This window comes from Chiloscyllium punctatum, chromosome 28 (assembly GCF_047496795.1).
Source record: "Chiloscyllium punctatum isolate Juve2018m chromosome 28, sChiPun1.3, whole genome shotgun sequence".
In the NCBI taxonomy this organism is placed as follows: domain Eukaryota; kingdom Metazoa; phylum Chordata; class Chondrichthyes; order Orectolobiformes; family Hemiscylliidae; genus Chiloscyllium; species Chiloscyllium punctatum.
In genome coordinates this window covers 61,024,436-61,096,524 of record NC_092766.1, presented here as the reverse complement: position 1 = coordinate 61,096,524, position 72,089 = coordinate 61,024,436, and positions in this window count along the sequence as shown.

The following is a 72,089-nucleotide window of genomic DNA, read 5'->3' as shown; positions in this document are numbered from 1 at the left end:
AGCACTGGTTGGCTCTTTTCTATCATCGCTGATGGAAGAGTGAGGGCCTGGACGACTGGAGGGGAGCGAATGCTGAGCTGTGTTCAAGAAAGGCTACAAAGATAAACCTGGGAACTAAAGACCAGCGAACCAAAAATCTAGTGGGTAGGTTACTTGAGAAGATTCAGAGAGATTGGATATAGATCCATTTGGAAAGACAGGGTGTGGTTCGGAGTAAGATTAGAATGGTGCTGGAAAAGCAGAGCAGGTCAGGCAGTATACGAGGAGCATGAAAATTGATGTTTCGGGCAAAAGCCCTTCATGAAATTCAGCACGGGAGTTTGTGCTAGGGAGATCATGATTCACAATTTTGTTGGAGTTCTTTAATGAAGTGACCAGCAACGTTGAGGAGGTCCAAGTGGTCTACGTAATCTAGGTGGATTCCAGTAAGGCCTTCAATAAGGTTCCACATGGTACACTGCTCTGGAAGGTTAGATCGCATGGAATTGAAGGGGACCTGGCAAATTAGGTACAAAATTGCCTTGATGGTCGGTAGCAGAGGGTAATACTAGAAAAATGCTGGTCAGACTGGAGGCCTGTGACTAGTGGAAATGCCTCAGAGGTTGGTGCTGGGACCATTACATATTGCATATGTCTGTGATTTAGATGAGAATGTACAGGCATGATTTGTAAGTTTGAAGACGGCACTATAACAGGCGGCATCACGGAAAGTGAGGAAGGTTATCAGAAATTTCAGAAATTACAGTTGTATCTTGATCATCTGGAGAAGTGGGCTGAGAAATGGCAAATGGATTTTAATATAGATCAGTGTAAGTTCTTGTATTTTAGAAACTCAAATCAAGTTTGAAATTTCATGGGGAATGGTTGCGTCCTAAGGAGTGTAGTCGAACAGAGGGATCTTGGAATTCAGGTGCATGGTTCTCCAAAAGTTGATTCACAGGTAGACAGGACAATGACGAAAGCTTTGACACACTGGCCTTCATCAGTGTATATCACTGAGTATCGAAATCAGGGAATTACGTTGCAGTTAATAGGATACTGGTGAGGCCATACTGGTAGCGTAATGTTCAGTTTTTTTTAAAATTTGCTGTAGTAAGTGTGTTATTAAATTGGAAAGACTGCTGAAGAACTTTACAAGGATGTTACCGTCTCAATGGTCTGAGTTATAGGGAGCGTTTGGACAAGCTGGGATATTTTACTTTAGCCTGTATGAGGTTGAGGGGGATCTGACAGAAGTGTATAAGATCATGACAGGCATGGACCGAATGAATGTACTCAGTCTTTTTTCCCAGGGTTTGGCAATCACAGACTAGAGGGCATCAGTTTAAGGACAAAGGGGAAAGAGTATAAGAGAGCCTGAGGAACAACTGTTTTCCACACAGGCTGGTACACATATGGAATGAGCTGCCAGCGGAAGTGGTAGAGGCGTGAACATTAACAACATTTAAAAGGCATTTGGACAAAAGATGGATAGGGAAGGATTAGAAGGATATGGAGCAATGGCAGGGAAATGGGGTTAACGTGGATGGACATTTTGGTCAGAATAGACAAATTTGAGCCAAAGAGCCTGTCTCCGTGCTGTAGGACTCTATGACTCTAACAATCATTGCTTGTCTCCCACTGAATGTTATGTTGTATTTTCGCAATTCACTGAAGCTAACTTGACCCTCGAGCTTCCAGTCTTCCATGATGTTTAACCAGAATGTATGTTGTATCCAGGCACCGTGTAAAGTGCACCTTATTAATGCCACTATTCCTTAAAAGCTGCTTCAGAGCAAGATTATAAATTAGCCCGCCTGACCACACGACACCAAATCCAAAATAACCTGCTCTCTAGTTTGCTTCACAACATACTCTTCAACCCACCTCATATTCACTGACAGAATTTATTTTTCACAACATGAGCAGTCACTTAGTTAATGCAGTTTAGATGCAACTTGAGCCCATCCAATAAGACTGCAGTATACACAATACTTGCATATCTAATTTCCAGAGCATATGATACTCAGATTTTTCATAACTGTTTTGGTTTAGATATATAACACACCAATATTTGCTTCTCCTTGCTATTTGTAAGCTCCACTTGGACTGATTCTGTGGAATCTGAGGAACAGTGTCTGTGGCGTTATTAGCGATAGACTTGAACAAGACATTCGGAGAGGCTCACTTCGACTCTGAGGTGATCTGAAGGAACGTCTATCAATTCAAGACAAGCAACAATATGCTCCCCGCCCTGTCTGGATAAATGCAACCGCATTCTATTTGCTCCCTCACACTCACTGTCCATCAGTTATAGAACCTACCCCCGAACCAGGTTCACACCCTATCTCCAAATAAGGCTCAGGCACGACCACTCTCACTATTGAATTCAGCAACTTTCTTCCTCTTTTTCTCTGTCGCCTTCTCTATAGCCCCACACTAATAATACTATATTGGTTCAAACTGTCGACTGACTCCTTCCAGAAACCTCACAATTCCCCCCACCTACACGGGCACTAAGAGCAGGGTCACCCACTGCCACTCTCCCTCCCACCTCCCTCCCTTTCTCCCAATGCAGGAGATGCAGCCTGGAAAAGGACAGCAAAGCTATTACAGTAACATACTGCTGCCCCTAGCCCATTTGTTTCTCCCTCAATCCACCTCTCGAGGCTGATACAAAGATATACTACTCCCCCACCCCATGTTTTGCCCTGTCAATCCACCCCTTGAGGTTGTTACAGTGATATACTGCTGCCCCTACCCCATGTGTTGTTCTCTCAATCCAACCCTCGATGCTGTTACATGGTAGGGAACCACCCCATTCTATCAAACAGAATCATTATAGTGAAACAGAAGGAGACCATTCTGCCCTTCGAAGGATCTACACAGCAATATGGAATGAAGTAATTCAGCTCGTTGAGTACATTACACAGCCCAGGAGGAGGCCATTCAACCTGCCTGAACTGCTAAACAGGAACAGGGAAGCTGTTGTTAACAGGAAATAGAGAATAGAAATAAATGTTCATTTTCAGGTTGCAAAGCTGTAACTGGTTAGTGAGCAAACCTGGAGCGTCAAGAGCATTGGGTGAATTGTCTATTTTGGCATGAAGGATAAAACAATGATAAACAATTTAAATGGAGAGATATTGCAGAACTCTGTGATTCAGGCGGTTTCCATGTTCCTGGGACATGAATCACATGAAGTCAGTCTGCAGATGCTGCAAGTGATTTGGAAGTAAGTGCAATGATACAGTTATTAACAAAGGGTATCAGGTTTAATATCAGTAATGTTTTACGGCATCTGTACAGGGCATTGCTGAGACCACATCTGATAAACTGCATGCGTTTTTGATCCCAGAAACTAAAAGCAGGATATAATTCTTTTCGAAGATTTTCACAGAGGTTTCCCTTTACTCATTCCTGGAATGAGGGCCTTTTATTATGGAGGAGTTATCAGTTTCGAACTTACCTGGGAAATATTATTGAACCATCCATGACTTTCTGAAAAGTGCATCAGCTTGACGCATATTTTCTCTTGTCAGGGAGACTAAAGCTAGAGAATACATTTTAAGAAAAAGGTGTATTGATATGAACATATGTACTATGAAGACACCTACCAATATTTACAAATTGCACAGATACGTGAAAGCATGTCAATAATTCATAAAGTGGGAACATTTGTTTGCGATCGGAAGGCGCTGTGTACAACAAAAGCAATGATGCACCTGCATATAGTCCATAATCAGGTTTTCAAGAGAATGTTCCAGGAGATCGCACATTGTCCAGTTTGGTGATCAGTTGATGTTATTGTATGTTCCAACACAGAGATGGAGAAAAATGTTCCCTGCCTGAGAAGCAGCAGCCGATTGATCCCTCTCTATTACTTTGTTCCGCCCAATAGCAAAGCGTGAGACCATAAAATCCCTGAATTATCTTTACCATTTGTGAAGGATTCCTGGTGAGGATTCATGAGAGTCTCTCCACTGCCTGAAACAAAAGGAATTCAGCCAAATCCAATTATTGCAGAAAGAAATCCCATTACCAGCATCTTGTGTGAGTAAAATAACTTCAAAGGCAGAATAATGTTTGGGACTCTCTGTCAATTTACCATTTGCTATGAGTTCAAATTTATGTGTCTCACATTTTTTCTAGAAAATGAGCTACTCTGATGTCTATGTCATTGGCCACCTAACTAAACTGGTTTCATTTAAAATTTGTTGTAACCAGTGGGGGAGTGGGACTGGATAAGGAAACAATTACCCTCCAACATTGGTTGGAACACAAATGAGAAATTCTCAAAGGATTGTTCAAGTGGAAATTCCCTTCCCCAGAAGTTTGTTGTGCCTGGATGATTTCATTTATTCAAAGTTGTGTTCTTTTCAAACATTTGACAAACACGTGAATGTAGGAGAATGGTGTACAGGCAGAAAAGTGGTGCTGAGACCACAATCACATCACTTTTTGAGTGGTGGAGCAGTGACAAATTTTCTAATAGCCCACTCCTGCTGCTCAGTCCTATGTTCCTATGTTCCATTCAGCTCCTCACAGCTCCTTAAAGTACCAGATGGAGGCCACCTGCTCCAAATTCCGGTTCCACAGTAACACAGGATATCATTCAATCACTCAAGACTGACACACACGGTTTGTCATGGGTTGGAAAATGTTATTTGGAAAACCAGGTTTGTTTCGAAAGACACCTCTGGTCTCTTTACAGAGTGTCTCCTCTGCAACTTGTGCTTCATTTGTTCGTTATGTTGGAGACCCAGATTCACTGTGAATACAGCGCCCATACCTCACCCAGAGATGACTCACAAAATACTTTACTCTCTCTGACTGCAACATTCAATAACAGATCGTTCAGGAAAATTACAATCATTAACTTTGTAATTACAGAACATGAGAACATAAAGCGCAAGATTAGGTAACTCGGACGATCAAGCCATTGTATACCATCATGGCTGATCTACTGTTGGCATTAACTCGTCTTTAATATCCAATTCTTCACACTCCTTAGCTCTCTGACAGGTCAAAAATTCATGTACCACCTCTTTCAATAATATCCGTGACATAACTCACCTCAATCTCTAGCCCAGATAATTCCTGGCATTGATTACCCTCTATGAGAGGAAAATACTCCCTATACATACACTATCATCTATTGATATGAACAAGAGGTGAACACAGGGGCTCAGGAAAGAGTGAATGGCCTTGATAACAAGGCAGTATTTGAATGAGGATGGCATCCGGACCACCTACTTATTTGAGCTTAATGGGAATCAGGTGTACCCACCCCACTGGTTTGGGGTCTTTCAGAGAACAAAGGAAGATGTTTGTGGTCGGTGACTGACAATCCTCTCAGTCCGGGGACATCTCGGCAGGAGATCCTCAGGGTAGCTGCCTCAAAACAAACATCTTCAGCTGCTTCATCACTGTCTTTCCTTATCATAAGATCTGAAATGGGGATGGTCACTAAAGATCACCCAATGTTCAGAATAATGTGTCACACCTCAGCTCCTAAACCAGTCAGTGCCTATGTGCAGTAAGACCCGAAAAGCATTCAGGCTTGTGCCATTAAAGTGTCAGTAACGTTCATGCAACAGCAACGCCAGACACTTTACATTTTCACAATTAAACGAAAAGCTCATTCAGCATCTCATGCGCGTTAGAAACAGATATGTGGAAGCCATTCAGCCCATATAAGCTACTGAACAAAGAGAGGGATAGCCCATTCAATCCTCCTGCCTCTTCCACAGGAAGAAGAGAAGTCTGGTTACCACATCAATCTGTTAAACAGGAACAGGCAGGGTTAAGTCAGACCCATGAACCTGTTCCATGGGACCTGGAGGAGGCCATTTAGCACCTCGAGACAAAGGAGGGTGTCATTGATGCTCCAACCTGACAAATCAATGAAACCGAGAATGCACTCAGAGACGGCTCCATGATGTTCCTCGTGGCTCCATTACAAGTGGGACACATGACACTTTAACGTGGTTTAACTCTGGCAGTGAGGAAGGAAGCCAGATGTTTTGAGTCAAGTCTCAGAGAGGCATCCTCCATCTCTGAGAAGGCAGACCCATTTTCTCCATAGATGTCAGAAGCTGGTGGGAATAGTTATCTGTTTTAGAATGAAGGTATTGTGGCTATTGTCGGGAATGTGGATAACATGACGTTCAGTGCAGGCTCACATATTCAATGCACTGCATTAATGTGGGGAGAGTTTATTCAATGACTGACCCTCTGTCTCTCTCAATCAACATGTAGAGTGGCGGTGGGATGAGGGGCACGTCCTCAGAGGCTCTTTACCTATTGAGAACCATGTAACCCGAGTAAAAAACTCAAAGCCATGGAAGTTATCACCGTATCAGTGCCTGGTTAGAACATCATGAGTGATTGTCCATCCCCCTTAAGGTTCAAGGCAATCCCTTCTTATTCTCTCACTGAGCTTCACTCTCTGCTCATGGTGCCATCATCCCAAGGATTAGCCTGTTGAAAATTGAGAGGAAGTCTATCCACTGTACCCCAAATACTGCCTCAACAACACTCTCAGGGATGATCGCAATAAACCTTTTCTCTCACTTAGACATCGCAGTTTCTTCCCCGTGCCACAAAAAGCCATTCCTTCTCTATGCACGACGACTGACATGGAATTTATAACTCCCTTACATCTGTACGTTAGCATCAATAAATCCAACACCAGATTTGCGTATGGAGACGTGCATCACTCTCGGGGAGAATTTCAATGAGATTGAATTCACCTAAAATAGGGGATGATCACCGACCTGAATAGAACTGAGCTGTAGGAATACGGGAAACAGACATAGGAAGGGAGCTATCTTTGCTTCTGTTCTTCTCTCACAGGATGTATACAGCCCTAGTCAGGGCAGCATGTTATGCTGACCTTGAATTGAGTGTTTGGTTCAGCTTTTCCACAGGACAGCAAAGAGTAAAACACATTCCTGTAGGGTTGTAGCATTACAACATTGGATAAATTATCCTGCTGAATTTAAAACCAGCAACAGGGAAAAGTTTTATCCACTGCATATTCTGTGACAATTCTAGAGTCCAAAACTATTTAAAGTAAAAATTAACAACTTTATTTCTTAAAGTATAACAGGGAATAATAGACGAACGTCTATTTACAAGTTCTTCCTCTAACCTATCTTTTACCTCCCACACCCCCATGATACTCGTCCGGTTATACTCCTAATTAAGACCTACAAAACAAAACTTCTAATTTCAAAACCAAGAAAATTTCAGTTCTTCTCTATATTTCTGTCTTCTTTTCTTCTTTGGGATTAAGATTTACCAGTTACTACTCAATAAAGATACCGAGAGGAGAGCTATTTTTCAGGCAATTGTGGCATGCTGGTAACTTGGCAGCTCTCTTCTCAACTGTTCAATTTCCCAAAATCTTGTACCCCAAAACCATTGGATCGTGTCATTGGCTTTTAAGATTCTCCATATACTAAATTCAAACTTGATTGGAGGTGGGTATTTTGAGGAGTAATTCAAACTGTTTGACTGAATTTATTTTTGTCTTGAAACAATGAGCTAATTAAGTTGTTCAACCAAATGTTACACTAAATCTATTTTTCAAAACACTTGGTGCTGTCAGGTAGTTATTGGTGGATTTTAATTCTTTTAAAGGTGCAGTACACTCACATGTTCATCACAGAAGTCACACTGAAACCTGATTCGGAAGAATGACACATTGACTTCCCTAAAGGACTTTGGGCAAGCAAATGGGCCTTGAGAGCAAATGAAAATAGTTACTTTTAAATTCCACCAATTTCCCTCATGGGATATCAACAGAGTATTATTCTGTGACTCTAGAGTATGGGTCAATGGCTTCAACACCATAAATTGCTGTCCCGTTTGTGCAGAGAACAAGTTAAACATCCTCAAGAGCAATTATTTAGTGTCGGACATGTGATTAGAAGGAACTTGAAACTGTTGCATCCGGATTAAACAAAGGCACAAATCATGGTTTATTCAGATGTTGCACTGAAACTGAGAACGAGACTTGTATATCATGACGGTGGTATTGGATAGGGTTGGTGAGGAGGGAGGAGATGGAGATGTAAATCTGTGAAGGACAAAATGGATTACGGAGTTTGAGAACATTCTGGTTCCTTCTCGCATATCAGTGAGTAATTTATAAATAGTAGTTTGATACTTATAATTTAGAAGGAAAGGAGTTTTTGTTTAGAACTGAAGACGTTGTCTTGTACTTTCCAAAATGTATATATCATGAGCAGAAATTCAGTCCAACCCGGTTTCGTAGACAAATATAATGACTTACCAGGAACACCAACTTTAGCGAGGATGAGATAGTAACCACCTTGAATAATCCAAAGGATATCCTGGATCCGTGATGCTAATGATATCCAAGGCAGCGAAAGATAGTAAAGACCCGAGGATAAACTCCTGTCTGTTATTGCAATGTTCCAGTCTAATGATCTCAGATTCTGATACATTGTTCAACCATTCCAAACTAAAGTTCTCAGATTCTGATACATTGTTGTACCATTCCAGTTTACTGACCTTAGATTCTGATCCATTGTTGGAACATTCCAATCAAAGGTCCTCACATTCTGAACCATTATTGCATTGTTCCAGTCTAATGTTCTCAGATTCTGATCACTTCCCCCCTTTCTCTCGAACAGTTGATCCCTGTTAGTGCTGTCAGCGATGCTCCTACTCATACTATGGGATAACGCATGGACAGAGCCCATTTATCATTCAACGATGGAAACTCTCCACTGGGATAATTAGGATCCACGGAGATTGACATTAATCACAGTCACTGAACAAATATCTCCAGTTAACCCTTTTCAATTCAATATTGGTGTTATTAAAATTAAAAAGAACATTTAAAATTTACATATTTGGCATGGAATATGTGGGGGTGACTGAGAGAAGGAATATTGGAGATGGTAGATTGCATACGTGTAATCATTCAATCCGCCTTGGATATGGGAGTAATGACAAAGGATTGTCAGAACATAAACAAGTTTCTCCGTTTATAAATGGAAACATACAGTCTGTAACTACTGATCAGTGATTACAGTGTCAGTAAAATATGGAGAGAACTTTTCTTGTACATAATCTGACAGGAAAATGTACCTATGACAGCATGAGTGATAACACACACATGGCATGGATATGTTAACAGAAAATATGAGGCCAGATGAGGGTCATGCTGTTGATGTTATCGATGTCAATCAACTGTGATTACATACCATTCACTGGATTTCAATTGCAGTGTGATTATGATATTGGGGGCATGGCTGCTTAGACTGGAGGGAGGGAACATTATAATTCCCAATCATCCGTACTGAAATGTTACTCTTTATAAATCATTTGAAGATCAAATTCCAGGATACAACTCCAATGAGGAATGAGGAGAGACAATATTAACCATACAACCAGAAGACATTGGAGCAGAAATTTGGCTATGAGGCCCATTGAGCCTGCTCCACCATTCAATGATGGCTGTTAAGCTTCTCAACCCCATTCTCCCGCTTTCTATCTGTAACCCTTGATCCCCTTTACAGTCAACAACCTAACTGTCTCAGTCTTACATATACTCAATGATCTGGACTCGACTGACTTCTGTGGCAGTGAATTCCATGGATTCGCCACTCTCTGGCTGAAGAGGTTTCTCCTTATCTCTGTTCGAAAAGGTTTTCACTTTACTCTGTCCCCTCGGGTACTAGTCTCTCCTACCATTGCATATATCTTCCCAACATCCACTCTGTCCCAGGTCATTTAGTATTCTGTAAGTTTCAATTAGGCCTCCTAACATTCTTCTGAACTCTGTCAGATAGAGACCCAGAGCCCTGAAATATTCTTCATATACATGCCAGCTTTGCATTCTTGGCACCATTCTCGTGGAACTCGACTGAAAACACTCCAGGACCAGTACATCCTTCCTGAGATATCGGACCCAAAACTGCGCACAATGATCCAAATGTGACATGACTAAAGCCTTGTAGAGCCGAAGAAGTACATCCCTGCTTTTATATTTAAGCCCTTTTGAAATAAATGCCATTATTGTCTTTTCCTTCCTAACTACTGACAACCTGCAAGTTTACCTTTCAAGAGTCCTGGACTAGAACTCCACAGTCTTTTTGCACTTCAGACTTCTGAAATTGCTCGCTTTTAGAAAAATAGTCCATGCCTCTATTCATCCTGGCAAAATGCTTTCCCACACTTTTCCGCATCGTACTCCATCTGCCACTTCTTTGCTCACTCTCCAAACCTGTGAAAATCCTTCAGCAGGTGAAAGTGAGGACCGCAGATGCTGGAGATCAGAGTCAAAAATTGTGACCATAGAAAAACACAGTCTGTCAGGCAGCATCCGAGGAGCAGGACATACAACGTTTCAGGCATAAAGCCTTCATCAGGAATGTGGGGTGGGCAGGGAGGGCAGAGAGATAAATGGGAGGGGCTGGGGCTGGGAGGAATGTAGCTTGGAAGGCGATTACTAGATGAAGGTTGGTGGTGATAGTGATAGGTCAGAGTGGAAGGTGGAGTGGATAGATGGGAAGGAAGATGGACAGGTAGGACAGTTCAAGAGGGCGGTGCTGAGTTGGAGGGTTTGGTCTGGGATAAGGTGGAGGGAGTGGAGATGAGGAAACTGGCGAAATTGTCCTTGATATCGTGTGTTGGGAGGGTCCCAAGGCAGAAGATGATGCGTTCTCCCTTCAGACGTCAGTGGCTAGAATTTGGCAGTGGAGGAGGCCAAACACTTGCAAGATCTTGGCGGAGTGGGAGGGGGAGTTGAAGTATTCAGCCACAGGGCAGTGGGGTTGTTGGGTTTGCGTGTCCGAGAGTGTTCCCTGAACTGTTCTGCAAGTTGACGTCCTGTCTCGACAACGTAGAGGAGACAAGGAGCAATGGACAGACGAGATGAGATATTTGGATGCATAGGATGTTCTCTGCCTGATGTGGAAGGATGCTTTGGGGCCTTGGGTGGAGGTGAGAAGGGAGGTGTTGGCACAGGTTTCATACCTGTTGTAGTGGCAAGGGAAGGTGTCGGGAGGGGAAGGTGGCTTGGTGGGGTTGCCTGGACCTATCGAGGGAGTTTGTGATGGAATGGTCTCAGCAGTATGATGATAGGGGTAGGGAGTGAAGTGTATCTCTGTTGGTGAGGTCTGACTGTTGGTGGCAGAAATGGCGGAGCATGATGCGTTGTAGCCTGAAGTTGGTGGGATGGATGGCAAGCATCAAAGAGGTTCTAACTTGTTGTAGTTCGAAGGGTGGAGTTCAAGGGCGGAGCTGTGGGAAGTTAAGGAGATGCGCTCGAGCACTCTCCTGCAGCCGAACCACCTCTTCAATGCTACCTGTCCCTCTATCTATTCTTGCACTGTTTGAAAGCTTAGCCAGAATGCCCTCAGTTCCTTCATATTGATAATGAATGCACAAAGTGAAAAGTTGTGGTCCCAACACTGAGTCTTGTGGAACACCACTTGTCACTGGCTGCCATCCTGAGAAGGACACTTCAATCCACATTCTCTTTCTGTCAGACAGCCAAACCGCTATCCATGCAAGTTCCTTGCCTCTAACACCATGGGCCCATACCTTTCTCAATAGCATCATGCAGAGCACCTTGTCAAAGGATTCTTGAGGTGCAGACGGATAAAATCTTTTGATACTCCTTGATCTAATCTGCTCATTACTCTCTCAAAGTATTCTAGCCGGTTTGTCTGGCATGTCCTCCCTTTCATGAAACCATGCTGACTCTGTTCTATTTTACCAAAGACCTCCAAATATCCAGAAATCCCATCCTTCACGATGGAATCTATGATGTTACCCACAATCAATGTTCGGCTAATCAGTCTGCAGTATTCCATCTTGTGCCTAACTCGCTTAATAAACGGGGTGTCATGTTAGCAATTATACAGCCATTTGGCCCTTCCTGATTTTAGTCATTCCTGAAAGATTACCACTTACACTTGCACTAACTCTTCAGCTATCTCCAGTTCAAGGCTGGGGTGTAGTCCATCTGGTCCAGGTGAGTTATCCACATTCAGGCCATTCCGTATTCTAGCATGTTCTTCTTGGTGATGGCCACCATATTCATGACTATACTCTCTCTATCTTGAATACTTGGGAAATTACTCGTGTATTCCACCGTGAAGGCTGATGCAAAATTCCTCAGCCATTTCTTTGTTTCCCACTACTGTCTTTCCAGCATCATTTTCCAGTGGTACATATTCACTTTTGTCTCTCTTTTGCATTTTATATATCTAAAGAATCTCTTACAATTTCCTTTATATTACTGGTTAGCTTACCCCCATATTTAATCTTCTCCCACCTTATTTATTTTTTCTTGATTTCTGTTGGCCCCAATGCTCTTTTGCTTATATGCAATCCCTGACTTCCCTTGTCAGCCCAATTGCCTCATCCTCCCTGTACCATACCTCTATTACTCAGCATGAATCTCTGCAGTGACTCCTGAATTAATCTTGGAATCACCTGCCATTGCCACTCCCCTGTCTTTCCTGCTAGACCCCTGTCCCCGTCAATTCTACCCAGCTTCTCCTTTATGCCTCTCCAGTTGCCTTTATTCAGCTGAAATATTGTTAACTCTGATTCTACCTTCTCTCTCAAATTGCAAAATAAATTCAACAATGTTCTGATCACTGCTTCTGAAGTTTTCTTTCACCTTAAGCTGCCTTATCTAGCCTGCATCATTAAATCCAGTGTCGAGTGGGCTCCACCACATGATGCTCCAAAAAGCCATCCCATAGACATTCCTCAAATTCCTTTTCTTGCGATCCACTCCCAACCTGGTTTCCCATTCCACTTGCATATTGAAATCCCCCATGATCACTGTAACTTTGTCTTTCCTACAGATCTTTTCTATCTCCTGGTGTATCTTGTACCCCAGCTCCTGACTACTCTTTGGAGGCCTGTGCAAGTCTCCAACTGTGGTTGTCTTATCTTTGTGATTCCTCAATTCTACCCACGCAGATTCTACACCATCTGACTTTACTTCCTTTTTTACAATTGATTTAATTTCATTTCTTATTAATAATGTAAACCCCCCCCCCCTCTGCTGCCTATCTTTTCGATAGGATATATGTCCTTGAATGTCCTGATCCCTTGCAACCACTTCTCTGTGATGCCCATCACGTCATAGCTACCAATTTCAATCTGTGCCACAAGCTCATTTACTCTATTCCTTATACTGCTCGCATTCAGATATAACCCCTTCAATCTTGTATTAACGGTTCCTCTTCTCATTGTTATTTGTTTGTCCGGTGTGCTTGAAGTCTGATTGCTTACACTTTCCATACACTCTGTCTTATTTGCGTCTGTGCTGGAGATTTTAATAACCTCTCCTGAGCTCTGTGCATTTACCTCCTCTTTTCTAATTAAACCCTATAACGGACCCCCCACCCTGCCAACACAAACACTCTCCTAATCAGTTTAGACCTCTGTCTACAGCCTGAGTTAGTATTCAATTGGACTCTGGTCCCAACACAAAATAAAGGGACAAAACACAAGCTTTTCTGTACATACCAAAACATGAAAACTACAAAGATGCAAGATTGTTAAACTACACTTACGATGTGGAGCAATATGAATTGAAATGTGAATTTAAAAACCACGGACGAGTTTTTCAACCTTCATCAGTCATTATTTGACCCACAGCTGAGATGCTGATCTCCCCCCTGTCAGTGATCCCCCTCATTGAGAATCTCTCGCCCTGTCTCTCACACAGTGTCTAGAGGGACTACAAGTTCCTGTTGGCCCAGAATATTTAAATTAATTCACCTTCTCCCTGGAACTAATCTATTGTTCCTTTGGATCCTGTTCAGCCGTCAGCAACCCGCCTCTGTGATATAATTGGCGATAAATTATCTGGGATGACAGCATAGTGCTCACAGGGTACGGACCAGACAAAGGGCTTGCAGTCTGTGGGAGTTTCTAAATGAAATTTCTGTGTATTTCTCCTCATGTTTTCTTCTGATATAACTCCAGACTCGTCTGACACCCCTTGTTCTCACTCACTCTGTGGCTCAGTTTTCTCTCCATTCCTTTTGTCTCTCTTCACTTCCTTTTTTCTATTAATTTTTCTCACACACACACACACACACACGCAGACACACACATTCTGTTCTCTCTGTTGACAAATTGTGCTGTTGGAGAGCTCGTCGGTGTACAATGGGCTAAATGGCCTCCTTCAGTGCTCTATCAATTCTGAAGTTCTCTGACCCACAATAAAGACTTCAGGTGCCTGGAGAGACAAGCTGATCCTGCGAAGGACACAGTGCAGAATCATCCTTTATCTCTTCATGTTGTCTGATATGCAGCGGCCTTGAAATATGTGTTCAAAAAAAGATAGAAATTCGAGCAGTTGGGAGAACGTTCACGAGATGATTTTGCTGTCAGGATTTTACAAGCAGTTCCCTCTTACAAAATTGGATTTGCCTGATAGCAGCTCCTCCCAATTGACACGTCCTAGCTCTGCCTGATGCTGACATAATTTGCAATTCAGTACATTCCCACAAGGTCCTGACATATCCGTGTTCATAGCTATCTTAAATCTGAAGGAACTGTGACCACTGTTTCGAACATTATGTCCCACTGATCGGTCAGTGACCTGGCCAGGCTCATTAGCCAATACGAGGTCCAGTATGGTTCTTCCTCTCGTTGGACGATCCACATACAGCTGCAGTTAACAAATTCTGCCCCGTCTAAGCCCCTTGCTCTAATGGACTTCCAGTCATTATTGGGGATATTAAAGTCACTCACTATGACCACTCTGCTTTTAATACATCTTTCCTTAATCGACATACATATCTGTTACTCAATCCTGCCGTGGCTGTTGGAGAGATTATAGTAACACAGTGCTTGCATCCATCTTATTTTTGAGCTTGACCCATTTTGCTGCAGTGGATGGTCCCTCCTGTATGTCCTGTTCACGTGCAGATGTAGCATTCTTCCTGATCAGTAAAACAACTCGTCCACCTCTTTCAACTTCTTCTCTATCTTGTCTAAACCAATGAAACCTTGGATACTTTGAACGGCCAGTCCTTTCCCTCTCTCAACCAAGTCTCTGTAAAGCCGCAACATCATAGCCCCATGTATGGATTCAGGCTCCCAGTTCATCGTCCTTACCCATAACAATTCTTGCATTGAAATAAATACACTTCAGCCAAACTCCATCAGATCGTGACCTGATATTTGGTTTGAGTTTCCCTGATGTAAATTCCTCCTCGTCTATTCTCTGGTAACAGGAGATTACAAAGGACTGTCAGTAAAGTGGAAAATATTGTAAACAGACAATTTCAGTTTCCTCCCTTGTCCCTTCAATCTGTACATTGCATCCCACACTGTCCAATTCCAATAAACTGCTGGGTAATTATTTTGCTTCAAACAACCGTCTCCAGCCACTCACTGCACATTCTTCAACTCGCTCTGGACCCATTGGATTGATAGTTTTCTGATCCCTCTCTCAACCAAATCTCTGTAATATTTGTCTCATAGTTATATATGTTCATCTGTCTTGCCTGTCACACTGCTCACATTAAAATCAGCATACTTCAGACTGCCAGTCCCATTGTGTTCACTCCCCTCTGCCAGTTTGTTGTTGGTTTTAGCTGTACTGGGATTAGTCTCCAACTGCTCTTCAGTCACTGTGCTTGTGGACGTACTGCTCTTACTCCACCCTCCATCCCCCACCACCACACTAGTTTAAAACCCCCTGAGTGACAATAACAAACCTGCCTGCCAGGAGATTGCTGCCGGTTCATGTCCATCCCGTCCTTCTTGTGTATTTCATAAAGACCCGGGAATCCCAATGACCCACATATCTGAGATTACTGCCAGTTCAGCTGCATCCCATCCTTCTTGTGTAAATCCTACCTACCCGGGAATCCCAATGATCCACATATTGGAAGTGCTGCCTACCCTACTCTCTACCCTCCTAGCACTTTGACCATGTTTTTAACTTGACGACCTTCCTATTCCTAACCTCACTGGCACGTGGCATAATCTAGTCTCCCCAACATTCAAATATGCTTTCAGCACAACTCCAGCAAGATCTTTACTTTAAAATGGATAGACTTGACAATAAAAACTTAAGTGTAATCTCATTAACCAGGAACGTGGAGTCCAACGAATCGTCGTAATGATCATAAGATCTGATATCTGTCACCTCCACCAAACCTGTGTGACAAGATATACTTATGGAGCATCTATTTGTACATGGACGAGGATAAACAGAAATTAATCCAAAAGACCTGAAAATGTCATAACAGATGGGTGCCCGTCGGCCTGTTTACTCTGCTTTACTGTTCAATTGGATTTTAGCTATTCTGTTCCTTTTAATGGCTGGGTCTTTAACCCGGATCCCTAGCGCGTCAGAAAGTGCCCAGTGTCTTTGTGCGCTCACTGCGAGGGGGCATCCAGTGCCAGGCGATGGGGTGTGGGGAATCCAGGGGTGGCTCAATGAAAGGCTGCATGCAGTGACAGATGGACTCAGGGATTGAGAGAGACAGAGTAGGTAATCAGGGACATGCACTCACATAAGTAGCTGCGCAAGATTCCCAAGCACTCAGGAAGCCTGAGGACCAGAGCCACTTTTACAATAAACCTGTCATATTTGCAGCAATTCTCCATCAAACACAAGCAAAGATACTGTAGATGGCAGAAACCTGAAACAAACACAGAAACATATTGTAGAGAAAGAAAAGAGGCAAATCTCCCAATGCAGAGATTGCAAAATCTCCAGAAAGACAGGGTCCAAAGATTGGAATTGAACCCGAGTCCCTGGCACTGTGAGGCAGCAGTGTTGTGTCACCACGCTATCCAATGATGGACAACAGGATTAGGACAGTTACATCAGTATATTTTCGACAGTTAGTTAACAGGAATGCTCTCACGCAGCCTCTCTCAGATTGGGAAGCCTTTATACAGCAGTAGAGGACAATTCAAGAAGCAATAAAGCGATGAACACGAAACATGCAAGCTAGCTTGCTTTAGAAAAAGGAGATTGCTGGAGTTTTGTTAAGATATATAAAAGGGGAGAGTGAACATTGGACAACGAGAAATTGAGGATGGCTGCAGGGAAATGGAAAACAAAGAATTGGAGAATGACCTGAATAGGTACTTTCTGTCAATCCTCACAATGGTAGTTACTATGAACATTCCAGAACTTAAAGCGAGTCAAGGGTGAGGAATGGATGTAGTGATCAGCGCTGAGAAGAAGGTACTGGGGAAGCTGCAATGTTTGAAAATGGATACATCACACAGACTGGAAGGATAACAGCTAAAGTTCTGAAGGAATTAGCGGAGGAGATTGTGAAACCATTGGTCGTGACTGTTCAGGAATAAAAATCTTAATAATCTTATATGTCTCAATCAGATCCCCTCTCAGTCTTCTAAACTCAAGGGTATACAAGCCCAGTCGCTCCAGTCTTTCAGTATAAAGTAATCCAGCCATTCCAGAATTGACCTCGTGAACCTACGCTGCACTCCCTCAATATCTAGAATGTCTTTCCTCAAATTTGGAGACCAGAACTGCACACAGTACTCCAGGTGTGGTCTCACCAGGGCCAAAAATAGTTGACTGTTTTTGAATGAAGATATTTTGGCTGCTGTCAGGATGGTGGATAATATGACATTCAGTGCAGGATCACACACTAACTGGACTGTATTAATGTGGGGAGAGTTTATTCAAAACCTGGACCTCTCTGTCTCTGTCAATGGCCGTGGGGAGTGGGGGTTGGGTTGGGTAGGCATAACGTCCTCAGAGGCACTTAAACTATCCAGAACCATGCGTCCTGAATGAATCAACAGTCAAGGAATTTATCTCCTTCTCATTGTCTGTTTCGAATATAAGGAGTGATTGATCATCCCTCTCAGGGTTCAATGCAATCACCTCTTATTATCTCACAGCGCTACAGATCAACCTTTACTCACTCCTCATGGTGCCATCATCCCAGGGATTAATCAGGTGGGACTCTTGTTCATTCTCTCTGTGGTAAGGAGATCACTCCATATAAAGGAGATAAAATCTGTCCACAATACCCCAAACCCTGCCTCAACAACGCTCTCACAGTTGAACACAATAACTCATTTCCTTCATATGACACAGGATACCATTCATTAACAATGCACAGCCACTGACGTGGAATTTAAACCATCCTTACATCTGTAGGTCAGCATCAATAAAACTAGCACCAGAGGTGCCTATCGAGATGGAAAACACTCTCGGAGACAATCATAAAGAATACGTCTAAAAGTGTGAGTGGCCACCTACCTGATAATAATTCAGCTGCAGGAATATGGGATACAGGCAGAGGAAGGGGGTTATCTTTCCTTTTCATCTGACCTCACGGGATGTATTCAGCCCTGGTCAGGCCAGCGTGTTATGTTGACCTTGAACTGAGTGGCTGGTTCAGCTGTTCCACAGGACAGTAAAGATTAAAACACAGTGCTGTGGGTTTGCAGTCACACAGAGACCTGACCAGAGAAGAATGACCCATTGCCTTCACTAACGGGCATGAAGCAAGCCGATATCAACAGATTATTATTTTGTGGCTGTAGATTATGAGCCAGTGACGTAACCACCATACACTGTCTTCCCATCTTTCTAATGCTGTGCAGAGAACAACGTAAACATATCAAGTGCAATTATTTTGCAATGAACACATGGTAAGAATGGGCTTGAAACAGCTGTATGCGGAGATCAACAAAGGCACAAATGATAGTTTATTCAGGAATTGTACTGAGGCTGAGGAGGAGACTGGGATGTCATGTTGGTGGGACTGGACAGAAATGGTGAGTGGGGAGGATATGGAAATATCAACTTGTGCAGGAGAAAACGAATCAAGGAAAATAGTTTGTTTCATCCTCACATATTAGTGTGTAATTTTTAAATAATCATTTGCTAGTTATAATATGTAAGGAATGGAATCTTTGATTGGAACTGAAAACATTGATTTGCAACTTTCCAAAATTTACATATCATGACCATCAATTCATTTCAGACCGTTTCACTAGACATATAGAGTGATTTACCAGGAACACCAAATATCGCAAGGATAGCATAGTAACCAGCTTGAATAACCATCAGTACATCTTCAATCTGCGATGCTAATGATATCCAAGGCTGGGAAAGCCAGAAAAGACCCGAGGATAAACTCCTGTCCATTGCTGGAAATTTCCATTTGAATGTTTTCAGATCTTGATCCATTGTTGGAACACTCCAGTGTACTCTTTCCAGATTCTGATCTCTCCTCCCTCTCTCCTTGAAGCTGCAGATCCCTGTAACTGGTGTGCTCCCGCTCAAACTATGGGATTACACATTGAACACATTCCATTATTGATAGAAGACTGAAACTCTCTGGGGATCCATAGGATCCATGCAGACTCGTCTAATCACAATCGCTGAACAAACAAATCCAGCTAACCTCTCTCAACGTGATACTGTTTTACTAAAATTCAAAATAACTTTGAACACATGCATTCTGGGTGTGAGATGTGAGTGTGAGTGAAGGAGGAATGTTGGAGATGACATATTATTTGTTTGTGATCATTCAGTCTGCCTTGGATATAGAGGTAATGCCAGAGGTTTAACTGAACATAAACATGCTTCTCTGCTCATAAATGGAGAAATAAATCCGATAATTACTGATCAGTCATTGCAAAATCAGTAAAACATTGAGAGAAAAGCTTCCGTCCGTGATCTGATGGCAAGATGTGCCTAAGACAATGTGGGTTTATAACAATCAAACAGCATGCATATGTTAACAGAGAATTGTACGTGACAAATACAATTCAGATTGTTATTCCAGAATCAGAGAGGGTAAGCGTGGGTGTTGATGTTATCCATGTTAAGGAACTGTGATGAAGTATCATTTACTGACTTCAATTACATTGTGATTAGGACATTGGGGAAAAGACAGAAGATGGAGAGGACTGGGGGACACGGGGGTTCAAACTGGGAAGAGGAACATTGCTGTTGCCTAGTTATCAGTATTGGAACGTTACACTTTATAACTCATATGAAGAACAGATTCAAGGATACATCTACAATGTGAAATTAGCAGAGACAATATTAATGAAATGTATTTTAAAAATGCAAAATACAGGGACAAAATGATTTCCTATACAGACCAAAATATGCAAAGTATAAAGAGATAAGTTTGTTAAAATGCACTCCTGATATTGAGTTATATAAATTGAATTGTGGATGTGAAAACTGGAAAAGTGATGTGCAAACTATCAATCATTATTTGATCCACAGTGGAGATGCTGATTTCCTTTCTGTCAGGGATCACCCTCACTGAGATTCTCTGGCCCAGTCCCTCACACAGTATCTGGAGGTGGGGTGGGAGTGTTGGGTGGGGTTATCATTTCCTGCTGCTCATGGCACAGTTGATGTTTTTAAAAATCCACCTTCACCATATAACTAATCTACGGTCTTTTGGGTTCTGTTTAGCTGTCAGTAACATAGCTCTTGATATTATTGGAAAACAATGATCTGGGACGACAGCCAGTATCGGCAGAGTGGTCACAGGGAATGGCACACAGACAAAAGGCTTGCAGATCAGAGGAATTTCTAAATAAAACTTCCAAATTCTATTTGTCCGTATTTATCTGCCCTCATGCTGCCTTCTGATCTATCTGACTTCACTCTCATCTAACACCTCTTCCTCTCCCACTGAGTCAGTCTCTCCACTTTCTATCCTCTCTCAGTTTATCTCCATTCACTTTCTGTTCCCCGGTTTATTTCTCACTCACGCCATCTATCTCCACACGCTCTCTCTATCTCCAGTTGTGCAGTTGAAGAGCTTGTGTCCCCACAATGGGTTGACTGACCTCCATCGGTGTTATAATAATTCGGCAGTTCTCTGATCCACAATAAATACTTCAGGTGCCTGGTCAGATAAGCTGGTGCGGTGACAGGGACAGTGCACAATCACCCATTATCTCTTCCTGTTCTTCTCTGATGGACAGCTGCCTTGAAATGTCTCTGCAAACAAAATAGACTGAATGAAATTCGAGCAGTCCAGAAGACGTTCATGACTGTGTATTTCAATTAGGATTTAATGAAGGATGAGATTCTAGAAAAACCTAAGCAATGAAAGAAAAACAGGGCAACACAAGAAATCGCACTTGAATACAAAATGTGGCACCAAGTAGGCCTCATGGTATTATCGCTAGATTATCAATCCCGAAAATCAGCTCTTGTTCTGTGGACCCAGGTTCGAAACCCGCCACTGCAGAAGGTGGAAATTCAACACAATAATTTTTTTAAAAGCTGGAAATAAGAATCTACTGATGAGAATGAAATCTTTGCCGATCGTCAGAAAAGAAAAACCATTTGGCCTACTAATATCCTCCAATGAAGTAATCTTGCATCCTCACTCCAGACCCAAAGCAATGTGATGACTCTCAGTTGCCCTCTGAAATGGACTAGCGTGTCATTCAGTTATACCAATCGCTACAAAATCTCAAAGAAATGAAACCAGGTGGACCAACAGTTATCGATCGGACCACCGAAAACGTCAATTGGAAACATCACTGTCGGACCTGCAAAGTCCTCCTTACTAACACCTGAGGGCTAGTGCCAATATTGGAACAACTGCCTTACAGACGAGTCAAGCAACAGCCTACATAGTCATGCTCATGAAATTATAACTGACAGAAATACCCCAGAAACCACCATCACCATGACTGGATATGTCCTGGCCCAAGGTCAGGACCAATCCAGCAGAGGGGGCAGCTCAGTGCGATACATTCGGGAGGTAGTTGCACTGCGAGTCCCCAAAATTAACACCAAACCCAATGAAGTCCCATGGCTTTAGATTAAACGTGGGCAAAGCAGACTTACTGATTAACATGTAACGTCATTCCTCAGCTGGATCAGTACTCCTCCATGTTGAACAACACTTGGAGAAAGCACTGACTGTGAAAAGGGCACAAAGTTTATTCTCGCTGAGGAATTTCAAAGTCAACCACTAAAAGTGGTTTGGCACCAGGCCTACCGATCACGCTGGTCGGATCCTAAAGGACATATCTACTTGATTGGGTCTGCAGAAGGTAGTGAGGGAATGAACGAGAGGGGAAAAAAACATACCTGACCTCATCCTTACCAATCTTCCAACTGCAGATGCATCTGTCCATGACAGCATTGGTATAACTGACAACCACACTGTCGTTGAGGAGACAAAGTCTCACAGTCACATTGAGAATAAACACTATAATGTTGTGTGGCACTATCACCATGCTAAATGGCACAGACTTCAAACAGATCTAGCAACTCAAGACTGAGTATCCATAAGACGCTGTGGTCCAAGAATAGCAGAAGAATAATATCCCAGCACAATCTGTAATCTCATGGTGCAGCATATAAACCACTCAATCATTACCATCAAACCAGAGGATTAACCCTAGTGCAATAGAGAGTGAAACAATGAGAAAAAAACTGCTCAAGTATGTTCTGTACATAAAACTCAGGACAAATTCAAACCAGCCAAATACCGCCTCATCGGTCTACCCACCAGCATAAAATAAAGTGATGGGAGGACTCATCAAGAATGCTGTCAAGCAGCACATGCTCAGCAATAACCTGCTCAGTGACGCCCAGTTTGGGTTCCACCAGGGACACTCAGCTCCTGACCTCACCACAATCTTTGTTCAAACATAGAAAAAGGAACTGAATTCCAGCACTTGAAAATCAAGGCTGCATTCTTTCGAATGTGGCATCAAGGAACCCAAGCAAAAAGGATATTTCGAGCAAGTATTTCATTATTGGAGTCAGACCTGACAGATAGGAAAACGGTGATTGTTGTTGGAGGTCAGTCATCACACTTCCAGAATATCTCTGCATTCGTCCCTCAGGATAATGTGGACGTAGGTTTGCTCCATGAGCTGGAATGGTCATTTTCAGATGTTTCGTCACCATACTAGGCATTACCTTCAGTTGCCCTCCGGATGAAACCTAGGTCGAAACAACTTCGGTTGCTTCATCAATGGCCTTCTCTCCATCATAAGGTCAGAATTGGGGATATTCGACGATGACTGCACAATGTTCAGCACCATTTGCAAATGCTCAGTTATGGAGGCAGTCCATGCCTAAAGGCAACAGGATCTGGACAATATCCAGGCTTGGGCTAATAAGTGACAAGTAACGCTGGCACCACACAAATGCCAGACAATGACTATCACCAATAAGAAATAATATAACCACTTGGTATTCAGCAGCATATTTGTCACTAAATTATCCTCCCCACCACACTATCAATACACTTCGGGTTACCAATGACCAGAAACTCAACTAGACTCACCACATAAATATAAGAGCAGATCAAAGGCTAGGAATATTGTGCGTTTATCTCACCTCTTGTCTTCCGAAAGCATGCTCACCATCTACAAGACACAAGTCAGGTGTGAGATGGAATACTCCCCAATTGCCTGAATGAGTGCAGCCACAACGACACTGAAGAAGCTTGACACCATCCAGGACAAAACAGCCCATTTGATTGGCACCACCTCCACAAGCATTCACTCCATTCACCACCTCTGCTCAGTAGCAGCAGTATGTACTATCTACAAGAAAGCACCTTTCAATCCTATAATCACTTCCATCTTGAATGACAACGGCAGCAGGCTTTGGCGAACACCACCCCTTCCAAACCAGTCAACATCCTGAGTTGGTAATATATCACCATTCTGTCACTGTTGCTGGTCCAAATCCTGGAATTCCCTCCCTCGTAGCATTGTGGATCAACTCACAGCAGGTGGACTGCAGTGGTATAAGAAGGCAACTCAGCACCACCTTCTCAAGAGGGTAACTAGGGAAGGAAAAGCAATGGTGGGCCCATCCAGCGATTCCCATAACCAACAAAATAAGTTTAAAAAGTTCCAAGTTGAACACCTCGATGTAACAGGTTTTCTGATTTGAACATGAACAGGAAAGCAGTGTTTCTGATACTGAACATTTTTGACCTTTCTGTTATTAGAAAGGTGTTCAGTGTTCAATGGCATATTGTTGCTGAGTGCTGTGATAAATTGCACCAGTTTTATTAAATGCAATATTAGTGTAACAGAATCGATCCTTCAAAAATACCAGATTGAAAATGACAATCATCGTCGAGACAATGTACTCACGCCAGATGAGACTCACAGATAGCAGCTTATATTCAACACTTTAGTCCGCTCCTGCTTAACACTGAATCCTCCCACCGTACATATTACAGGGTTTACCATTGACCAGAAGGTGAATTCAAATCAAAATACAGATACAACGGTTACAAGAGCAGGTTTGAGATTTACAATTCTGCACTGAATAATAGACTGTATGACAATACAGGCATGCTATATAGCAATAGATTTAGGCCATTCAGCCTATCCCTTCACTCTGAAACTGTCTCATTTTGTCATAGTCTCTAAGACTTGTGGCAATATCTTCTATACTCTAACTGTATCAAGCTTTGAAGTAATCGCTCAGTTTCAATCAGTTGCACCCTCCCCCCATTCTTCTAAATTCCATTGAGTACAGACATAGAGCCTTCAACTGCCACTCATATGACAAGCCATCATTCCCAGGATAGATCATGTCAAGGTAGATCCTTCCCCAGAACAGCTCACAATACTTCGAATCCCGTCTGTCCATAGCCCATTACATTCTCAGGAGTATGTCTCCGCCCTTGTATTCTCACTCTCTTGAAATGAATGTTAACATTGCATTTGCTTTCCTAACTGCCAACTGCACCTGCACATTAACCATGAGAGAGGACGATGACTCCAAACTTCTTTTGTGCTTCAGATTTCATGAAGCCTTTTAGAACATAGTGTCTGCCTGTATTCCGCCGACTGAAGTGCAACATCTCACATGTTCCCATATTGTGTTCCATCAGCCATGTGTTTTCCCAGTGTCCTAAACTGTCCAAGTCTTTCTGTAGCCTCCCCACTTCCTTAATATCACCTGCCCATCCAATCATCATTGTATCATCTGCAAACCTAGTAAAACTGCCGTCAGGTCAGATGGTTCACGTAAATGGTACTTCTTGACTCCCTAAGGTCTATCCACCATTGAAAAGACACAACACTTAAGATGCTTGACTCCATTTAGGTGAAAGCAGCATGACTGGAATTGCACCTGCAATTCCTTCACTCCTTGCACCACTGGCCCTATTTTATTATGGATTTACTGCATTATGGTGACACAGAACTTGATAGCGCACGATCCCAGTCGATTAATGGCAATCTGTCTCAATGCTGACTGTGTGGTGCTCACACCAACGAATGTCATTGTGTGTTGAAGACGACAGAGCGAGGTGGGGGGAGGGGATGTCGATCATAAATGACTGTGTGATTGTCACTGAGGGCTGACACAGGCCGCGAAAGCCCCAGATGTACCTGTGTCTGTTGTCACCGCTGCGGGCATGGTCAGTCTTGCAGTGAGCCAAATCAAAGAAAGTGGTGGAGAGTGTTCCTGGCTGAGCATTCAGATCCTGTTTGTACCAACTAGCAGAGGTATTCACATACAACTTCAGCCTCTCCCTCCAGAAGCCGAAGTCCCAATCTGATTCAAGAAGGCCATCATCATCCTCGTGAGAAAGCACATGGAACATGCCCGTATTGACGACCATGCAGTGGCTCTGACCTCAATAATCATGAAGTGCTTTGAGAGGCTGATTATGGCCTACACCAACTCCAGTCTCCCAGCCTGACCTGCTGCCCTATAATGTGCCGACTGATGTAACGGGTGCACAACAGATGCCATATCCGAGCCTGCATGCATCCCTAGAACATCTGGACAACAAGGACACCTACACCAGACTCCTGCTCATTGACTAAAGCTCCATCTTCAAAATCATTATCCCTCACAGACTAATCAAAAACTCCGCGACCTTGGTCTCAGTTCCATCCTCTGCAACTGGCTCCTCAGATTTCTGACCCACAATCGTGAAGATAGTTTAAAACCACCTTCTCCACAATAACAATGAACACTAAAGCTGCTGAAGGATGTGTTCGCAATACCCGACAATACTCCCTGAACACCCACGGCTGTACCCTCAGCCCACTACTGTCCTCCCTATACACCCATGGCTGTGCCCTCAGCACCTTACTGTACGCCCTGTACACCCACGGATGTGCCCTCAACCCCCTACTGCATCCCCTGTACACCCACGGCTCTGTCCCCAGCCCCCCACTGTCCTCCATGCACACCCACGTCTGTGCCCTCAGCCCCTTACTGTATTCCATGTACTCCCACATCTGTGCCCTCAGCCCCTTATGGTACTCCAGGTACACGCAAGGCTGTGTCCTCAGCCCCCCACTATCCACCCTGTACACCCACGGATGCGACCTCAGCCCCTTAATGTGTTCCCTGTACACCCACGGCTGTGCCCTAAACCAACTATTGTACTCTTTGTAAATCCACGGTTGTTTCTGCAGCCCCCTAATGTCCTCTTTGTACACCCACGGCTGTGTCCTCAGCCCCCGATGTACTCCCTGTAGCCACGGCTGAGTTTCCAAATTCCAAACAACACCAGCTACAAGTTCGCTGATGACATCACTATAGCAGTACGGATATGAAACAATAACGCGTCAGAATCTAGAAAGGTGATAGAGAGCTTGGTGGCATGGTGTATTGATAATGACCTCTCTCTCTAATCCGGCAAACATAAAGGACTGATCACTGACTTTATGAAGAAAGGAGGGGAACACACCCCATCTACACCAACCGTTTGAGGGGGTGCAGAGCATCAAGTCCCTCGGAGTGATGATAACTCACAATCTGTCCTGAACTTCTCACATAGGTCCGATGGTCGGGAAGGTTCAACAATGCCTCTACTTCCTGAGGTGATACAGTAAAATCAGCATGCACTACTTCTACTGATGCCCCATTGAGAGCATATTGTCCCGGTGGATAACAGCCTGGTACAGCAACTGCTCTACTCAGGATTGTTAGAAACGACAGAAGGTTGGGTGCACAGCTCTGAACAACACGGACTCGAACATCCCAACCATTGATTCCATTTACATGGCTCGTTGCCGCAGAAAGGCTGCCAACATCTACCCCAGATTACTGAGGGAACAGAGACAGGAAATAGCTGGTGAATTAACAGATATCTTTGTAGCATCCTTCAACACGGCCGAGGTCGCGGAAGACTGGAAAATTGTTAAACCCCTTGTTTAAGAAAGGTAGTAGGGATAATCCAGTCAATTATGGACTAGTGAGACTGATGTCAGGGGTAGGGAATCTGCCAGAGTAGATACTGAGGGATAGGATCTACTCTCATTTGGACTTCTCATTGTCAGCGAAAGGCTGGCAACATCAAATATCTCTCCAAAACCGGTAGTGGTCTCCTGCAACCTCTTCCAAAAGGGAGGAGATACAGAGGCTTGAAAACATGGACCAGTATGCTCAGGAACACCTTCTTCCCCACCCTAATTACACAGGCGAATTGAAATCTCGAACTTTTCAAATAATATTTATCTTGCGAAAGTCGCTCTTGCTTTGCGCACCTCCTGTGCAACTGTCACCTTGTGTGCCTCACTCTGTCTAAGTGCCATTGAGGCTCAAGGTCTTCTCAAGGGCAATCAAATAAGTGAATTAATGCTGGCCCAGCCAGCGATACCTATATCCCATTAATAAATATAAGAAGATGACGACACTCAGGGATGACAGACAGTTGGGATCAAATCGCTTTAAACATGATCTTAGATATATATAGTTTCCCTGAGTGTCTGAAAGGAGAATGTTCCGACAAAACCTTTCATAAGCTGATATGGTGTAAAGTGAAATAGCATTAATTTATGTGGGAAAATAAATCATCTTTCTTGGTATAAGTGAAAATCCTCTTCAGATTTCTTTTGGTTAGCGAAAACAAGACGTAATGGATGTTTTTCGGAAAGGGAAGTGGCAAAAAGCGAATATTTGAAAAGCGGGGTATACATGTACCGGCATGGGCAAGATATTCAGGAAGATGGGAAAAGTCAAAAATAAATGAGGTGAATCTCACATTTTATTTCCATCCCAGCTGATCATCATTTCTGTTGTTTGCTCTTTTTCTTCTATCTCTCTCTTTCTCTATCGATTTAGCTCACTCCTCCTCCCTTTCACAGCAGACTTCCCTGTCACCAGCATTGTTCACACTATTTTCCAACTGTTTTCAGTTCAGGAAAGCTCCCAGCATTTCTGTTCTTTGCGTTGCATTTCTTAGGCAATTTCAGATCTCCAGCATCTTCTTTTATTTAGTTTAAGCTTCACATTTGTTATTCCATGGGAAGTCGGCATCTCTGCCAGGGCAGCATTTGTTAATCATCACTAATTGTCCTGATTGTGAGGCCATTCCACAAGCCAATATAAAATCAAGCACATTGAAGTGGGTCTGAAGTCACACTTAACCCAGACCGGCTAGTAACATTAAATTTCTTTGAAGTCATCAGTGAAACAGCAAGATTTTCAGACAAAATCTGGGTTTTATGGTTGTTTTACGTGAAATGCACTTTATTCCAATTCTTATTATTTTTGTTTAAGTTCTGCCATCAGCTGTGGTAGGACCTGAAACAAGTCGCTTGAAACAATGTATTTTGTTTAATAAGCTTTGCTCCTGAATTACATCCAGCGACATTCCTACTCTGATACATTGTCCTAATCATGAAGTAACGTCCGAGACAAGAACAATTTTATGATTAAAATACTTGTAACTGGAAAAGTGGCCAGAAGAGAGCTTGAAACATTAAGTCTGAATTTTACCAACGTGCAGACAATGGTTTGTTCAGCCACAGCACTTACGCAGAGATGGAGACTGGGGATATTATGAGCTGGTAGTGGACAGGGTTCGTGACAGAGAGAACACGAGACATAAATCAATTCAGGGCCAAAAGGGATCTTGAGGTTGCCCACAGTTTTGTTCTCAGATGTTTGTAAGGGAGTGGTCTGCATTTCAGATGAATGAAGACTGCAATTTGAATTGAAGACAATAGTTTATTTCTTTGACAAATATAGAACAGCAATTGCAATGAAGTTCAAAATTGTTTATGGGATTAATGAATGAACAGAGGTAGAAAACACCAACAATAGCGAGAATAGGTTAGTAACACACCCTCCACCCCGCCCAAAATAATGATCAGTACCGCTAATATCCGATATGGTAGAAATTCCCAACAGAGAAAAATTTTGAAAAGTCCCAAGGAAAGCCTCCTCTCCATTGGTTTAATTATCCAGTCCATTATTCTCAGATTCAGATCTGTCCTCTCCACGTCGGTGCAGCTGCTGATCTTTGTTATTGTTGGAGCTGATGCATCTGCACCTACACTGGGATTGCGCACTGAGTGAAGCCCCTCACCAATAGGAGAGGGAAACCCTCCAGTGACACAGTTACAATGCATGGAGACTGACATCAATCACAGTCACTGAGCAAACTGTTCTAGCTTTCAATACAGCACATTCAGTTCACAATATAACTGGACTGGACTGGATGCTGACATCGCTGGCTATTGGTCACATCTCCCATCACTAATTGCTCTCGTGAAGTCATTGTGTGGGAGAATGATGGATGTTTTCTTTTCGCAGGCTAGATGATTCTGCTCGGTTGTACGTTTGCAATGCTGTAACCATCTTACCCCAAATTTTCACCGCTCCACAAAAAAAAAACACAATCAGGATGTTGTTACTGTGCTGATCTCTCCTCCACGGGAAGAAACGCCAGCCAACACACTGTCACTGGATGCAGTTGCTCTGCACATAGACAGGAAGTGTGGACTTCTCTGAATGTTCCTCTCCCTGCTCTAATAAAGAAACTTTGGACCTTCCATTTATAATATGCTTGAGTAATTAATTTGTACAAATGGACAAACATTTTAATGCAGCTTTATTTGCTGTAAAGCAGTAATTTTTACGCTTTTTCTCCTCAGTCCCAAACCAAAAGTGAACTTATTCATTAAGACTTTTGAATTAATGAGTCACGTTTGGCTGGGAGATAGGGCGGAATGGGGGCAGTGGCTGTGGAGACTGCATGGGGAGTACAATGATATTCCATATGTCATCAACACTCTTAACGTCAGATAGAATTAAATATAGTTCATAACAAGGATATTTTATATTTTATATATATAACATTTAATCATTGGGAATACAGCGTAAAAATCAAAGGTCAATTTTTTTTGCATCTCTGCTCAGATCTTGCCAGATCTACTGAGTTTCGCTCCAGCTCTTTTGATTTCTTTCTTCTTTCTGAACTGTGACAAAGTGTCTGATCTGAATGATAACAACAAAGTTGTTATCTCAGTTGAATCTTGAGTAATTTGTTATGGACATTAAATGAGAAATTATAAAGCTCCTCTGTTTGACAGGGCTCTAAATATCGATGACGTATTGTGTTGTGAGAACTTGCAATGAAAATGTTGAAACAAAACAGAAGTTGCTGTTCAGTAGGTTTGGGAGCATCTGTGCCGAGAAATCAGAGTTAACGTTTCAGGTCCAGTGCCCCTTCCTCAGAACTGATGGTAATACGGAAAATGTTGGTTTATATGCAGAAAAGACTGGATGGTGAGATTGGATGAGAAACCATCACTATTCAAGAAAATCGGGACCTGGAATTCATTCAAAATTAAGAAAGGATTTCTTGTACTTTCTCTTCTATCACTTGGTCCTTGTTCAGGTTGTACATGTACTATATATTTTATCAATATATCAAGTGCAGACGACATGTTTTTTTTTCTCCCTTACTGTGGTGTTTCAATATTTTTGATTATTTTCCAGTATGTATTTGCTTCTAATTCAAGGTGGATATGAGAACATGGCTTGACCTTCTGCAGTTTGCCCATAATATAGAATTTAATTGAATATTTATCCCCATCACACCCGTTGAATTAAACAAACAATGCATGAGTCCACGTCCATCCTGCAGATGAAAAATTTCGTTAGCTCTGGCTATTGCAGGGAATGTTACAAAGAACAGTGCCGCAGAAAATGCTGATGTTCCAGCGCAAGATGCCAAACCCAGTTTATCCTAATTTATTTACAAGGTTGATAAATAAAACATGCAGAGGGGCGGAGTGTAAAAAGTGAATGCAACTCTGTGTCGAAAATGCTATTTGTGGCTCCCTCATAAAATGTATGAGTTACATCAGTCATAAATTCACCAAAATGGGGAAAGCAAGAAACGGGAATTGTCAAATAATCCTGTGAATAACATCGGGAGAACAGGAAGGAAATCACGGCTTGTTTGTGATATTCAGAAATGACGATTGTGACAATGTGGAGGTGGGGATCAGTGAAATGATGATCAATGTTGTGGATGATACAAGATGGGCTGGGTGGATCACAGTCAGGAGGGAAGTGTTAGGCTACAGGAGGAAAAAACAAATTGTTCAGATAGCCAGATCAATGGCCTGATGAAATTTAACACCGAAAAATTGGGAAGATGCAAGTCAGAAGTAACAAGACAAGTAAGTACTCGAAAGTGAGTATGAAAGAGGAGGGCTAAAATTGCTCGTTTTTTCTTTGCAGCAGGAAAGGTTGAGGAGGGAATCTGGTACAGATGTACAAGAGCATAAGGGGTTTGGAGAGGATGAACAGACAACAGCTGTTTTCTTGAGCCAAGGGTCAAAAAATAAAGGACACACTTTTAAAGAGAAAGGGAGGGGTTTGAGAGAGAATTTGTGGAATGTGTACCGAACTGAGAGGGTAGCCTGAATCTGGAATGCGTTGTCTAGGAAGGTGGTTGAGGCAGGTAACCTCACAAACGTTTAAAAAGCCTTTGGATGTGCACTTGCTGGCACAGGCGTGATGAGCCTGTTTTTCATTGCATGATTCTTTGCAGTGGCAGCCATGAACACTCTGGTATATTCTGAAACAATAAGCAATGGCATTTGCTGCTTTGTTCCTTTGATGGTACTCAGTAAGTTTCTGTATTACAAAGTCGCAGCATCTCATGCAGCTTCAGCACTTACTCAACCAAAGTCAGCCCAGCCATCTCTGGGAACATCCAGGGTAATTCACATACTCTGTGCAAGCATTGTCCAACAACAGCACTGACACTATTCTAGCTGTTTGCCACCATTATTACAGTTATAGCCATAATTTGAACACAGCTTTTCCTCCATTATAATAAGCACCTCTAGAAATAAGGATATTATTTCGCTGAAGCATAACAAATTATTTCCCAGCTATTCACTTTGACAAACAGCAAGTTTTCCTGTGTTTTTTTCTGCCAGTTGTTTCTCACAGAATTCCCCAACCCACCCTCTTTCTACTTTATCATTTTATTGTGCACTGTCTCTCTGCTCTCAGACACCTCACTATCTCACATCCCCCACACTCTGCCTCCTTATTTATTAATCCCTGAAAAACTTGCGCCTAATCTCTATAATTTATTCCAACTCCCAACTCACATTGTGGACTGATTTGATTCCTTCTCTCGGCATGATCATTAGACTGGCCGTGCCTGATGTCCTATTCACCTCGACCTTCTGCTCAGTTCCTGATCTGCTGCTTTGGTTCTCACCCTCCTGGTTTATTCAAATCCATCTGACTTGCACTAGCACACCTCCCGACAAGGATGTTGGTGCTCGTCCAGTTAAGATACAACCTGTATTCTTTGTAAAGTTCCTCGCCTGTCTTGGAAGAGATCGCAATGATCCAACAATCTGAAATCCCCACCCTTGAACGAGCTTGTTAACAACGTGTTAAGCTATACTGCCTTCCTCATCCATCCCTCTTTTCCACATGGCACGGGGAGTAATCCAGAGATTATAGAGGATTGTTTTCTCTCTCTGTCTCTGCCTCTCTCTCCGTCTGTCTCACTCGCTCTCTCTCTCTCTCTTTCTCGCACCCGCCCCCCCCCAAAAAAAACGCACACATTCAGTAGACAGACAGACGCCAAATTACTTTGCTGAAGAATACAAATAACCTTATAATAATGGGAATGATAACTGGAATGAAGGATTTACTTAAAGGGAGGATGAGAGAAATTGCGCTTCTTCTGGAAGTCAGTTTGCTCGCTGAGCTGGAGAGTTCATTTTCAGATGGTTCATCACTGTACTAGGGAACATTTTCGGTAAGCCTCTGTTAAATTGCTGGTATTATGTCCCACTTGCTATTTATGTGTTTAGGTTTCCTTGAGTCAGTGATATAATTTCCAGTATTGGTGATTTTATGTCCGGTTCTTTTTCTCAGAGAGTGTTCGATGGAATCAAAATCGATGTGTTTGTTGATAGAGCTCCGGTTGAAATGCTCTGCTTCTAGGAATTCTCGTTCGTGTCTCTGATTTGTCCTAGATGGACCCAGACAAAATGGTGTACTTCCTCATCTGTCTGTAAAGATACTAGTGATAGTGGGTCATGTCTTTTTTTTCTGGATAGCTGTTGTTCATGTATCCAGGTGGCTAGTTTTCTGCCTGTTTTTCCAAGGTAGTGCTTGTTACAGTTCTTGTAAGGCTTATTCTTCCTGGAGGAGAACACACAAAGATGTGAATTTATTGCGGTGCTGAAAAGTATGAAATAAAGTTGTAGAGTAAAACAGGAAAACTCTGTTTCCGTTAGTTGGCATTACAGCATCAAGGAGTTCTAATTCCAAGATTGTGAACAAAAGCACCAGCTTTGAGATAAGGAAAGACTTCTTTATTGAGAGAGTTGTTAGGATTTGAAATGGACTGCCTGGGAGAGTTGTGGATGAAGATCAAAAAGAGATCTGGATAAGTATTTGGAAATATGAATTTAACAGGCTGCAGAGATAAGGCTAGCAAATGGGAGGGGCTTTGGAGACATTCCTGGAGCTGATGCACACACTCTATCATGTGTCCGATGTGAATAAAAGTCAGTATACGATTATTTCCCGTTGTAAATGCTCGCGCATATCTGATTATTTAGTGCAGCGTAAGCATTTAAAATGCAAGTATTGCAAGAGCATTTTCATTATATAGTCTAATTATTGCTCAGAACATTAATATTTTAAATGTTGAAATCCAATTACGAAAACAAATCTGTCATTGCTTTGGCACAAGTCTCTTTGAAAAGGTCTGATTTTTCACTCACACGATAATATGTTTATCGTTTTTGTTCACTGTCTGCATTTCAAATTAAAAACATTTTTTCTAAAAATTAAACGTTTTCAAATTATTGTTCACTAAAGTTTGATAACACAAATCATTTATTTAGTTGAATATTCACAGTTCATGTTGAATTATAGCCATTTCTAATTCGCTGGCAAATAGCTGAAGCTTTTACATTTCAGTGAGAAATTAAACTGATTGATTATGTATAAATGTATAAGAACACTAATTCTATTTGATTATTCAATCGTTTGCTCACTCTGCACATGTAATCATTCAGAAGCCAACCGCTTTCAAAATGTTGGAGTGACAATGCATTATTTTGAATCCTGACATTGTGGATGTAATTCTGATCGCCAAAAGTGTTACATCCATGTTGTTTGTTCGATACAAAATAAAATGTACATGCTTTATTTCTGTGTGAGAAAATCTTGACAGAAGTTTATATTTTTGATCCATAAATATAGAATCAACCTAATTCTTTTCAGAGATTATAGTTCAGTTGAATAAACATAGTTGATGTCTTATTTTTGCCTAACTCACTCAACTTAGTAAACATCTGATTAATACATGGGTCACCCAACAGATTGTATCTGAAGAAAAGAGCAGCAAATGACAAGTCAAGAATCACGTTAATAACTGAACTTGGCGGAGCCTGCCTGATGTAGGACACCACACATACTGTAATGGTATTCAGGTGAATGGAACAATGAACAACATAACTGGAAGTTTTGGACTAACGCCCCTCCCCAGCTTCCTGATTTTACACATATCACTCCCTCACACATTCAACAATTGATAAGAATCCACAGGCTGGGTGTAACATAAAACACAGAACAGTACAACACATTGCAGACCCTTCGATCCTTGACGTCCTGCCAATCTTTTATCCTACTCGAAGATCAGACTAACTGACATACCCAGACATGCTGGTCCGGTGACAGGTACAGTGTTCAGTCAGCCATTCTTACTTCCTGTTCTTTTCTGATGTGCAGCTGCCTTGAAATGTCTGTTCAAACCAAACATTGAATGAAATTCAAGCAGTCGAGACGACGTTCATGACTGTATATTTCAATCAGGATTTAATGATGGATGAAATTCCAGAATAACATAATCAATGAATGAAAAACAGGGCAACACAAGAAATAGCAGTTGAGTACAACATGTGGTTCCAAACAGGCCTCATGGTGTTACCGATAGATTATCATTCCAGACAATCAGCTCCTGTCCTTTGGACCCAGGTTCGAATCCCGCCACTGCAGATGGTGGAGATTCCATTAAATAATTTTAAAATATCCCTGGAATTATGAATCTACCTATGAAAATAAAATCATTGCCGATTTTTAGAAAAATCCATCTGGATCATTAATATCCTTCAATGAAGGAATCTTCTATCCTAACCTGGTCTGGCTGACATGCAAATCCAGACCCAAAGCAACGTCATTGACTCCCAATCGCCCCCTGAAATGGTCCAGTGAGTCATTCACTTGTACCAATGGTTACAAAGTTTCAAAGAAATGAAACCGGCTGGACCACCTGGCATCAAACTATGCACTGCAAAAGTCAACATTAGAAACATCACTATAGAACCTCCAAAACCTTCCTTACTATCATCTAAGGGGTAGTGCCAAAATTGGGACAACTGCCTTACAGGTTATTCAAGCAACAGCCTGACATAGTCATACTCACGGAATCATATCTTACAAAAATAACCCAGCCACCACCATCACCATCCCTGGATATGTCCTGCCCCAAAGGCAGGACCGATCCAGCAGAGGGGGCAGCTCAGTGAGATATAGTCGGTCGGTAGTTGCTCTGGGAGTCTCCAGAATTGACTCCAGACCTAATGAAGTCCCATGGCTTCATATTAAACATGGACAAAGAATTCTCTTACTGATTACCACGTAACGTCATTCCTCATCTGAATCAGTGCTCCTCTATGTTAAACAACACTTGGAGAAAGCACTGACGGAGGCAAGGGCACAAAGTGTATTCTGGCTGGGAGATTTCAAAGTCGACCACCAAGAATGGATTGGCAGCAGTACTATTGATCACGCTGGTCGGATCCGAAAGGACATAGCTACTAGATTGGGTCTGCAGCAGGTGGTGAGGGAAAGAACAGGAGGGGAAAAAACATACCTGACCTCATCCTTACCAATCTATTAACTGCAGACTTATCTGTCCATGACAGTATCGGTAAAAGTCTCGTGGTTAGGTTCAGAATAAATTCTATTGTGTTGTGTGGCACTATCACTATGCTAAATGGCACAGATTTCGAAGAGATCTAGCAACTCAAGACTAGCATCCATAAGACACTATGGATCATTAATAGCAGCAGCACCGTACTCCAGCACAAACTGTAATGTCACGACCCATCATATCCCCCCACTCAACCATTGCCATCAAGGCAGAGGATCAACTCTGGTTAAATGGAGAGTGCAGGAGGGCATGCCACGAGCAGAACCAGGAATATACAAAGATAAAATGTTAATCTGCTGAAGCTTCCAAACAGAAATACTTGCGTGCCAAATAACTTAAACAGCAAGGGATAGACAGAACTGAGCTATCCCACAATGAATGCATCAGATTTAAGCACTGTAGTCCTCCTAATCCGATCATGGATAGTAGTGGATGATCAAAGAACTCATTGGAGTAGGAGTCTCCACAAATATCCCCATCCTCAATGATGAAAGATCCCAGAACATCAGTGCAAAAGTTAAGGATGAAGCTTTCGCAGCAATCTTCAGTCAGAGGTTTTGAGTCGATGATCCATTTAGGCCTCCCCCCGTGGTCCCCATCATTACAGATAGCAGTCTTCAGCAAATTCGATTGATTGATATCAAGATACGGTTAAAGGTACTGTATACGGCAAAGGCTATAACCCTGATAACATGTCGACAATAGTCCTGAAGACTTGTACTCCAGAACTTCCCGCTTCCCTAGACAAGCTGTTCCAGTACGGTTACAAACACACAATGGGGAAAACTCCTCAAGTATGTTCTGTACATAAAACGCAGGACAAATTCAACCCGACCCAATACCGCCTCATCAGTCTACTCTCCATCATCAGTAAAGTGATGGAAGGTGTCATCAACAGTGTTATCAAGCAGCACCTGCTCAGGGACGCCCATTTTGTGTTCCACCAGGGTCACTCAGCTCCTGACCTCATCACAGCCTTGGTTCAAACATAGGAAAAGGAACTGAATTAAAGCCCTTGATATCAAGGCTGCATTCTGCCAAATGTGACATCAAGGACCCCAAGCGAAAACGGTATCGCAGGCCAACACTGCACTATTGGAGTCATACCTGACAGATAGGAAGATGGTCATTGTTGTTGGAGGACAGTCATCTCAGCTCCAGAACATCTCTGCAGTAGTTCCTTAGGATAATGTTCTAGGTCGGGAGTGGGGATTATCCAGGCTTGGGCTGACAAGTTGCAAGTAACATTCGTGCCACACAAATTCAGTCAATGACCATCACGAATAAGAAACAACATAACCATTTCTTTTTCAGCAGCATTATCCCCACTAAACTTCCCCACTATCAAAATCCTGGGGCGTATTATTGACCATAAACATAACTGGACTCGTCACAGATAAGAGCAGATCAGAGGCTAGGAATGCTGCGCGATTAACTCACCTTCTGACTTCCCAAAGCCTGTCCAACATTTACAAGGCACAAGTCAGGAATAAGATGGAATAATCCTCACTTGCCTGACCGAGTGCAGCCCCAACATCACTAAAGAAGCTTGACACCATCCAGGATAAAGCAGCCCATTTGATTTGCATCACATCCACAAGCATTCACTCCCTTCACCACGGTCGCTCAGGAACAGCAGTGCGTACTAACTACTAGACACAATGCAGAAATTCCACAAAAATCCTCAGAGAGCTGATTCCAATTTTACGAACACTTCCATGTAGAATGACAAGGGCAGTAGACTTTTGGGGACACCACCAACTTCAAATTCCCCTCCAAACCAGTCAACATCCTGATTTGGAAATATATCGCAGTTCCTTCCCTGTTGCTGGTTCAAACCACTAGAATTCCCTCCTTCATCACTAGTGAGTCAACGCACAGCATGTAGATTGCACCAGTTCGAGAAGGTAGATCACCACCACCTTCTCAAGGGCATCTCGGGACGGGCAAGAAATGCTGGGCCCATCCAGTGTTGCCCACATCCAGAAAATATTTTTTAAAATAATTTTTTCCAAGTCGAGCATCTCGATGGGACAGATTATCTGATTTGAACACGAACAGGAAAACAGTGTTTCTAATAGTGAATATTTTAGACTTTTTCTGTTATTGGAAAGGTGTTCCGTATTCGATGACATATTGTTGCTGAGTGCTGTGATAAATTGCACCTTTTTAGTTAACATCAACAATACTGGTGTAACAGGCTCAATCCTTCAAAATGTCCAGATTACAAATGACAATCATAGTAGAGACAATGTACTCCCGCCAGGTGAGACTCACAGATAGTAGCTTACATTCAACAGATTAATGGACTACTGGCTACACTGAATCCTCCCACCGTCTATATCACAGGGGTTACCACTGACCAGAAAGTGAAGACAAATCAACTTATAAATACAAGAGCAGATCAAAGACTTACAATTCTGCACTGTGCTGTTTTAGCATTGTCTCTCTGTCTAGTGGAAATATGTTCTACACACTGACTGTATCAATCTTTGCAGTAATTGATCAGTTTCAATCAGATGTCCCCCCCTCCGCCATTCTTCTAAGTTCCCTCGAGTACACACACTGCCGCTCATATGACAAGCCGTCATCCCTCAGCAGTTCACAATATGCCAAATGCCGTCTGACCATTGCCCATTACATTCTCAACAGTATGTCTCCTCTCTTGTATTCTTGTTCTCTTGAAATGAACGTGAACATTGCATTTGCTTTCATAACTGCCAACGGAATCTGCACATTAACCATAAGCGAGGACGAGTGCTTCAAATCCTGTTGTGCTTCAGATTGAATGGATCATATTAGAACATAGTGTCTGCCTCTATTCCGCCTATCAAAGTGCATAATCTCACACGATTCCATATTGTGTTCCATCAGCCACATGTTTTCCCACAGTCCAAAACTGTCCAAGTCTTTCTCTAGCCTCCCCACTTCCTCAATATCATCTTCCCAGCAAACCATCACTGCATCATCTTCAAACTTAGCAAAACTGCCCTCAGCTCCTTTGTCCAATTTGTCCATATATAATACATTTCCTGGCTCCCGACGGACTGTCCACCATCTACAAGGCACAACACTCAAGGTGCTTGATTCTATTCATGTTGAAGCAATGGCTGGAGTGGAATTACACCTGCAAAGTCTTCACTCCCTGCTGCACTGACTCTCAGTAGAAGCACACCCTGCCCCATTTTGTGGTGAGTTTACTTCATTATTGTGCACAATCCCAGTCTATTGATGGGATTCTGTCTGGACAAACTGTGTGTTGAGGATGATGGAGGGAGTTGGGGGAAGGAATGTCTGTGGTTAATGACTGTTTGACTGCCAGGTTAAAACCTGCCCCGACAGCCCCGGATGTATCTGTGCCCGCTGTCACCGCTGCAGACATGATCAGTCTTCCTGAGAGTCAAGGCAAGGGAAGCGACAGTTCTGGACGATATTCCTGGCTGTGTACTCAGAGCCTATGAGGACCAACTGGTAGAGGTATTCATATACAACTACAGCTTCTCCCTCTTACAAGCCGAAGTCCCAACCTGCTTCGAGAAGACCACCATCATCCTCGTAAGTGAGAAAGCACATGTAACGTGCCTTAATGACTACCGCCCAGTGGCTCTGACCTCAATAAACATGGAGTGATTTGAAAGGCTCGTTATGGCCCACATCAGCTCCAGTCTCCCAGCCTGACCTGATTCCTTATCATTTGCCTACTGATGGAACACGTCCAGAAAGGAAGCCATACCCCAATTCCTGCACTCATCCCTGGGACATCGAGACAACAAGGACACTTACACCAGACTCCTGCTCACTGACTAGAGCTCCACCTTCAACATCGCTATCCCCTCCAGACTGATCTCAAAATTCCGTGACCTTAGTTGCGGCTCCACCCTCTGCAACTTGATCCCCCAGTTTCAGACCCACAGACCATAATCTGTGAAGAGAGGTATCTGCACCTCGACCACAATCACACTCCACACTGGATACCCCAAGGATGCGTCCTCAGCCCCCTACTGTACTCCCTGTCCACACACGGCTGTGTCCCTCAGCCCCCTACTGTACTCCTTGTACACACACGGCTGTGTTGCCAAATTCCAAACAACGCCAGCTGCAAGTTCGCTGATGACATGCCCACGTAAATACAGGTATCCCCTGCTTTTCAAAAGTTCGCTTTTCCCCGCTTCCCTTTCCAAATGACCTACATTAGGACCTGTTTTCGCAAATCAAAAGAAATCCAAAGAGGATTTTCACTTTTACGAAGATTGCCGAAATTTTTCCCATACAAATGAATGCTTCTTCACTTTACAGCATATGGGCTTATGAAAGGAACACTGTAATTAAAATCGCAGAGCAGTTACCATGTCACGCGAATAGAATGCTTTCAGTTGCCAGTATACAGAATAACAGTAGAGATACAGCCCATTCTAAGCTGGAAGAGACAATGGGTTGAGTTTCCTCAACCTTTGCTGCAATAATTCTGTGATATGTATTGAAAGCCTATGGAGAGTGGGAGACAAGCTTGTTCAGTAAAGGGAAACCTGTATATGTCTAAGGCAATGTTTAAAGCGATATTATCTCCCTGTCTCTCTGCCCTAAACGGTGGTCATCTTCTTATATTCGTTAATGGGATGTGGGTATCATTGGCTGGGCCAGCATTACTTCACTTTTCTAGCTGCTCTTGAGAAGACGGTGAGCCACTGTAGTCCATGTGTTTTATTTTATTTGATTTGATTTATTTTAGTCAAATGCACAATGGAAAGCTTTGTTTTGTGAGTAGTGCAGGAACATGATAGTAGACAAAAACACACAGCTCATGAGGTACTTCAACAGAGTGAGGCATATAAGGTTACAGCTGCACAGGAGATGTGCAAAACAAGATCGCTATTAGCAAGACTAGTATTATTTGATGTTAGAGATGTCAATTCGTCAGTCTAATTACGGTAGGGAAGAAAGTGTTCCTGAGTATGCTGGTACATGTTTTCAAGTCTCTCTATCTTCATCCTGTTGGAAGAGGTTGTCGGAGATCATTACCGGTTTGGGAGAGATTTCTTTTTAATGTTATCAGCCTGTCGGTGACAATAAGAAGTATAAATGGATGGAAGGTTTCCCTCCGTGATGGTCTGTGCTGTGCACACAACCGTCTGTAGTTTCTTATGGTCCTGGGCAGAGCAGTTACCATGTCACACGAATAGAATGCTTTCAGTTGCCAGTATGCAGAGTAACAGTAAGAGATACAGCTCATTCTAAGCTGGAAGAGACAATGGGTTGAGTTTCCGCAACCTTTGCTGTAATAATTCTGAGATATGTATTGAAAGCCTATGTTGGGGGGTGGGGGGGGGGGGGGGGGAGGGGTGGAGACAAGCTTCTTCAATAAAGGACACAGACTGTTCCATCAACAAAAATCGATTCTTATTATGTCATGAAGTTCAGTTGCAATAAAAAGTGTTTTAAAACAAAGTGGTTTTCTGAGATTTACAGGATATTCAGAAACATGTTTTTTTCTCTTTGAATCTTATAGAAGAAACAGATTTCGGCCTTAAGACACGTGTCACAGACGCACCAATTGTAATAGGACCACAGTATCCAAACACAACCAAGGTAAGCATATGGACCTGTCAAGAAACATGAGATAAACTGATATGCAAACATGAGATACAAATAGAAAAAGGTGGAGAAACGAAATAAAAACATGAAGAAGTATCTGCATATAGAAACAGAGTTGACATATTGATTATGATGTGAAATTTCTGAAAAGTCAAAGGTTAATTCTGTGCATCTCTGCTCAAATTCTGCCAAATTTGTTGAGTTTTGCTCCAGCTCTTTCGATTTCTTTTTCTTTCTGAACTGTGACAAATTGTCCGATCCGAACGATAACCGCAAAGCCCCTGTCTCACTTGGATCTCGAGTAATTTGTTATGGACATTAAATGAAAAATTACAAAGTTCCTGTGTTTGACAAGGCTCTAAATATTGATGACGTATTGGAGTGCGAAAACATGCCATGAAAATGTTGAAACTAAAACAGAAGTTGCTTCTAAAGCTCAGTAGGTCTGGCAGCACCTGTGAAGAGAAATCACAGTTAACGTTTCGGGTTCAGTGACCCTTCCTCAGAACTGATGGTAGCTAGGAAAATGTTGGTTGATATGCAGAAGGGGCTGGACAGCTGTTAATGGAGATTGTTAGTGGCTAAACATAGAGGGTGTGTAATGGAAGGCGATGTGAGAACGAGACCTGGTGTATTATTCATCCGGGGCGAGGACATTGGGGAGTTCAGGGCCGAAAATTATTGAACTTGATTTTGAGTCTGAAGGGAGTAGGGTCCTCACACGGTAAATGGGGCGTTGTTCTTCCAGTTTGCATAGACTTTTCCTGGAACACTGCAGCAAGCCTGACATAGAGATATTAGCCAGGGAACAGGATGCGGTATTAAACTGGCAGGCAACTGGAAGCTCAGGTTCATTTGTATAGATACACTTTGGATGTTCAGTGAAGCGGTCACCCAAGCTACCATTAGTTTCCCCAATGTAGAGGAGACCACATTGTGAGAAGCGAATTGAGTAGACTAATTGTGGGAAATGTCGGTAAGGTGCTGCTTCATCGGTACGGTGTGGTTGGGCCCTTGGATAGTGAGAAAGGAGGACAGAAGTGCGAACATGTTACACTTTCGGCAGGGGCAAGTGAAGTGGGCCTGTGGTGGGGGTGAGGGGGGGGGGTAATGGGAGTGAATAAAGAGTGAACCAGGGTGTCCTCGTCCCTCCAGAAGGCGGACAATTTTGAGGAGGAAAATATGTATCTGGTGATGGCATCTTGCTGGAGGTGGGGGAAATGGCGGCTGATGATCCACTTCATGTGAATGCCGGTGGGATGGTAGGCCAGGACAAGATGAATTCTCTCGCTGTTGCAGGAGGGTAGAGAGACAGTGAGAATAGAAATGCAAGAGGTGGGTCAGACCTGGTTGAGGGCCCTCTCAAGAACAGTGCAGGGAAATTCTCAGTTGAGGAAGAAGATGGATATTTTGGAAATTGACATCAGTAGAAGAAATGCGATGAAGACAGAAAAATTGGTGGAATGGAATGGAGTATTATCACGAAACAGGTTGTGAGGGTGTATACTCCAGGTAGCAGTGGCAGTCGGTTGGTTAATACTGGATATTAGTGACCTGTCGATCCCCAGAAATAGAAACAGAGATGCCGAGGAAAGGAAGTGATGAGTCAGAGAAAGACGAGGTGAAAGTGAGGGAGGGATGCAAATTGGAAGTGAGATTGATGATTTTTTTCAAATTCAGGACAAGAGAGAGAAGCATAATCGATGATATAATCTATGCATTGGAGAAAGAGTTGTGGATGGGTCTGGAATAGAAGTGGAACAGGGAATTGTTTACATACCCCTTGAAGAAACAGGTATGACTGGAGCCCACGTGTGTATCCATCCACCCGCTCTGTGTGCCAGGAGTGGGCTGAAGCAATGGGTCTGACCGGGCAGTTCTGTTTGTGGATTTACAGGAGGAGATCGAAGTCAGCTCTGCTATCAGAGGACCATCAGCTTGGGGACCGTTAGGTGGGGGTAAGTAGGGTGTGAATGACCTGATGAAATGTGGTCAATTATCACAGTTGATACAATGGCCTGATGTGCCATGGTCGGGTCATGGTTCAGCAGGTGATATGAGGAGATAACTGAGAGCTGGCCCTCAGTCACTGCAATGTAGAGGTCAGTCCACCAGACTACAGCAGCATCACCCTTACCAGCACAGGCTGAATAACAGAGTCAGGGTTGTATCAAAGCACACGGCCTGTTCAGAGGGTGATTTGTTGGACTGGGTGAGGGGCTGCAGAGAAATTAAGACAACCAATGTCACATCGAACATTCTCAATGAACAGATTGAGTTCAAGCAAACAGCAGAGTGAGAGGTCCAGGTGGAGGAAGAGTATTGGAGCTAGGCGAACAGGGAGAAGAATCTTTGCCCAAAGAAATGGGCACCGAGGAGAAGATGGTGGGAGAAGAGTTCAACGTCATGCCGTACCCGAAATTCATTAAAGTCGGGGCACAGCGGGATAACGCTGAGACCATTGTTAAGTCCAGAACATTCAACATCAGAGTGTGGAAGGGTAGGAGGGAGGCTGAAGGTACGACAGGAGTTGCATTTGGGGGAGGGGATGCAGTCAGAGTGCAGGGCACGGGTGGGGAGGCAGGTTCCAAGGGGTCATAGACATCTCTGTGTTATTGCATCTTGTGTGCCTCATATATCTGATGAGCATGGCGAATGTGCTGGAGAAAGAAATAGAATTGGGGAGTGGTGCAGCCTTGAGCCAATGAGATGTGATACTTTTGCACAGATAAAATGTTGATATCACTGGCACTGCAATCACATGATCAGTCCTCAGGAAGTAACTGAATGAAAATGAACGTAATCTTATTGTAATGCCCTGATTTCATTGGAGTGACACTCAATCAGCAAAGTCTTACTTTTCTGAGATTTTAGACAAAACTGTGAAAACATAATAAATGTTGATGTTATTAACAGGACAAGGTCATCCATAGCTTTGGAAGGTATTAGCAAGGGCAGAGTTTATTTGTCATTCTCAAAAGCTCTGGGGAAGGTGTCATCGTTCAGTGAGGAAATTACCAGGAGAGAATTTCCTCCGATTCCCATTGACCCCTGTTTACTCAGGGTCCGTGATGCCACATAAATCAAATACTACTTTGATGCAAGGGAAGTTACTCTGATCTCACCTCAAAAGAGGTAAACCGTTAAAATAATAAAAAGCAAAAGTGTAAAACACGGCTTGTTTGAACAATGTGCTCACTGTACTCACAATGTTTAAGGGAAAAATGATGCATGGACTTCTGATTTTGAGGAAAGGTTCATCCTATTTGTGATGAGGCTGTTTGGTTATGCACTGTGACACAGAGACAGAAAGATACTCTACTCTGGACCATGGGGAACAAAACCATCCTGTTCACGGTGCATCAGACAGTGACAGAAACACACTATTGTCTGTTCCGATTGGACATTGATCATCCCAATCTCAACATTCACCGATGATCAATAGCAGAACAGAAGCCAGCGGCTCCCATCATCCCAGTTGGAAAGCAAAACGGGAATGCGATGGCCAGATGAAGTGGGAGCAATTGGGGAATTGGTGTAACTTACGGTGGGAGTGACAGAAGGAGGGTATAAAGGGAAATCATCAATGGAAAAGCATGTAGCAGCAGAAGGGGTAGTGCAAGGGAAGTAGGAGTGTGAGGAAAGAGTAGGACGAAGGAGGAAGAATGACGGATGAAGTTTTAGTGACAAGGAAAATCTTGTTTTTGGGGAAGCGGGATTGGGTGCGAAAACATCACTGTTCAGGAAAATCGAGATCAGGTTTCCATTCAAAATTAAGAAAAGATTTCATGTTCTTTCTTTTCTATCACTTGATTCTTGTTAAGATGATACATGTACTCTATCTTTCTGTATCAAGTGCAGAGGATTTTTTTTTCTTGTCTTGTGTGGTGTTTCAACATTTTTGATTTTTCTTTACAGTATGTATTTGCTTCCAATTCAAGGTAGACATGAGAATATGATTTGATCTCCTTCAGTTTGTCCATAACATAGAATTTCATTGAGTATTTATCCTCATCACACCAGCTGATTTAAACAAACAATGAATTAGTCTGTGTCCATCCTGCAGATGAAAAATGTCTCCAGATCTGGCTATTGCAGTGCCTCCAAAATAAGAAAAAAACAGAGACTGGAATTCTCAAATCTTCCTCTGAATAACATATGGGCAAAACAGGAAGGAAATCACGGTTTGTTTGTGATATTCATAAATGACGATGGTGAGCATGTAGAAATTTGGGGGGGCGGGGGTTGAGGAAGGAATCTGCTACAGGTATACTGGAGTATATGGGTATGGAGAAGATGAATAAACAGAAGCTGTTTCTCTTAGTCAAAGGGTCAAAAACAAAGGAACGCATTTTTGAAGTGAAAGGCAGGGATTTGAGAGAGGATTTGTGGAATGTGTTTCGTACTGAGAAGGTGGTATGAATCTGGGATGCATTGTCTAGGAGGGTCGTTGAGGGAGGTAACCTCACAAACATTTACAAAGCCTTTGGATGTGCACTTTCTGGCACAGACGTGAAAGGCCTTTAATTCGTTTCATGATTCTATGCGTTGGCAGCCATGAATGCTCTGATATATACTGAAGCAATAAGCAATGGCAGTTGCTGGTTTGTTCCTTTGACTGGACTCAGTAAGTGGCGAGATTACAAACCAGAATCATCTCATGGAGTTTCAGCACTTTCTCCACCTACAGCATCCGAGCCATCTCTGGGAACATCCAGGGTAATTCACATGCTCAGTGCAAGCATTGTCTAACAACAGCACGAGCATTTTTCCAACTGTTTACCACCATTATTATAGCTACAGCAGTGTCATGGACACAGATTTTCCTTCAATATAATGCAGACTTCTAGCTATGAGGGTGCTATTTCTCTGAAGCATAATAAATTACCTCCCAGATATTCACTTTGATAAAAAGCAAGTTTTCCTGTGTTTTGCTGCCAGTTATTTATTACAGAATTCCCCACTCCACTCCATCCCTTCAATATTTGCCCTTTAATATTTTCTTGTGCACTGTCTTCCTGATCTCCCTCACCTCAATCCCTGACATCCCCCCACACTCTCCATCCTCATTTGTGAATTCCTGATAAACTTGAGCCTCATCTCTATCATTAATTCCAACTTCCATCTCACAATGTGAACTGATAGGATTCCTTCCCTCAGCATGGTCATTAGACTGGCCATGCCTGATGTGCTATTCATCTCGACCTTCTACTCAGTTTCTAACCCGCTGCTTTGGTTACCAAACTCCTGGTTTATTAGTTTAAATCCATTCGACGTGCACTAGCAAAGCTCCCCAAAAGGATGTTGTTGCTCCTCCAGTTAAGATGCAATCTGTCTTTTTTGTACAGGTCCCACCTGTCCTGGAGGAATTCCCAATAATCCAAAAATCTGAAACCATCAACCCTGAACTAGCTTTTTAACAACATGTTAAACTATACCGCCTTCCTAATTCTTACCTCTTTTCCATATGGCACGGGGAGTAATTCAGAGATTACTGAGGATTGTTCTGTCTCTCTCTCTCACACACACACACGCACTCACACACACAATCTGACAGACTCCATATTACTTTGCAAAAGAATACCAATAACTTTATAAATAATCAGAATGATAACTGGAATGAAGGATTTAGTTAAAGAAAGGACGAGAGAAATTGCATTTCTTCTGGATGTCAGTTTGAGTTGGAGAGTTCATTTTCCGATGGTTCATCACTATCCTAGTGAACATTATCAGTGAGTCTCCGGTGAAATGCTAGTTTTATGTCCCACTTGCTTTTTAAGTGTTTAGGTTTCTTTGAGTCAGTGATGTAATTTCCAGTATTGGTGATTTCATGTCTGGTCCTTTTCCTCAGAGAGTGTTCGATTGAATCAAAATCGATGTGTTTGTTGGTAGAGTTCCGGTTGGATTTCCATGCTTCTAGGAATTCTCGTGCGTGTCTTTCTTTGGCTGGTCCTATTGGATGTGCAGACCCAGTCAAAATGATATACTTCCTCATCCGTACGTAAGGACCTAGTGATCGTGGGTCATGTCTTTTTTCTGGCTAGTTGTTGTTCATGCATCCAGGTGGCTCGTTTTCTGCCTGTTTTTCCGACGTAGTGTTTGTTACAGTTCTTGCAAGGCTTATTCTTCCTGGAGCAGAACAGACAAAGATGTGAACTTATAAAGTTTGAAGAAAGTTGCAGAGTAAAACAGAAAACTCTGTTTCTGTTAGTTGGCATGACAGCATCAAGGAGTTCTAATTTCAAAATGGTCAGCAAAAGAGCTGGGACTGAGATACATAAATACTTCTTTATTGAGAGAGTTCTTAGGATTTGGATTAGACTGCCTGGGAGAGTTGTAGATGACGATTCAATAAAGAATTGGATATATATTTGTAAATTATAAATTTAATGGGCTACAGAGATAGGGCTGGCAAATGGAAGGTGCTTGGGAAACATTACTGGAGCTGATGCACACACAGTGGCCAATGGCCTCCTCCTGTACTTTAAAGGCTTGTACTCTATCATGTGTCTGATGCAAATAAAAGTCAGTATCGGATTATTTCCTGTTTTAAGTGCTCGTAAATATCTGATTATTTGGTTCAGGATAAACATTTAAAATGCAAATATTGCAAGGTCAGTCTCATTATGTAGTCTATTTATTTCTCAGAACATGAATATTTTAAATGTTATGTTCTGATAACGAAAGCAAATATCTCATTGCTTTGGCACAAATCTCTTTGAAAAGGTCTGACTTTTCCCTCACGCCAAAATATGTCCATTTTTTTTTTCACTGTCCACATTTCATATTAAGTCGCATTCTTTCTAAAAATCGGAAGTTTTCAAATTATTTTTTGCTAAAATTTGATAATGTAATCATTCACAGTGCATGTTGAATTATTGCTATTTCTAAATTGCTGACTATTAGCTGAAGCTCGTACATTTCACTGAGAAATTTAACTGATTGATTATATATAAATGTATATGAATGCTAATTCTATTTGATTGTCCAATCGTTTACTCACTCCGAACATGTAATCATTCAGGAGCCTACCATTTTCAAAATGTTGGGGTAGCAATGCATTGTTTTGAATCCTGACATTGAATGTATAATTCTGATCACAACAGTTAGGTACCATGTTCTTTATTCGAAGTAAAATAAAATGTGCATTCTTTATTTTTGCGTTACAAAAAATTGATAGGAGTTTATACTTTACTCCCATAAATGTAGAATCGACCTAATTGTTTTCAGAGATTATGGTTCAGTTGAATAATCATACTTCATATCTCATTTCTGCCCAATTCACGAAACATAGCTAACAGCTGATGATTGTTCGGGTCAGTAAACTCAACACCTTGCAATGAGCAACGCTAAAAATGGCTTCCAAAAGGTTTTGAATCATTTACAGTGTTACTGGAATTCACAGTTGCATGTGATGCTGAGTGACACACTGACCTGCTCCTAAATCTGTGCAAAGAGTTTCTAACCTGGGTCAGGGCTGTCAGTCAAACATTTCTTCACAACAATTAATTTGGAATCCACCCTGGGAAAGGTGGGAGCTCGCTAACAGACTATCACTGGTCTCAGTGTAGCTACAAATAATGTCCAAATCAATGGCTGACCAGCAACCAGGTTTTAAAAAACCATCTTCAGTCAGAGCCTGGCCCGGTGGGCAGATGTGTCGCCATGTAGTGTCAGAATCACACCGCACCACTTACTGATGGGGCTGACACCTGGCCTACCTCCCAGACTCCATACATCTGCACCCTGGACCGGATGCTGGGAAAAGACGTTAAAAAGTTGACAGTCTGATGCACTATCTTGAGTCTCACAAAGAAACCTCTGAAACCATACCCAATAAATGTCACCTTCATTATCACCAGTATCAAAATGAAATTTTACATCTCTGTGGATGGCCAGAGATTAATACACGGTTCACCAAACAGAATATATCTGAAGAAAACAGCAGCAAACGGCAGGCCAAGAAGCACGTTAATAACTGAACTTAGCGGATTCTGTTTGGTGTGTGGTGACATACACATATTGTACTGGCACTCAGGTGACTGTAACAATGCACAACGTAAATGTAAATTTTGACCTAACTCCTCGTCAAAGCTTCCTGATCTCACACACATCACTCCCTCACACACTCAAGAATTGATGAGCACCTACAAGCTTGGTGAAACAGGAATCATAGTACGGGCCCTTCAGCCCTTGACGTCCTGCCGACATTTTATCCTGTTCTAAGATCAGACTAACCTACATACCTGTCATTATACGATCATTCACGTGCCTATCCACACACCCACAAGCTCTGCGTAAAGAACCTACCTCGGACATCTCCCATAAATATTCCTCCAATTACCTTACAATCGTGCCCACTCATCATAGCCATTTCCGTCCTGGGTGAAAGCTTCAGGCTATCCACTCTATCTATGCCTCTAATCATCTTGTCCACCTCTATCAAGTCATGTTCCATTCTTTTTCGTTCCAACGAGAAAAAACCTAGTTCCCTGAATTTTCTTTGCAAGACCTGCCCTCCAGTCCAAGCAGCGTCCTGATAAATTTCCTCAGTACACTCACCAATGCTTCCATATCTTTCATATAATGAGGCAACCATACGGAACGCAACATTCTAAGTGTGATCTCACCAGGGTTCCATAGAGCTGCAGCACAACCTCACTGCTTAAACTCAACCCCCATGCTAATGAAAACATCATCCGGCTTCTTAAGAACTTTCTCAACCTGGGTGGCAACTTCTTGGGAGCTATGACATGGATCATCAGATCCCACTGTTACTCCACAATGTATGAATCCTACATTTAACCAAACTGAATCGCTTCACAACTTTCCAGGTTGAACTCCAACTGTCCCTTATCAGCCCAGTTCAGCATCCTGTCAATGTCCTGTGCAAACTACAATAGCCCTCCACACTACCCACAATTCCACCATGCTTTGTTAAATTGAAAAACTTACTAATCCACCTACACTCTTCCTCATCGAAGTCATTTATAAATATCACAAACAGCAGAGGCCCCAGAAACGATCCCAATGGAACACCAATGGTCACCGAGCACCAGACAGAATGCTTGCCACCTCCCTCTGTCTTCTATGGGTCAGTCAATTTTGCGTCCAGACAGACCGCTTTCCCTGTATCCGATGCGTCCTTACTTTCTGAATGAACCTACCGTGGGGAAATTTACCAAACGCCTGGTTAAAAACCATATACTCCACATTCACTACTCTCACTTCTTCAATGTGATTGATCCCATCCTCAAAGAATTCAGTAAGGTTTATGAGGCATGACCTGCCCCTCACAAAGCCATGCCGACTATTTCTAACCAAACTATGATTTACAAGTAATCATAAATTCTGTCTCTCAGAATCCTCTCCCAAAACTTTGCCCAATGCTGATGTAAACTGACTGGTCTGTAATTCTCAGGATTATCCCTATTCCATTTCCTGAACAAGGGAGTACATTTGCCACCCTCCAATCGTCTGGCACTACTCCAATGGAGAGTGAGAACGCAAAGATCATCTCCAAAGGTACAGTAATCTCTTTGCTCTCTTCCTGTAGTAAGCCAGCGTGGATCCCGTCTCGCCTAGGAAATTTATCTATCCCTATGTGTGTATTTCAATCAGTCTGTACTTCACCTCACCATGTCTACTCACTGTCCAACTATCTGATTGACTGCTTTCCATTTCAGGGCTCTATACAGTGCTGCTTTCCTGAACACATATGGTTCCCTATAACCTGTTAATCATGGAATGGAAAACATGGGAAGGCACCAATGCCTTCCTGATGAAAGGCTGATGCCCAAAGCTTTGACTCTCCTGCTCCTCAAATGGACCTGATATGTTGTGCTTTTCCAGCGCCACACTTTTCGACTCTGATCACCAGCATCTCCAGGTCTCACTTTCTCCATTACAAAGGGCTGTCCCCTCTGCACACTGAGCAGGCAATTAATCAGCAGAAACTCACTGTATTTAGAGCTGACCGTTCAGTTCTGGAAAGTTGCATTTGTTGAATACATTTACTGAAAACGAAATTACTATTCAACAAATATTCATTCAGTCCCAGAGTTACAGTTTTGGTTCATGAATTAGGCAGCTTGATAACGAGCAGTCAATGACTGAAGAACTCCGAAGTACAGAGTATTCTAGGTGATATATTCCAGGGTGGATGTGATTTCCCTTAATGTTGGGTATGTTATCGGACAGACAGATGTGATAAGGGAACGCGGTGACACGTGGAATTGTGACATTTTTGCCATTATAGAGGTGTGCTTGAGGGAGGTCAGGGCTGACAACTCAATATTCTGCGGTGCAAGAACTATAGGCAGCACAGGAGAGGGGTAAAGGAGGAGGTGGTGATGCATTATTAGTTATGGAGTCAGTTGCTGCAGTAAGAAGGGAATTAAATCGGAAAGAGAAGCTTAAAGCAGGTACAAATTGAGCAGGTCAATGGAGGCAACTACCATATGTGTAAGGCTAAACTTAAAACGGAAGTAGAAGCGTAAATATGAGGCGTGATAACACATTTAGCGGTAGTATGAGCGGGTTGAGAGAGATAGGGAGTAGTATATGATTTGGGAGGGACTTAAAGATATAGGGAGGCGTGTAGGGTTTGGAGTGGATTAGAGGGATAGGGAGGCGTGCAGGGTTTGAGAGAATTATGGAGTAGTATAGGGTTTGAAGGAGGTTGGAGAGATAGAGTAGGGTTACGGATTGGAGGGGGTTAGATGGATAGGGAAATGTGTAGGTTTGGAGGGGTTAGAGAGATAGGGAGGCGTGCAGGGTTTGAGAGAGATACGGCGTAGCATAGGGTTTGGAACAGGTTAGTGAGATAGGAAAGGGTGTAGGGATTGGATGTGATTAGATAGATAGGGAAAAGGTTTGGTGGGGTTGAGTAAGTAGGGAGAAGTATAGGGTTTAGAGGGTTCAGAACTATAGGGAGGAAGCAGGGTTTAGAATGGGCTAAGGAGATAGAGTGTGGTGCAGGGTCTCGAGTAGGTTCAAGAGATATGGAAGGGAGTAGCGATTGGAGGAGTTTAGAGAGTTCGGAAGGGGTGCAGTATTTGGAAAGTGTTAAGGAGATAGGGAGGGGTGTCGGGTTTGGAGGAAGTTCGAGAGATATAAAAGGGGTACAGTGTATGGAGGGTGTTATAGAGAGAGCAAAGGCAGTGGGGGCTGGAGGAAGTTATATAGATGGGATGGGTGGAAGGTTTGGAGGAGGTTATAGGGATAGAGAAGAACGTAGGGTTTGGGGAAGGAGAGAGAGATAGCGAAGGGGGTAGGTTTGGATGCGGTTTGAAGCTCATTGTGTCAGATCAAACACTGACACAGAAACCTCCTGAAGACTCCCCTCTCTCAGCCTCACGGTATCAGATCACACACTGACACAGAAACCTCCTGCTGACTCCCCTCCCTCAACCTCACGGTGTCAGATCAAACACTGACATGGAAACATCCTGCTGACTCCCCTCCCTCAGCCTCATGGTGTCAGATCAAACACTGACACAGAAATCTCCTGCTGACCCCCCCCCCTCCCCCAGCCTCATGTTGTCAGATCAAACACTGACACGGAAACCTCCTGCTGATCCCCACCTCCCTCAGCCTCACGGTGCCAGACCAAACACTGACACGGAAACCTCCTGCTGACCACCCCCCTCCCTCAGCCTCATGGTGTCAGATCAAACACTGACACGGAAACCTCCTGCTGACACCCCCCCCACCCCCTCAGCCTCACGGTGTCAGATCAAACACTGGCACGGAAACCTCCTGATGACTCCACTGCCTGAGCTGGTGGATAAGTGTCCCTCGACATTGACCAACACTTGGAGGAAGCACAGAGACTGACAGAGCTGGCGGATGTATACTGGGTGGGCCATTTCAAAACCACCACCAAGAGGAGTTCAGCAGCAGCGTTGCTGTTCGAGGTGGTTGAGTTTATAAGGACCCAACTGATTCACTGCGTCTGCACCGGGTCGGGGGAATGACTGATAGGTAGAAACATCCTTGACCTCATCCTCACCAACCTACCGGCTGCAGACACATTGTTCGATGACTTTATTGGGAAAGGTGAACTACTGCACACAGTATTTACATCGTGAAGACCCCTGTGTATATGTGACACCATCACTGTGCTCAACGGGGCAGATTTCCAATAGATTTTGGAATTTTGCACTGACCTGTGTGAGTAGGTTCGGGTCATTACCAACAGCAGCAGAATTGTACTCCAGTATAATTTTCACTATCACTGCCTGGCATATACTCCACTTTATCCTGGCCGTCAAGCCAGGGATACAGCCTTGTTAAATGGAGAAAACAGGAAGGCCTGATTATAGTAGCACCAAATAAACCTCAGAATGAGATGAAGTTACTAAATTGGGCCACTTACTCATCACATGGTATAAATAGCAAATGAGACACAAATGTAACCAGTGAATCAGACCTAATCTCTACAATCCGGGTGAGTGGTGGTGGACAATCACACAACTCACTGGAGGAGAAGAATCCACCAATACCACCTTCCTGAATGAACAACAATAGAAATCTAAGGCTGAAACATTCATAGCAATGTTCAGACAGAAATATCGATGGGATGATCTATTTTAGTCTCCTCTAGATGGCAGTCTTCAGCGAGTCCGATTCACTTTGTGTTTTATTTACAAACAGCTCCAGGGATTGGAGAATGCAACGGCTGTGGGCCATTATAACATTCCATTCAGCATACAGCACTGGGACCTACCTGACAACGTGGGAAACTATCCGGGTGTGTTCTGTACACACACAGACAAAACATCGGACAATCAGTGACAACCCCATTGCTCTAATCCCTGTTATTAATAAAGGGATGGAAGATGTCATCTACAGTGGGATCAAGCAGCACTTCCTCAGTACTAATCTGCTCGCTAAAGCTCAGTTTGGGTTCTCATCCGTTAGGCTCTTTGAAGCCTTGATTTAATGATATACAACAAGAGAACACACAGCTGAATTCGAGAGGTGAGGTGACAGTTAGTGCACTTTTTACATGATCATAACCGCATTTGACCAAATGTCGTATCCAGGATTAAAGGGAAACAGGAATCGTCTGCACTGGTAGAAGTTACACCTGGTACAAAGGAAGGTGGTTGGGGTTGGTGGAGAGCAGCCATCTCAGCTTCGCCGCAGTACCCCAGGGGCGGGGTTTCTTGGTAAGCCTGTAGATCAGCAATGTAAAGGTAGGGCACCATACTCCTACAGGATGATAGAGACAACTGGCGGTAGTTTAACTGGACAGTCATCATACCTCATGTAAGGGAGAGATTGAGTAGGACAGTCCTTTAGTCACCCCAGGAATTGAACCCACACTGTTGACATTAATCTGCATTACAAACCAGCCATCCAACTGATTGAGCTAACCTATTCCTCACGCAGCTCTGTCTGGTAGATATTGAAATATTATTCCATTCAGATATGTTATTAGACACCTCTGGAGCAAGTGGAACGAGAAGCAAGCTTTTTATCTCAGACAGAGGGACAGCATCAGTGAGCTGTAAGAGTGCTCTCTGCCCTAGGCCCTATAATTTTCAGCTGCTTCATAAATAACTGTAAAATCACAAGTGGGGATGTTTGCCAATGACTGGACAGTATTCAACACCATTCGTGATTTACTCAGATACTGAAGCAGTCCTTGTCCAAATGGAACAGGACCTGGAAATATGCAGGTGTGTGCTTAACGGTGACAATACCATTTCCATTACACATGTGCCAGACAATGATTACCTCTAACAAAGAAAAATTGAAACACATCCTCTAACGTTCAATTCGACCACCATAACTGAACACACATCATGCAATATCGCGGGGATTACCGTTAACCTGAACTGGACTAACCATATGATTTCATTACCCATTCCTGTGAAGGGCTTATGCTGAAGCATTGACTCTCCTGTACCTCCGATGCTGCCTGACCTGTTTTACTTTTCCAGCGCCACTTTTTGACACATATAAATTCTTTAGGTACAAGATTCTGCAGGAATAACTCACCACAAAATTTCTGAAAGCCTGTCCCCTATTGCTAAGACACATGTTGAATGTGTGTGTGTGATTAAATGCTTCCATTTGCCCGTGTGGGTGCAGCTTCACCACTCATCCACTGACTCTCAGTAGCAGCAATACCTGCCATCTACACGGTGCTCTGCAGACATTTACCAAGGCTGTTTACAACGGACCTCTGAACCCCCGACCGTCGAGAAGGACAAGGGAAGCAGACACACGGGACCCCCACCATGTTCGCGTTCTGTTCCAAGCCACCCACTATCCTGATTGGGAAGTATATTGCCGTTCCTTCAGTGTCACTGTTTTAAGTTCCGTATCGATCAATAAATGCCGTCCCAATCACATTTCATGAATAAATTAACATAAAAGTATTGTCTAGACCTGTTCAATGCTGGACACGGTTTTGGGTTTTGTGAGCTCAGGCTGCTTGGTCCACGCAGTACATTGTTTGTTGTGAACAGCTGAAGGGATATAATGTTTGAAACAATCTGTCAGTCTCTCAGAGGCATGGCCTACATACCAAGCACCACAGACACTGGCATTGTCATCCCACATTACTGAGCTCTGAGATAGACAGAAGCAACTGAAAACGTACTCATATCTGACTGGAACATGTTTAAACACACAGTGACATTGTTGCCACGAAAATGATTATGATGAATATGAGCAGGGTGAAAGTGAGGACTGCAGATGCTGGAGATCAGAGTCAAAAAGTGTGGTTCTTAAAAAAAAAACTGGGACGTTCAGGCAGCATCTGAGGAGCAGGAGAATAGAGTATTAGTTAACAATATTAATACAAGGGAAAGTAATTGTGTATTTTCAAAGTCCTTGTACTTAATAACAATACGGTCTTGGGTGTGGCAATGAGACTCATCATTTCAATGCTACTTACTGTGTGTTTACATCATATTGTTGTTATAACAGTGTACTGAATAAATGGGTGAATTTTGTGCTTATTGGACAATCTGAAAGTTGGTATTATGAAAGGCTATCGGACCTTCAGTAAATAGACTTTACTTAATGGTTGTTAATGGTTAGAACAATGCTGTAAACATTTACACAGAGATTTCTAGCTCAAGTCACACACAAGGTCGTTGGGCTGGGATCACGCTGGCCATCAATGGAGCTGCACAATTCTGTTTGGATACTGACATTGTGAGGCTAACATACACTGGATATTGTTTATGAGGGATTCATTGTCAGATGCAATGTGCTGCAGGAGTCCATCACCTTTATAACACCTTCATTCAGGATCGGTTCCAAGGTACACAATTACAGAGTTTAGGTGGAACACAAGAAGAGCTATACTTGCAAGACATGGTTGTTTACAGGTCGTTATTATAAATATTGAACTGCATCTGGACCAGCGCCATGTGCTAGTCCATTGATCAGTCTGCCCCCGACACATCTCCCCGTTGTTCAGGTATGTCGCTAACCAGTCTATTGTGAGGGATTGTGTGAGTAACTGCCCAGCTCCATTTTGGGAGCTTTCTGGACAGATTTTGGAGATGGCCAGTATTTTGGAGGTCGTGGTGAGGCCCAATAACACTGTGTCTGAATTCAGGCTTTTTCTCAAAGTCAATTCCAACAGCTTTGTTGCCTGCAAGATGGTGTGTTCACTGATCTGAACATGAATCGGCTGTTTACTACAGTCACTGAATTGTTTAATAGTTAGGTGTGCGCTCTGGTAATTCAACTATTGTTCATTTCAATTGTTTTCAACTGAAAAACAATGATGTTTGGTTTATTTTAAAATATGTAAGAAATAAAGTGATATTAACTCTTCATTACAGAAAATGTGAAAGTGACCTGATATCTATTACCCTTGGACTAATCAAGCAACAGTCAGATATTGTCTGTAAAGCAGGATTCTGTGAACAGGATTATGTCCCAGGCAACATCACCACCCGCTCTGGTAGGTTCTGTCCCACTGACAGGACACAGCCAGGCAGAGGGGGATAGCTCCTTGGTATATAGTCACCATAGGGTGGCATGGTGGCTCAGTGGTTAGTACTGCTGCCTTACAGTACCAGGGTCCCAGGTTCGGTTCCAGCTGTGGACAACTGCCTGTGTGGAGTTTGCGCATTCCCCCTGTGTCGACGTGGGTTTCCTCCCACAGTCCAAAGATATGCAGCTCGGGTGAACTGGCCATGGTAAAATGCCCATAGTGTTCAGTGCATTAGTCAGAGGAGTGTGTTGCTCTTCGGAGGGTCGGTGTGGACTGGTTGGGCAGAAGGGCCAGTTCCCATTCTGTAGGGAATCCAGTCTAATGTTAGTGCTCAGCATTGATGCTGGATCCTGTGGCTGCTAGACTGCTTTGTGGCAGGTTATGGTGGAATTAATACAAGCGAAATATATAATTGACCACATCGTCATCGATCTGCCTGCTGCAGATAAACCTCTCCATTTCACATATCAGTAAGAATGGTCACTGCACAATGGGGGGCAAGGGCTACCTTCACATTTTGCAGACCCTCCTCACTATAATATGTAGCCCCTTTCATGCTGAATGGTACAGACTTTATACAGATTGACTAAACGATGATGATGCAGCCATGAGGTACAGAGGCCCATCGGCAGCAGCAGAATCACACTCTGCACAGCTCATGCAGTCAGCAACTTCACACTCAGACACACTTCACACTGTAGAGCAACCATCACGGACCGACATACCTAAACTGTACTGTAAATATCACGGCCAAACATACCTCCAACAGTACAGTAACCAACACACACCAACATACCTCCCACTGTACAATAACCATCACAGCCCGACATACCTCCCACTGTGCAGTAACCATCACACCCCGACATCCCTCCCACTGCACAGTAACGATCACTGCCCGACATACCTCCCACTGTAAAGTAACCAACACACCCCGACATACCTCCCTCTGTAGAGTAATCATCACACCCCGACATACCTCCCACTGTACAGTAACCACCACACCCCGACATACCTCCCACTGTACAGTAACCATCACGTCCCGACATACCTCCCACTGTACAGTAACCAACACACCCCGACATATGTCCCTCTGTAGAGTAATCATCACACCCCGACATACCTCCCACTGTACAGTAACCACCACACCCCGATATACCTCCCACTGTACAGTAACCATCACGTCCCGACATACCTCCCACTGTACAGTAACCATCACGTCCCGACATACCTCCCACTGTACAGTAACCATCACACCCCGACATACCTCCCACTGTACAGTAACCATCACGCACCGACATACCTCCCACTGTACTGGAACAATCACAGCCCGACATATCTCCCACTGTACAGTAACCAACACGGTCTGATATACCTCCCACTGTACAGTAACCATCACGCAGCGACATACTTCCCACTGTACTGGAACCATCACAGCCCGACATATCTCCCACTGTACAGTAACCAACACGGTCTGACATACCTCCCACTGTACAGTAACGATCACACCCCGACATACCTCCCACTGTACAGTAACCATCACGGCCCGACATACCTCCCAATGTACAGTAACCATCACGGCCGGACATTTCTCCGACTGTACAGTAACCATCACGGTCTGACATACCTCCCACTGTACAGTAACCATCATGCACCAACATATCTCCCACTGTACAGTAACCTTCACAGCCCGACATATCTCCCAAAGTACAGTAATCATCACGGTCTGACATACCTCCCACTGTACAGTAATCATCACGGCCCTACATACCTCCCAGTGCATAGTAACCATCACGGCCCGGCATACCTCCCACTGTACTGTAACCATCACACCGCGACATACCTCCCACTGTACAGTAACCATCGTAGCCTGACTTACCTCCCACTGTACAGTAACCATATCAGCGTGGCATACCTCCCACTGTACAGTAACCATCAAGGCCGAACATACCTCCCACTATAACCATCATGGTCTGACTTACCTCCCACTGTTCAGTTACCATCACGGCTCGGCATACCTCCAAACGTGCAGTAACCATCACAGCCCGACATTCTTCCCACTGTACGGTAACCATCATGGCCCGACATTCCTCCTACTGTACAGTAACCAACACGGACGGACATACCTCCCACTTTACAGTAACCATCACAGCCTGACATACCCTCCACTGTACAGTAAGCATCACAGCCCGATATACCTCCCACTGTACAGAAAACATCAAGGCCTAACATACATCCCACTGTACTATAACCATGATGGTCTGACTTACCTCCCACTGTACATTAACCATCAAGGTCCAACATACCTCCCACTGGACAGTAACCATCACGGCCCTACATACCTCCCACTGAAGAGTAACCATCACACACCGCCATACCTCCCACTGTAGAGTAACCAAAACGGCCCGACATACATTCCACTGTACAGTAACCATCACTGCCCGACATACCTCCCACTGTACAGTAACCATCACACCCCGACATACCTCCCACTGTACCGTAACCATCACAGCCCGACATACCTCCCACGGTACAGTAACCATCACGGCATGACATACCTCCCACTGTACAGTAACTATCACACCCCGACATACCTCCGACTGTACAGAAACCATTACGGCCCGACATATCGCCCACTGTACAGTAACCATCACTGCCCGACAAACCTCCCACTGTACATTAACCATCACGGCCCGAAATACCTCTCACTGTACAATAACCATCACGGTCTGACATACCTCCCACTGTACAGTAACCATCACGCACCGACATACAGCCCACTGTACAGTAGCCATCACTGAACGACATACCTACCACTGTACAGTTACCATTTCACCACGACATACCTCCCACTGTACAGTAACCATCACGGCCCGACATACCTCCCATTGTGCAGTAACCATCACGGCACGACGTATCTCCCACTGTAGAGGAACCATCACACACCAACATACATCGAACTGTACAGTAGCAATCACGGCCCGACATACCTCCCACTGTACAGTAACCATCACAGCCCGATATACCTCCCACTGTACAGTGACCATCACTTCCCGACATACCTCCCACGGTACTGTAACTATTACACCCCGACATGCCTCCCAGTGTTCGTTAACCATCACGGCTCGACATACCTCCCACTGTACAGGAACCATCACACCACGACATACCTTCCACTATACAGTAACCATCACGGCCCGACATACCTCCCACCCTACAGTAACTACCACACCCCGACATACCACCCACTGTACAGTAACTATCACACCCCGACTACCTCCCACTGTACAGAAACTATTACACCCAATCATAACTCCCACTGTACTGTAACTATTACAAACCGACATACCTCCCAGTGTTCAGAAACCATCACGGCCAGACATACCTCCCACTGTACAGTAACCATCACACCCGGACATACCTCCCACTATACAGTAACCATCACACCCCGACATACCTCCCACTCTACAATAACTATCACTGCCTGACATACCTCCCACGGTACTGTAACTATTACACCCCGACATACCTCCCAGTGTTTTTTAACCATCACGGCTCGACATACCTCCCACTGTACAGTAACCATCACGACCCGTCATACCTCCCACTGTACATTAACCAACACACCCCGACATATACCCCACTGTACAGTAACCATCACAAACCGACATACGTCCCACTGTACAGTAACCATCACGGCCTGACAAACCTCCCACTGTACAGTAACTATCATACCCCGAAATACCTCCCACTGTACAGTAACCATCACGACCCGTCATACCTCCCACTGTACATTAACCAACACACCCCGACATATACCCCACTGTACAGTAACCATCACAAACCGACATACGTCCCACTGTACAGTAACCATCACGGCCTGACAAACCTCCCACTGTACAGTAACTATCATACCCCGAAATACCTCCCACTGTACAGTAAATATCACTGCCCGACATACCTCCCACTGTACAGTAACCATCATGGTCCGGCATCCCCCCCACTGTACAGTAACTATCACATACCGACATACCTCCCACTGTACAGTAACCATCACACACCGACATACCTCCCACTGTACAGTAACCATCACGGCCTGACATACCTCCCACTGTACATTAACCACTACGGTCCGACATACTCCCACTGCACAGTAAACATCCGGCCCGACATACCTCCCACTGTACAGTGACCATCACAGCCCGACCTTCCTTCCACTGTACTGTAACCAACACGGTCTGACATACCTCCCACTGTACAGTATGCATCACGGACTGACATACCTCCCACTGTACAGTAACCATCACGGCCCGACATACCTCCCACTGCACAGTAACATCACAGCCTGGCATACCTTCCACATTACAGTAACCATCACGGCCCGGCATACCTCCCACTGCACAGTAACCATCACAGCCTGGCATACCTTCCACATTACAGTAACCATCACGGCCCGACATACCTCCCACTGCACAGTAACCATCACAGCCTGGCATACCTTCCACATTACAGTAACCATCACGGCTCGACATACCTCCCACTGTTCAATAACCATCACATCCCGACGTACCTCCCACTGTACAGTAACCACCACGGTCTGACATACCTCCCACTGTACAGTAACCATCACAGACCGACAAATCTCTTACTGTACAGTAACCATCACGGTCCGACATACCTCCCACTGTACAGTAACCATCACAGCCCGACAAATCTCTCACTGTACAGTAACCATCAGGGCCCGACATACCTGCCACTGTTCAGTTACCATCACGGCTCGGCAGAGCTCCCAATGTGCAGTAACCATCACATCCCGACATACCTCCCACAGTACAGTAACCATCACCGCCCGGCATACTTCCCACTTTACAGTAACCATCACGAACCGTCATACCTCCCACTGTACATTAACCATCACACCCCGACATATACCCCAAAGCACAGTAAGCATCACACCCCGACATACAGCCCACTATACAGGTACCATCACAAACCGACATATGTCCCACTGTACAGTAACCATCACACCCCGACTTACCTCCCACTGTACAGTAACTATCACTGCCCGACATACCTCCCAATGTACAGTAACCATCATGGTCTGTCATCCCTCCCACTGTACAGTAACTATCACACCCCGACATACCTCCCACTGTAAAGTAACTATTAGACCCCGACATACCTCCCACTGTACTGTAACTATTACACCCCGACATACCTCCCAGTGTTCGTTAACCATCACGGCCCGACATACCTCCCACTGTACAGTTATCATCACACACCGACATACCTCCCACTGTGCAGTAACCGTCACGGCCTGACATACCTCCCACTGTACAGTTACCATCACACACCGACATACCTCGACTGTACAGCAAACATCACACCCCGACATACCTCCCACTGTACAGTAACCATCACATGCAGACATACCTCCCACTGTTCAGTAACCATCACACCACGACATATCTCCCACTGTACAGTAACCTTCACAGCCCGGCATACCTCCCACTGTACAGTAACCATCACAGCCTGACATACCTCCTACTGTACAGTAACCACCACGGCCTAACATACCTCCCACTGCACTATAACGATCATGGTCTGACTTACCTCCCGCTGTACATTAACCATCACGGTCCGACATACCTCCCACTGGACAGTAACCATCACTGCCAGACATACGTCCCACTGTACAGTAAAATCACGGCCCGACATTCCTCCCACTGTACAGTAACCATCACGGCCCGCAATATCTCCCACTGTACAGGAACCGTCATGGCCCGACATATGTCCCACTGTACAGTAACGATCACGAACCGACATGCCTCCCCCTGTACAGTAACCATCACACCCCGACATTCCTCCCACTGTACAGTAACTATCACATCCCGACTTACTTTCAACTATATAGTAACCATCACGGCCCGGCATACCTCCCACTGGACAGTAACCATCATGGTCTAACTTACCTCCCACTGTACATTAACCATCACGGTCCGACATACTTCCCTCTGTACAGTAACCATCGCACCCCGACATACCTCCCACTATACAGTAACTATCACACCCCGAAATACCTCCCACTGTACTGTAACCATCACACCCCGACTTACCTCCCACTGTACAGTAACTATCACATCCCGACATACTTCCCACTGTACAGTAACCATCACATCCCGACATACCTCCCACAGTACAGTAACCATCACCGCCCGGCATACTTCCCACTTTACAGTAACCATCACGAACCGTCATACCTCCCACTGTACATTAACCATCACACCCCGACATATATCCCAAAGTACAGTAAGCATCACACTCCGACATACAGCCCACTATACAGTTACCATCACAAACCGACATACGTCCCACTGTACAGTAACCATCACGGCCTGACATACCTGACACTATACAGTAACTATCACACCCCGAAATACCTCCCACTGTACTGTAACCATCACACCCCGACTTACCTCCCACTGTACAGTAACTATCACTGCCCGACATACCTCCCACTGCACAGTAACCATCATGGTCCGTCATCCCTCCCACTGTACAGTAACTATCACATCCCGACATACTTCCCACTGTACAGTAACCATCACACACCGACATACCTCCCACTGTACAGTAACCATCACGGCCCGACATACTTTCCACTGTACAGTAACCATCACGACCCGTCATACCTCCCACTGTACATTAACCATCACACCCCGACATATACCCCACTGTACAGTAAGCATCACACCCCGACATACATCCCACTATACAGTTACCATCACAAACTGACATACGTCCCACTGTACAGTAACCATCACACCCCGACATACCTCCCACTGTACAGTAGCTATTAGACCCCGACATACCTCCCACTGTACTGTAACTATTACACCCCGACATACCTCCCAGTGTTCGTTAACCATCACGGCCCGACATACCTCCCACTGTACAGTTACCATCACACACCGACATACCTCCCACTGTGCAGTAACCGTCACGGCCTGACATACCTCCCACTGTACAGTTACCATCACACACCGACATACCTCGACTGTACAGTAAACATCACACCCCGACATACCTCCCACTGTACATAACCATCACATGCAGACATACCTCCCACTGTACAGTAACCATCTCGCCCGACATACCTCCTATTGGACAGTAACCTGCACGGACCGACATACCTCCCACTGTTCAGTTACCATCACGGCTTGGCAAACTACCCAATGTGCAGTAATCATCAAAGCCCGACATACCTCCCACTGCACAGTAACCGTCACGATCTGACATACCTCCCACTGTACAGTAACCGTCATAGCACGACATATTTCCCACTGTACAGTAACCATCACGGCCTATCATACCTCCCACTGTACTATAACCATCATAGACTTACTTACCTCCCACTGTACATTAACCATCATGGTCCGACATACCTCCCACTGGAGAGTAACCATCACGGCCAGACATACCTCCCACTGCACAGTAAACATCACTGCCCGACATACTTCGCACTGTACAGTAACCATCACACGCCAATATAACTCCCACTGTACAGTAACCATCACACCCCGAGATACCTCCCACTGTACAGTAACCATCACGGCCCGGCATACCTCCCACTGTACAGTAACCATCACAGCCTGACATACCCTCCACTGTACAGTAACAATCACAGTCCAATATACCTCCCAATGTACAGTAACCATCACGGCCTAACATACCTCCCACTGTACTATAACCATCATGGTCTGACTTACCTCCCGTTGTACATTAACCATCACGGTCCGACATACCTCCCACTGGACAGTAACCATCACGGCCAGACATACGTCCCACTGTACAGTAAAATCACGGCCCGACATTCCTCCCACTGTACAGTAACCATCACGGCCCGCAATATATCCCACTGTACAGTAACCGTCATGGCCCGACATACCTCCCACTGTACAGTAACGAGCACGAACCGACATACCTCCCCCTGTACAGTAACCATCACACCCCGACATACTTCCCACTGTACAGTAACTATCACATCCCGACATACCTTCAACTGCACATTAACCATCACGGCCCGACATACCTCCCACTGTACAGTGACCATCACAACCCGACTTTCCTCCCACTGTACTGTAACCAACACGGTCTGACATACCTCCCACTGTTCAGTAACCATCAGGGACCGACATAACTCCCACTTTACAGTAACCATCACACGCCGACATACCTCTCACTGTACAGTAACCATCACAGCCGACATACATCCCACATTACAGTAACCATCACGGCCCGGCATACCTCCCACTGTTCAGTAACCATCACACCCCGACATACCTCCCACTGTACATTAACCATCACGGTCTGACATACTTCCCACTGTACAGTAACCATCACAGCCTGACATATCTCTCACTGTATAGTAACCATCACGGCCCGACATACTTCCCACTGTACATTCACCATCACGGAACGACATCCCTCCGACAGTACAGTAACCATCACAGCCTGACATATCTACCATTGTACAGTAACCATCACAGACCGACATACCTCCAACTGTACAGTAACCATCACGGCCCGACATACCTCCCACTGCACAGTAACATCACAGCCTGGCATACCTTCCACATTACAGTAACCATCACGGCCCGGCATACCTCCCACTGCACAGTAACCATCACAGCCTGGCATACCTTCCACATTACAGTAACCATCACGGCCCGACATACCTCCCACTGCACAGTAACCATCACAGCCTGGCATACCTTCCACATTACAGTAACCATCACGGCTCGACATACCTCCCACTGTTCAATAACCATCACATCCCGACGTACCTCCCACTGTACAGTAACCACCACGGTCTGACATACCTCCCACTGTACAGTAACCATCACAGACCGACAAATCTCTTACTGTACAGTAACCATCACGGTCCGACATACCTCCCACTGTACAGTAACCATCACAGCCCGACAAATCTCTCACTGTACAGTAACCATCAGGGCCCGACATACCTGCCACTGTTCAGTTACCATCACGGCTCGGCAGAGCTCCCAATGTGCAGTAACCATCACATCCCGACATACCTCCCACAGTACAGTAACCATCACCGCCCGGCATACTTCCCACTTTACAGTAACCATCACGAACCGTCATACCTCCCACTGTACATTAACCATCACACCCCGACATATACCCCAAAGCACAGTAAGCATCACACCCCGACATACAGCCCACTATACAGGTACCATCACAAACCGACATATGTCCCACTGTACAGTAACCATCACACCCCGACTTACCTCCCACTGTACAGTAACTATCACTGCCCGACATACCTCCCAATGTACAGTAACCATCATGGTCTGTCATCCCTCCCACTGTACAGTAACTATCACACCCCGACATACCTCCCACTGTAAAGTAACTATTAGACCCCGACATACCTCCCACTGTACTGTAACTATTACACCCCGACATACCTCCCAGTGTTCGTTAACCATCACGGCCCGACATACCTCCCACTGTACAGTTATCATCACACACCGACATACCTCCCACTGTGCAGTAACCGTCACGGCCTGACATACCTCCCACTGTACAGTTACCATCACACACCGACATACCTCGACTGTACAGCAAACATCACACCCCGACATACCTCCCACTGTACAGTAACCATCACATGCAGACATACCTCCCACTGTTCAGTAACCATCACACCACGACATATCTCCCACTGTACAGTAACCTTCACAGCCCGGCATACCTCCCACTGTACAGTAACCATCACAGCCTGACATACCTCCTACTGTACAGTAACCACCACGGCCTAACATACCTCCCACTGCACTATAACGATCATGGTCTGACTTACCTCCCGTGTACATTAACCATCACGGTCCGACATACCTCCCACTGGACAGTAACCATCACTGCCAGACATACGTCCCACTGTACAGTAAAATCACGGCCCGACATTCCTCCCACTGTACAGTAACCATCACGGCCCGCAATATCTCCCACTGTACAGGAACCGTCATGGCCCGACATATGTCCCACTGTACAGTAACGATCACGAACCGACATGCCTCCCCCTGTACAGTAACCATCACACCCCGACATTCCTCCCACTGTACAGTAACTATCACATCCCGACTTACTTTCAACTATATAGTAACCATCACGGCCCGGCATACCTCCCACTGGACAGTAACCATCATGGTCTAACTTACCTCCCACTTTACATTAACCATCACGGTCCGACATACTTCCCTCTGTACAGTAACCATCGCACCCCGACATACCTCCCACTATACAGTAACTATCACACCCCGAAATACCTCCCACTGTACAGTAACTATCACATCCCGACATACTTCCCACTGTACAGTAACCATCACATCCCGACATACCTCCCACAGTACAGTAACCATCACCGCCCGGCATACTTCCCACTTTACAGTAACCATCACGAACCGTCATACCTCCCACTGTACATTAACCATCACACCCCGACATATATCCCAAAGTACAGTAAGCATCACACTCCGACATACAGCCCACTATACAGTTACCATCACAAACCGACATACGTCCCACTGTACAGTAACCATCACGGCCTGACATACCTGACACTATACAGTAACTATCACACCCCGAAATACCTCCCACTGTACTGTAACCATCACACCCCGACTTACCTCCCACTGTACAGTAACTATCACTGCCCGACATACCTCCCACTGCACAGTAACCATCATGGTCCGTCATCCCTCCCACTGTACAGTAACTATCACATCCCGACATACTTCCCACTGTACAGTAACCATCACACACCGACATACCTCCCACTGTACAGTAACCATCACGGCCCGACATACTTTCCACTGTACAGTAACCATCACGACCCGTCATACCTCCCACTGTACATTAACCATCACACCCCGACATATACCCCACTGTACAGTAAGCATCACACCCCGACATACATCCCACTATACAGTTACCATCACAAACCGACATACGTCCCACTGTACAGTAACCATCACACCCCGACATACCTCCCACTGTACAGTAGCTATTAGACCCCGACATACCTCCCACTGTACTGTAACTATTACACCCCGACATACCTCCCAGTGTTCGTTAACCATCACGGCCCGACATACCTCCCACTGTACAGTTACCATCACACACCGACATACCTCCCACTGTGCAGTAACCGTCACGGCCTGACATACCTCCCACTGTACAGTTACCATCACACACCGACATACCTCGACTGTACAGTAAACATCACACCCCGACATACCTCCCACTGTACATAACCATCACATGCAGACATACCTCCCACTGTACAGTAACCATCTCGCCCGACATACCTCCTATTGGACAGTAACCTGCACGGACCGACATACCTCCCACTGTTCAGTTACCATCACGGCTTGGCAAACTACCCAATGTGCAGTAATCATCAAAGCCCGACATACCTCCCACTGTACAGTAACCGTCACGATCTGACATACCTCCCACTGTACAGTAACCGTCATAGCACGACATATTTCCCAATGTACAGTAACCATCACGGCCTATCATACCTCCCACTGTACTATAACCATCATAGACTTACTTACCTCCCACTGTACATTAACCATCATGGTCCGACATACCTCCCACTGGAGAGTAACCATCACGGCCAGACATACCTCCCACTGCACAGTAAACATCACTGCCCGACATACTTCGCACTGTACAGTAATCATCACACGCCAATATAACTCCCACTGTACAGTAACCATCACACCCCGAGATACCTCCCACTGTACAGTAACCATCACGGCCCGGCATACCTCCCACTGTACAGTAACCATCACAGCCTGACATACCCTCCACTGTACAGTAACAATCACAGTCCAATATACCTCCCAATGTACAGTAACCATCACGGCCTAACATACCTCCCACTGTACTATAACCATCATGGTCTGACTTACCTCCCGTTGTACATTAACCATCACGGTCCGACATACCTCCCACTGGACAGTAACCATCACGGCCAGACATACGTCCCACTGTACAGTAAAATCACGGCCCGACATTCCTCCCACTGTACAGTAACCATCACGGCCCGCAATATATCCCACTGTACAGTAACCGTCATGGCCCGACATACCTCCCACTGTACAGTAACGAGCACGAACCGACATACCTCCCCCTGTACAGTAACCATCACACCCCGACATACTTCCCACTGTACAGTAACTATCACATCCCGACATACCTTCAACTGCACATTAACCATCACGGCCCGACATACCTCCCACTGTACAGTGACCATCACAACCCGACTTTCCTCCCACTGTACTGTAACCAACACGGTCTGACATACCTCCCACTGTTCAGTAACCATCAGGGACCGACATAACTCCCACTTTACAGTAACCATCACACGCCGACATACCTCTCACTGTACAGTAACCATCACAGCCGACATACATCCCACATTACAGTAACCATCACGGCCCGGCATACCTCCCACTGTTCAGTAACCATCACACCCCGACATACCTCCCACTGTACATTAACCATCACGGTCTGACATACTTCCCACTGTACAGTAACCATCACAGCCTGACATATCTCTCACTGTATAGTAACCATCACGGCCCGACATACTTCCCACTGTACATTCACCATCACGGAACGACATCCCTCCGACAGTACAGTAACCATCACAGCCTGACATATCTACCATTGTACAGTAACCATCACAGACCGACATACCTCCAACTGTACAGTAACCATCACGGACCGACATACCTCCCACTGTACATTCACCATCACGGAACGACATCCCTCCCACAGTACAGTAACCATCACAGCCCGACATATCTACCATTGTACAGTAACCATCACAGCCTGACATATCTCTCACTGTATAGTAACCATCACGGCCCGACATACCTCCCACTGTACAGTAACCATCACGGACCGACATATCTCCCACTGTACAGTAACCATCACAGCCCGACATATCTACCAATGTACAGTAACCATCACGGACCGACATACCTCCAACTGTACAGTAACCATCACGGACTGACATACCTCCCACTTTACAGTAAACATTACACGCCGACATACCTCCCACTGTACATTCACCATCACGGCCCGACATCCCTCCCACAGGACAGTAACCATCACGGCCCGACATCCCTCCCAAAGTACCGTAACCATCACGGCCCGACATACCTCCCATTGTACAGTAACCATCACGGACCGACATACCTCCCACTGTTCAGTTACCATCACGGTTCGGCAGAGCTCCCAATGTGCAGTATCCATCACATCCCGACATACCTCCCACAGTACAGTAACGATCCCTCCCCGACATACCTCCCAATGTACAGTAACCATCACGGTCTGACATACCTCCCACTGTATAGTAACATTCACACCCCGACATACCTCCCACTGTACAGTAATCATCACACCACGACATACCTCCCACTGTACATTCACCATCACGGAACGACATCCCTCCCACAGTACAGTAACGATCACAGCCCGACATATCTACCATTGTACAGTAACCATCACGGACCGACATACCTCCCACTGTACAGTAACCATCACAGCCTGACATATCTCTCACTGTATAGTAACCATCACGGCCCGACATACCTCCCACTATACAGTAACCATCACAGCCCGACATATCTACCATTGTACAGTAACCATCACGGACCGAAATATCTCCCACTGTACAGTAACCATCACAGCCCGACATATCTACCATTGTACAGTAACCATCACGGACCGACATACCTCCAACTGTACAGTAACCATCACGGACCGACATACCTCCCACTTTACAGTAAACATTACACGCCGACATACCTCCCACTGTACATTCACCATCACGGCCCGACATCCCTCCCACAGTACAGTAACCATCACGGCCCGACATCCCTCCCAAAGTACCGTAACCATCACAGCCCGTCATACCTCCCACTGTTCAGTTACCATCACGGTTCGGCAGAGCTCCCAATGTGCAGTATCCATCACATCCCGACATACCTCCCACAGTACAGTAACAATCCCTCCCCGACATACCTCCCAATGTACAGTAACCATCACGGTCTGACATACCTCCCACTGTATAGTAACATTCACACCCCGACATACCTCCCACTGTACAGTAACCATCACACCACGACATACCTCCCACTGTACAGTAACCATCACAGCCCGATATACCTCCCACTGTACAGTAACCATCACGGCCTAACATAACTCCC